Below are 59,396 nucleotides of genomic sequence, written 5' to 3' on the forward strand. Positions count from 1 at the left end.
TGGCAGGATTATCGTGGGTTTTTCCGGCGAGATTCCGTTGGATTTAAGTTCCAAAAGTGGTAAAGTTTTGTTCTACTCATTGTAAGCTTCATTTTGGTACAAATTTCATGGAATTTGGTTAAGAATTGAAGAAAATATGAAGTTTTGAAGTTTTTCCAGAAACCGGCTAAAATTCAAGTTGCAGATGGCGGCAGACGGCGGCGACCGGCAAGACTCACCGGAGAAGACGAAGAATATTCTGTCAACTTTGATGGAATATACTAACGGCGTCAGATATATATAACAGTATATTCTATTTTTGAATGGAATGTTCCTTAATGCCGTTAGGGCTTCTGTACGTGTGCCAGGCACGTGCCTGCGAGTGGCCGGGGTGTCTGGCCGTGCCTTGGTCGGCGTGTGGGTGGTCGTAAAAAATTTCTAAAAATATGGGGATGTTCGTGGTGTTGAGTAGTTCACATTGGTATATTCAAACACCCCATTTGAGCAATGTATGAGAAGTTATTAGCTAGTTTTGTTTATGTGCTTTAAATTGACGTTTATATAGTTGTTTCACATATAGGTGAGACCTATCCTGAGGACGAGTGCAGTCACTCGAGGCTCGGGGGCTGCGACCCTTCCACATACCAGTGTGTGGGCTTTTGGTTTTCAGTATATATCTATATACTTGATTTTTTCCCAGAAATTCATTTTAAATGAAAGTATGTTTTGAAGTACCATGCCAAATATTCATATGATTTATACATGCATTAATAGTTGCATATATTTATGGTTGACACTGTGGACGCTCAGGTAAGTACCAGGTGAGTTATCGAATGTTTATGTAAATTGAGGATTATGTGAGATGTTTAGAGAGCTCATTAACCTACACCCCGGTGTTAGTGCTCCGCAAGAGTTGAAGGCCTAGCCTTCACGTGATTGTTCACCTCTCGCACCACACACGCTCAACTTGGATCCAAGGCAGGTGACAGCCTGTCGTACAGACCACTTTAGGTGGTTCCAACCTGTAGGTGACTTGCGATACTTCGCACAGCCTTTACGTAATTGTAGCACTAGAGCGTATTTCTTTACACCTAGCTTTTCGTACAGACCACTTTACGTGGTTCCGACTCATGTGCAGGCATATTGTTGATGAAATATATATATATCGTTGCTGAGATATGGATTTGAGCTCTAGATTCAGCCGTATAAGTCACGTTAGGTGACTTCGGTTGATATATCATTTGCATTGATTTATATCACCTGGATTACATATTTCATATTGAGATATTTGGCATGGCATAATCATGATTAAAGCTTGTTGAGCATGGTTTTGAGATACGAATATATTCTATTTTCTGGGAAATTATACAGGTTTTATAGCGAGGGGTTACTAGCTTTGATAATTGAAATGGTTTTGAAAAGCTTTGTTTTTGCCCACTCACATTTTCTATTTTGCGCCCCTCCAGATTTTAGGTAGAAGTGCTTTGGTGGCTCACGAGGATCTTGATGGTGGTTCTGACAGAACAACACAAATGTAGGATCACCTTTGGGTGTTGTTTAATTAGTACTTATCCAGTAGAACTGCACTTAGGCTATTTATACTCTGATTGTGTATTTCACACTTAATTTTGCTTTAGCATGTTATCCTAGCTAGTACTGCTAGTAGTTTGGTTTTTATTCACTCGTATTTCTTATATCTTTATCGCTTCCGCACTGTGCACATGGTTACGTCACCCTCACGTGACAGCCAGCATGCCTTGATTTTGGTCGGGGTGTGTCAACACTTCATTTCATTTTAATACTCATATTCATTGACTTGAATTTCTTTGTAAAACATATTAGATTGCGGCTTATACATGATGAGCTTCATTGACCAACTCTCAACTAATTGGAAGGTTCAAGGATGTATCAAAGATTACCAAGTCATAAAAGTAAGGAAAGATATCTTCGTAGATTTGATGAACCATGATTTCAGATGGACAAAGGAACAAGAAGCATTTATTGAAATCTCACAAAATATGACAAGCATTGGACATTAGAATAAAAAATAAAAAATACGCATTACATGTATTTCTGATATGGATGTATTTTTTAAGGTTCAAGCTTACTTTAGCTATGGTTTACAAATGTTATTGTCAAACATGTTTGACACAACTCTCTCTCTCTCTCTCTCTCTCTCTCTCTCTCTCTCTCTCTCTCTCTCTCTCTCTATATATATATATATATATATATATATATATGTTTCATTACTTAATCTAAATTTTAATCTATTTTGATTTGTCTAAATGTATGTTGTAAAAAACAAAGGCCGTACACATGGCTATTTCAAAAAATGAAGATCACTATTTATGTATTCATATACAAACTATTGCTGGAACTGTAAACATTGTTTTATAACTTTAACAACTGTTTATTAAAATGCAAAATTAGTTTCATTAAAGTCATAAAAATTAAAAATAAAAATCATTGTACATAAGTATCAACTAATTTTAAATTGAACCAAATTGTTGGCCAACCGAAGTTTGATAAAAAGATTGAGTGATGGTTTGTTTTCATTTTGTCTTACCTAAAATGGAAGATTAACTAGATCAAGAATGAAAACCAGCATAGTTGCCTCCTACAAAAGACATTGCATTCACTTTAAAACTTTAAATGCAACACACATATACTTACATAAAACAACCTACAAAACAGATATTGGAACCACAAAGCCATAAACTTAGCTATGTATTCACTGTTTATCAAACTCAACATACTATTTCATAAAACTAGAAACACTCAAGCATTGAATTCATATATATTACTCGAATATACTGTTAAAACCATTGCACATAACTATCAACTAATTTCAAAACTAAACGAAATAGTAAACAGAATTTGAAACCACAAATCCATAAATTTGGCTATTTATTAACTGTTTATCAAACTCAACACACTGTTTCATAAAAAATGGAAATAATCGAACAAAGTTCTGAAACCAGAATTACATCCTCCAAAACATCAATTCAAAAAAAAAAATAAATAAATAAAAAAACAGTCTCCAAAATGAAAATCTGTTACACATCACCAATAAACTTTCATCTCTCAAAATATCAACCGTCTTATACAATAACTTTACATGAAACCTTGTTATATCTCGAACATCCACACCTGCTACAGGTGATAGTTTTTTTTACTCACACTGATTTCCCCTGCAGATTTAATCCTACTTTTCTTTGGTCTTCCAGACGAAATCTTTGTAATTGGAGGCCTCACATCATTTATGATAGTATCAACATTCGGCTTATCCAAATCTAAAAATAGATGCATGACAAACTGATATATTTTTCAAAAAAAGCTTGCTTTCCAGTAATTTTCAACGTAATAAAAAACATCACGATTATCATGTTGCAACACCTGCAAAGCATGAGAACATGGAAAACAATTATACTGTCTTTGCACATGAGCATGTCCTATCATCCAGACAAACAACAAACTGATTCCACTATGTCCTAACTTCAAAAACATCCGCATCAGAACAACTAATCCTCCAATGCCTGCCTTCCTTCAACATCAACTTCATCTCGTTTTCTTTCTTTGGACACAAAAATTCTCTTTTCAGCCATACTAACCATCAACCGAACTCTAATGTCTTCAAGAAGATTCATAAGTGGCATGCAATGACTATTCGACACCATGGCGTTAAAAGATTTTGAAAGTGCATTGCTCGTCGATCCCCATCTCTTACCAGGAAAATGGGCAGTAGCATAGTTCTCTTTTGACAAATCACATAAAAAATTCTTCACATGCCCTTGATCGTTATCCTTGAATTCTGCCATGCAATCATCAAAATCAGATGGAGTACATGGGTACACACAATTTACCAACAGATTCATCATTTTCTTCTTTAGTCCCTCACCAAAAGCCTTTGGAAATAAAGTACTGACATTCTATTTCCAATGAAGAATACAAAATGTATGTGGAGACACGAGAAATAATTCTTGAAGGCCCTTCAAAATACCATCATGTTTATCCGACATAAATGTGATCACCCTCCCTTGAGACCTCAGTATACCAGGTAATATTGACAAGAACCATCTTCAATTTGCTATCGTTTCTAAATCAACAATAGCATAAGCAACCTCAAAAATCTCTGCAGAACACAAGTGAAAATGCACTGTCAAATGTCAACTACTTCTGAAATTGTGATTGAATGATTTATTAAACAGTGTTTGAACTACTTTTGCAACTTTTTCCTTTATTTGAAAATAAAATCAAAGACCTATGCACAACAAAAAGAACACAGATATAGTCAAGTATCAACAATTTATGAGACTGGTTGAACTATTTCTATAAATGTCATTGAACTATTTCTTAAACTATTCTTCAACTATTTTTGGATATGTTTCTTTTGCACAGTAACAAAACAAGAAAAAAATTAATATCGAATATAAAAGTATAAAATTATTAACTCACTATTGTTGCCATTTTTTGCACAACAAGATAGAAGTGTTCCCTTGTATTTCCTCTTGATAAAAGCACCATCAATTAATAACATCAGGTGACAAAACATGAAACCCTTTATCCATGTATCATAAGCAATAAAAAAACGACGAAATCTATTACTCTTCGGTACAACTTCAAACTTAAAAATAGATCCAAGATTGCTTGAACGAGCAGATTCAACATACCAAGGCAAGAACTTGTAAGCATTGACATCATCACCATTTAACTCAAAAACTGCCCTCTTTTGCCAAAATATGTAGCAGAATAATCAATATCTAATCCATAAAACTGTTTTAAGTTTGAAATGATCTCCTTCAATTTAATAAGAGAATTTGATTGAACATATTCCTTGATGAGAGAAGCAACAAACTGTCGTTCAACAACTTTGTTTTTCTTCTTTCAAATGATACCCTTGCATGTATGCACATTATGCAACTTTCGAATAACAAAAAAACCATTAATATCACACTTGAATGCATACACACGTCAAAAACAACCATCAGATTTCTTCCTAGAACCCTCAGCACTAATGCGATTCTTATCATTCTTCAAATACTTCAAATCAAAGCCACATTCAATAGAAAACTTCTTCAACTTATCTTGGAAATCAACACAACCTCCCCTAAAAACTTGCCCCTCAGATTCTGTGTAACTATCATATTCGCATGACATATAATTGTGGACACCATGAGAACTATACTTCCCTAAATGCTCATTTTCACTAACAACAACCATAAAGTCTGATGTACGGCAAGAAGAAGATATGCTTTCGGTAGGCAGCTGAACCATAGAACCATCACATTTATCTATAACCAATATTTATACAATGGATTTCCCAACAACATCAAGAATCGTCAATATATTCATAACATCGGCATCACAATCTAACAGGCAAATAGGATATTCATTCAAAGCATATTGTGACTTAAAACAACCAACTCTCAAACCCTTAAACCTAGAACAAAGATCAATGCAAATCTGATTAAAGGTAGAAGTTGATGAAATAGAACTAACAACGGATAAACCCCCATATGTAAACTGAGATAGTTTACCATTCTCCATGACTATTGAACAAAAATAAAAACAAAACAATTCAAAATCAATACACAATCTTTTATGCATATAACAATAAATAACAACAAAATGTAACAACAACTTTTTATTAATCTGTTGCAAAACTAAATTCCAATCTTTATAAAACAAATCAGTACCTATTTGTGAAACAATGTACGTATAAAAATGAACAAAAAAAACACTATTTCTAAAACACAACAATCGCAAAACAAAAAGAAAACTAAAAAATAATTATAATAAACACTGTTTCATAAAAAAATAACACTATTTTTGAAAAATGTTAAACAAATCAAATGTGATGAACACGAATTAATTCATAATAAATTTCTGAAAAATTAAAACAAAACCAATATGAACAATATACAATATAAACAAAACAAAAAAAAGACAAAACAAATCAAAACTTACCTGAGATTCTTTGAAATAAGAAACTGCTAACTTAAAATTTCAAAAACCAGAATCAATTTGCTAATCTGAAAACAAATCAACAAAAATATATAAGTCAAAAGAAAAAGCTAAGCGTATTACATGCATAAAAAAATAAAATATAAAAAATAAAAACACACACACAACAACAACAACAACAACAACAACAAAATTGCATTCAAAACTGCAAAAATAATGCCGATCAACTCCAAACGAAAATCTAATCAAAATATGAAAGACGATCACTCCAGTGAAATATTCAACAACGACGAACAATACCAATGACAACGATTCAATAAAATCTTAGAACATGTAAACACTACGAAACGGTTCTGAAACAAAGGATTGTTTTGGAAATCCCCCTAACAGGAACGAAGAACACGGCGATCGGGATTTGAAAATGCACTTTCAAAATATTCATCGGCAAGCAACACTCAAACCACTCAACCAGATTCAGAAAAAAAAAAAATTGAAGAACAATGCACAACGAAGAACTCTGCAACTCTTCTGCAAAATTAAAAATTCAATTAGTTAGGTTAAGCTAAGTCCAAAAGAACTAATCTAACATAATAATTAAGTTATGGTAACCAAATCCGTTAGGGGTAAAATTGACAAATCACCATGTTATTTTGGTTGGGCCATTTCATTTGGGCTTATATAAAAGTGGGCTTTATACTAACAATTAAATAAACTTCCAATAAGGTTTTTGGTTAAAAGCTAAAGTTTTCAAGTCCTTTTGGTTAGTTTTTCTTTAACAAAATGAAAGGTTGGCCTTTAATCCTCGTTTTTGTTGGTTTGCACATGCTTAATAAAAAAACCCTAACTAAAGTCTAAAGTGTGCTAAAGGTGCTAAAAGTCTAAACCATTGCTGCCGTCAGCCATTCCCATTTCTGCAATTGCAGATCCAGTTTTGTCCCTCATCTTCCTCTTCAAATTTCTCCAACCATTGTCGACATATTCGTTCGCAATTGCAGATCAATTTTGTTTGAACATTGAGCTGGAGATGGTGAGACTCGGGGAGACAAATCGACTTTCGCAACATATGTTCTTTCTCAGGCTGCTAAACCGCCCAGGCGGCAGTCTTACGCCGCCTAATAATCTTGTAGATTTTAGAAAAAATTTTGGGTTAATCGTGGCAGAGCACCGCTGCCCAATGCCTAGGTAACCGCCTATACCGTTTTTTAGAACACTAATTCAAATGCCCATGATATCAGTCAGTAATGAAAATCTTGAGCCAAATGTTAAACAAACCACATCTAATTGTCTTCATTTTCTTTGTCAATGATACCATACCACATGAAAATCTCTGTCTAAAACACAAAGCAAAATAAATAAATAAATGTATAAGAAAACTAATTCTACAAAACAAATGAAAAACCAAATTTGTATCAAATGCAAAACTGATTCTGCAATAATAAAAATTTTGATTTTAAATAAAGTAACGGCTAAATCAGATAAATGGTCTATGTGGTCGTAAAGTATTCGGAAGATAGCCCCTGTGGTAAAATATTCAGAGTTAAACCCTTGTGGTAAAGTCTGTTAGGATTTATGCCCAAACGAAAGCTCTCATTAGTTCGTTTCTTAGACTAGGTATCCAAAAATTGATTGTATGCACTAGCTGGGATCCCACTACCTGCATTAGCAGGCCCTATCGACGAGGAAGACATAAGGAAGAGAAAAGGTGTGCCCACTACCAAAATCAAATCGCCTAAACTTCTAGTTCTTGACCCTTTTCTGCTACTTCTAGATTTCCCCTCTTCTAATTCCAAATCCTCATTTTCTTCCTCCTTGATTGTGAACAAAAACCTTGGTGGGCCAGCCAGATTGTGCAGCCTCATAAGCTTTGAGATTTCCACATTTTCTTTCTCATTGAGCTTTAACAGAAAATCCTTGCTCGAACCTAGCTCTAAATCTGGCTCACTAAATTCTCATGGGAATTTGAATTTCCATTGCTACTGTGTGAAAAAGAATTATGTTTTTTGAAGCAATTAAATTGGAAGATTTCCTTTGCGTGGTTGCTGATGTAATCATCATATTCTTCTTCCTCAATATCCCTATTGGTGATTCTCTTCTTCCACCATAGCAGGTAGTAAAGCTCTGCAACAAGTGCCAATCGTAGGCACCCAAAAACTATGCTCAACCTAATTCCCAATACACTGAAAGATTCCATTTTTCTCTGGAATATCATAGCCTCATAGCTCTCAATTCCTAATGTGGAGTCTAACGGAGAAACTAATGGGAGTTTTAGTTTGGATATAAATCCTATCAGACTTTAACCCAAGGGTTTAAATCCGAATTTTTTTTTTTTTTTACCGTAGGGGCTATCTTTCGAATACCTTATAACCACGAAGACTATTTATCCAATTTGGCCTAAAGTAATCAACTGATTTTGAATAAAAGAAAAAAAAAATTTCTTCATAAACTGATTTTGCACAAAGTAATAAATTGATTCTGTGCAGTAATAAACCGATTTTGCACAAAGTAATAAACTGATTCTGCGATGAATAAATGTTGAAATTCAAACAATATCACAATTCTAAAAATAAAAAACTGAACCTGTAATCTATCACATTAAAAACTTATCATTATTTGCACTTTTAGCACAACAACCAAGAAAAGTACCAATATATCTTCCCTTCAAAAACGTTCTATCAAGGAACAACATTGGTCTACACATCGGAATCCTTTAATACAAGCACCAAAAGATATAAATGACCTTTCAAACCGTTTGGTATCATTACAAAGTTTTAAAGAACAAAAGGATCCATCATTGGCACGTACAAACTCATCAAGATACCAAGGCAAAAATCTTAAAGAGAGTCTCATCACCATTAACCTCATTATATGCAATCTCTTTACCATGCCAAGGTGCATGGTGTTTAACACTAAAACCATAACTCTCCTTCATTTCCCTCATAACATCCTTTCCCTTAATAGACAGATTTGAACAAACCTTGGTAGCCAAAAAAGAAGATAAAATAGAAAGACCAAACCCTTTATTCTCATTTTGACGAATACGTCCAGTCCAAGTATGAATATGATTTAATTCTTTAATAATAAAAGAATCATTAGGCTGTTGCACAATAGCATGAACACACCATTGACATCCCTTCAATAGTTTTTTTGAGCAAACAACAGTGACGCACTTCCAATCATTCCTAGTGTAGTTAAAAACAAAACCAACCTTAATGGAGTATTGTATAAGTTTTATACGAAACTCAACTGCACCATCTTCATAACTTTGACCCTTGTAAGAAATATAACTCCAGCACTCATTTGTTGCATAATGGTGACGTCCATAAGAACCATATTAGCCCCAGTATTGGTTCTCATTTCCAGTATTAGTAATTTCACTTAAACAAGAGGACGATGCACTACTAGTAGAAATAACAAACATCTTATTCTAATCATGAACATAAACTTCAATCGCTAGATTAGAAATCAAATTATTCACCAATAGAAAGGTCTGAATATCTTCATTGTACTCTAATAAACAGTTTGCTTCACCGCCATATAATGAGTATCTTAACAAAAAAACCTCCCAACAACTAACTAGAAAACATAGAAGTTAATTATCCACACAAATCCTCGTAACTAGCATATAGATAAAGTGGCACACCTATTGCGCAATTTTCGGAGGACGATGGCATTATGAGAAAGTTGCTTCTAGACTTTTATACAAGTTCAGGCAAACAGAAACCCAACAAGATTATCATCTTGGTGTATTTATATTTCATCGAGTTACGTGTTACACTTCCAAACCTTGGAAGTCTTTTTTTTTAAAGGTTGCAAGTATTAGATGTTGTTTAGCAACACATTTCCACCCGTAGACTAACGATTAGACTGAAGCGAGTTACTCAAACTTTAATGGACATGTTGCATTTTGTTCGCCCCACGAGTTGTATGGTTGTAACATACCATTATCTTTATTTTAGTTGCTTGTGATTATGTGTAGCAAATGATTTCAAATTTCGAGGATGAAATTTTCTTAAGGGGGGTAGATTGTAACAGTTCGTCCCTAGAAATTATGAATTTTAATAAGTGAAGTTACGAAAATGCCCTTTGAGGTAAAGTGTTGACTCTTGTTGACTGTCGTGTTGTGTCACGTAAGAATTATTTTCTTGGCGTATTTTTGCAGTACTTATTGCTATGGACGCGTGGGCACAAACGGGGTGTGATTTGGAGTTATAACGAGAGAGTTATTAACGTTTAAAGTTAGGGATAAAATGGTAATTTTAATTGATTTAAAAGGCTCCAGATTTCTGGAGCAAATATCTGTGAAGCCACTTGTGTGGTTGGGATAAAAGGGAAGAAAGAAACGGATGGCTGGGATGAGAAGGAGAGAAGAGAAATGAGAGGAGGGGTAGGATCAGACCCAATCAAAAATTAGAGTAAGGAGGGAAAGGAGGGAACAAATCTCCCCTCTTTTTTTGTTGGACTCGTGTACCCATGCCACCCAACCCGTTTGGCCGGGGTTATTCCGGCCAATGTTGACCCAATTGTCCAGCGATTTATGTCAAATTAACACTTAGGAAACACTCCATGACCTTCCCTCTACCAATTACAACCCAAAATTTATGAAGTTTGACCTTGATTTGATGAAAATCGTACCCATGGGCGCAATGAACCCGTGTATTCGATCCTCTAAATCTGAAGTGATTTCATCCAATTACTACCACCATTAGACTCTCCTTAAGGTCTAGAACAAAGCCCTAACAAGTTTTGGAGCGTCGGGTTCGATTTGAGGACAAATTGGAGAACACCCAATTTAAAGGTTCCATACGGTTCAAGCTAAATTGAGGCTTTTCCCGGCCAAATTGGCCTTAGTCACAGGTATGAAAGTTGTTCTACTTACTGAGATCTTCATTTCTGTGAAATTTGGTAATTTTGGAAATAGTTGAATTTTTCGGCGAGTTTGGGTTGCTGACCGCCACCAGCGGTGGCGCGTGGTCAGTGGGCCGCCAATGCTATTTTTAGGCTATATTAAATGTCTTGTATTCAGTTTTGATATTTGAATGACGTAGGTTGATCATTGGAACCTAAATTCTCTACGATACGTTATTAGGTATTTATGTGAATCGACGATCCGACCATCGGATTGTGACTAAACTTTAATATGTTATAGTGCATAATATTTGAGGATCACAGGAATTTATGGATTGGGAATCCGACGTACGGATCTTCCCGAATTGGAATTGTAAGTTCGTAAAATAAATGTTAACAACCACTTTGTTTTGGCAATTGGCGGAGATCCAACCGTTGGATCATAATGAAATTTTAGGATGATGTTTTAGAAGCATAATGTGAATCCTTGAAAGTTACTGATCGAAAATCCGAGGAGCGGATCTTCAGGATTGAATTATGTAGGGATGTGGACGCTACCACCGGTCGTTGACCGACGATCGACTTGTGGTCAATGGGGCTTAATCACTCTAAAACGTCTTTAGGGATGTGTTTTACATAAATTACATGATCTGTTGATAAGAATTCTGAGATGTGGTTGATAATTGTCCTTGGCGCCGGTCGCTCGGGACGCCTCAATGGTTGTGCTAGGAAGTTGTAGCACAGACTCCAGGTGAGTGGATCTTTTCCTTTCTATCGTATATATATATATATATATATATATATATATACATACATACATATGATTGATAATTACACAAACGTTATTAAGTTGATTTATGCATATTACCCACTTGTAATTATTATGAATACCTTGAGGCACAGTGCGAACTACGAATGGTTTGATCCCTGTTTAGGGTATGTAGGCAGTCTAACGAGACGTTAGATGCAGCCATATAATAAATGAGACTAAATAATTGGGATAATAGCCTTGCTTGAGGAATTGAGCAATGTGAGGGACATGGGTGGAAAATGTGAGATTTAACCTTATGTTTTGGTGAATAAATGTTGGTCATAAAACAAAGAGTGATAAAGCAAGAAAATTGAATTAAGCAAAACGTAAGTAATGATAATTAATTAAACTAGTGTCTAGTTGGGCTTTTCACCAATAATTATTTCTAAAAGTAAATAGTTTGGGAGTAGGGCATTATTGATTGTATATTTTACGCCGTATTATATATTTTGGGAATACTATGAAATGCATGATTCTTAGATTTGCATCATGGCATATTCTTATATATATTACCTGAACCTAATTATTGTGAATGCTTTGAAGTGCCAAATGACGCTGCAGACGCTCAGGTAAGTTTCAGGTGAGTACATGTTGATGATAGTGATGGTAGTGAGTATGATTGTGTTGAGATGTATTTAATGCTCATTATCCTGCACCTCGGTGTTAGTGCTCCGCTCGTAGCTAGGGCCTAGCCTTCACGTGATCGTTCACCTCCCGCACCACACGCTCACCTTGGATCCAAGGTAGGTGCCAACCTGTCGTACAGACCACATTAGGTGGTCCGACTCGTAGGTGACTTGCGATACTTCGCACAGCCTTCACGTGATCGTAGCACCTGAGTGTATTTATTTACACCCAGCCTGTCGTATAGACCACTTTAGGTGGTTCCGACTCGTGTGCAGGATTTGGTAGATGAGCTAATTGATGAGATATGGATAAGTCGTACATGTCACTTTAGGTGACTCCGACTTATATGCTATCCATGATTGATGAGATATGTGATGAGATATGGATAAGTCGTATAGGTCACTTTAGGTGACTTCGACTTATATGCCAGCCAAGATTGATGAGATATGTGATGAGATATGGATAAGTCGTATAGGTCACTTTAGGTGAGTTCGACTTATATGCTAGCAATGATTGATGAGATAATTGATGAGATATGGATTCAACCGTACATGTCATGTGAGGTGACTCTAACTAATATGTTGATGAGCTATTAGTTCAGCTGTACAGGCCACCAAAAGTGGATTCGGTTGACATACCATTTCATATTACTTTATTTCACTTAGGTTACTTATTCTGTGTTGTGAGATATTTGGTGTGGCATATTTATGAATTTCACTATTCAGAGCATGGTATTGAGATATATATATATATATATATATATATATGTATATGCTATTTTCTGGGAAAGTATACAGGTGTTACGGCGAGGGGTTACTACCTTTGGTAATTGAAATTGGTTTGAAAAGTTTTGTTTCACTCACTCACATTTTCTATTTATGCACCCCTCCAGGTACTAGCAGCAGAGTTTCCGTATCAACGAGGATTTGTGGCACTTTCCAGTACAAGTGGCTTCTTTTGATGGTATAATCATTATCTTACCTTACTGTACTTTACTTATGCTTTGTACCACGCGTGAAATGGGTACAGATCCTCTCACCGCGCACTCGTGTACTTAGGCACTTTTAGATTTTAATTTATTCACATTTTATACATTATCACACTTATGACTTCGTCACCTTCCTGGTGTTGGCCAGCACGCCTCGATTCAGGATCCTAGTGGATATTCTAGATCGGGTGTGTCATATGCTGTGACAGCCCGTCCCAAAATTCATGTTAACGTACGTGTGAAATTACAACTTTGCCCCTAATTCGTTTCGTTATGTTTTTGGTTGCTTGGTGTGGTGTTGGCAGGTGCTGGGCCACACACACACACTCACTGTCTCTATCCCTTTCTCTGTCTCTTTCCCTGTCTTTCTCTCTCTCCCGAGCTCCTTTCTTTCTTCTTCTTCCTTCGAACTCGTACGGACACACACACAACTACGCTAAATCATCATAGATCGAGGAAACTAAGGGCACAGTCGAGATCGTGAAGTTCGTGGGAGCATAATCGTACCATTTTCAGGTAAGAAATCCGTCGTTTTCACGTCGTTTCGACAATGGCAGATTTGTGTACTGTTCATGCAAACTTATTTCTTCACGTTTTTGGGAATTTGAAGTTCATAGATAGCTTGGTGGTGTCCCAAGGAGCCTTGGAGTGCTTCGTTGGACGAATTTGGACGTCGGGATAGCTTGGTTAGAAGTTGGCCGGTTTTGGTTTGTGTGGACAGGTATGATCTAGTGATTTTTAGCCCTTGAAACTTGTGTAACGTTGTTCTACTAGTCCTAAGCTTCATTTTGGTTCAAGAATCGTGAAAAATGGTTGAGAATCGAGCGAGAAAACACGAGTTGCAGGTTTCCCAGTTTTCCGGCACCGGCGACGGCACCGGAGGTTCACCGGGGAAGGAGACGGAATATTCCGTCAGACTTGACGGAATATTCCTGAAGCCGTTGACGGAATCCGTTAGAACTAACGGAATATTCCTCACGGCGTCAGTTGACGCCGTCAGCGTGCCAGGCACGTGCCTGCGCGTGGCCGGCGCATAAGGGCGCGTGCGGCGGAGGAAAATTTTTCTAAAAATATGGTTGTGATCCTGAGGTTGTGTAGAGCACGTTGGTATATTCTTTTGTCCATTTTGAGCAATGTATGAGAAGTTATTACGAGAAGTTGGTTATGTGCTTTAAAATTAATGTTTTTATAGTTATTTCGCATATAGGTGATACGTACCCCGAGGACGAGCGTGCGCACTCGAGGCAGGGGGGCTACGACCCTTCCACTTACCAGTGAGTGGGCTTTTGATTTTCCGTATATACCTATATACTATATTTTCCTAGAAATTGAATTAATATTTATTAGTTATGCCATGCGTTACATTATCATTATTCATGCATCGTGGGTTATGTTAGTAATTGCATATATATATACATATGCATATTGGGTGCTGTGGACGCGCAGGTAAGTGCCAGGTAAGTGTTGTTCATATTTACATTCAGTAGTAGTTTGAGATGCTTAGAGAACTCATAACCTGCACCCCCGGTGTTAGTGCTCCCGCCCAGAGTAGGGCACAGTCCTTCACGTCATGTTCACCTCCCGCACCACACGCTCAGCTTGGATCCAAGTTAGGTGCACAGTCCTGTCGTACAGACCACATTAGGTGGTTCCGACTCGTAGGTGACCCGCGATTATTCGCACAGCCTTCACGTGATCGTAGCACTAGAGCGTATATATATGTTACACCCAGGCCTGTCGTACAGACCACTTTAGTTGGTTCCGACTCGTGGGCAGGTTCAGTTATTGAGTTTGAGATTTGAGCTCTATATGCAGCCGTACAAGTCACATTAGGTGACTCCGGCTGCCAGATTACATGCTATTGTTATGATTTATACCTGAGCACTTGCATTGTATTATGAGATTCCGACATGGCATATTCTTGAGCATGATTGGCATATCTTTGAGCATGACTGGCATATCTATACATACGTATATATGTTATTTTCTGGGAAAGTATACAGGTTTTACGGCGAGGGGTTAGTTTGTGTTTTACTAAATGATTTTAGAAAAGATTTGTTTTTGCCCACTCACGCTTTTGTTTTGCGCCCCTCTAGGTTCTAGTTGCTTAGCAGTTTCGGTGGTTTCCCAGAGGGTTCTCCCGGCTTTTCTGACAGATACTCACCAGCGTATGGTCACCTTCGGGTGTACTATTGTCGCATCCTTTCTTTTGGACTGCTGTAGGCTTGCTCTGAATTTGTGTCTCACATACGCTAGCACTTGTTTTAGTACTTTGTATGCTAGTTTTTAATTATTCGTACTTTTTATATTACTATCATATTAGCTTCCGCACGTGCACATGGTTATGTCACCTCCGTGTGACGGCCAGCACGCCCTAATCTCAGTCGGGGTGTGTCATATGCAGACATTTTTTTGTGTAAATCCAATCAATACATATATCTAACTATGTAAAACTAATTTTGTTAAATTGATTCTGTTGAATAATGTTGAAATTTTTAATTGATTCTGCCTAATCAAAACATTTTTTTCTGCGAGACTGAACATAACTCAGCCGCTCAAGCAACTGCAAGCTGGTTAACTGTTGTTCTTATCCTTTTTTTAACGTTAAACACAATGTAGCTTATGAATGGAATTATGGAAAGTCACCTGAGGAAACCATGATTATTGATTTCAATCGCAAGCAGATTGTGAAGGAATATCCCTTTGCAAAATCCAATTCATAAAAAAATTTATGAATGCTTTTCCCCCTCCCCCAATATAAACAACCCCACCCGAATAGTAAAAACGTGATAATTAAGAATAGAAAATGCATGGAGGAGTGAGCTGAGCCTTATAATAGATTAGCAATAATGTGATTCAAATTCATCATTGGCGAGAATCGAACCTAAGACCTCTCACTTACAAGTGAAGAAGAATATCACTACTATAGAACTAAATGACCATTAATACATGATTTTAGAAAAAAACTAACTTATCAAAACACATATATATGGTTGCACGTGAGATATAGCCAATGAATAGCAATAATTTTATAGATAGGCAATTTCAACACTCTATACAAAAATGATCGTCAAACTACATTTCGCAATCAGGAAACAAAAGATAATCAAGAGCCCATTGTAGATCAAAGTTTTAAATAACGCATTGTGTGAGGTGTAGCAAGGTCGAAGGATTTTGCTCCAAGGCATTAAATGTTTTGCAGTTGTCCCATTTAGCCAACACTATTTGGATATAGCATGCGCTACACTATTTGCGCAATATTGACGACTCTAGCCTATCTGGGATGTTCCTATTAAAAAATTAGATAGAAAGAAACTTCGTCTTCTTTTTAAATAATTTTCTCGGCAACCAAACAGAATTAAACAAAACTGAAATTCACTTCCGAGAAAGAGGGATTCGTACCCCGCCTAGTGTAATATACAAACAGAGAACACAACAAAATTTTCTCTTCTTTCTAAATTATTTTTCTCGGCAACCAAAATTAAACGAAACCGAAATTCACTTCCAAGAAAGAGGAATCCGTACGCCGCCTAGTGTAATACACAAACAAAGAATAAAACCAATAGTGTAATATACAAACAGAGAACACAACAACAAAATTTTCTCTTCTTTCGAAATAATTTTTCTGGGCAACCAAATAGAATTAAACGAAACCGAAATTCACTTCTAAGAAAGAGGAATCCGTACGCCGCCTAGTAGAGAATACAACAAAAATTTTCCTTCATTCTAAATTATTTTCTCAGCAACCAAACAAAATCCAACGAAACTAAAATTCACTTCAAGGAAAGATGAATTCGTACTAGTTTGTCTTCGAAAAAACATGCGGAGGAGAGGGTCTTGGCAACAGGCGAAAATGAATTCGTTTCCTCTTTTGTATGCACTGTGGGGGTTGAACGACATGATGTTTCCTCTATAACGTGCGGCAAATGACGGTTCCATCTTCGTTCTGTGCAACTGCCGCAACTACTCCTCTATGTGGGTGTGTGGAAAGTTTCGAATTACCTAGAGTGTTTTTTTTTTTTTTTTTTTTTTCTTTTATATTTTTAGCTACGTCTTTGAAACTTTATTTTGTCTTATTTTATTCATGTAACTCAAAAGTTATTATTTTACTTTCTAAAATTCAAAATTCGTTTTATTTTTAGATGGTTTGGAATTGCTTAAATTTTTTAGATGATTTGGAATTGCTAAAATTCAAAATTCATTTTAAATAGAATAAAAAGTTTTTTTTTTCTTTGAAAAATGATGTATCAAAAAGAGCAGAAAGCAAAACAAGGTCTACCCGTGCTTTCTAAAAGCGCGTTTTTTTCTCATAGAGGCGCATAAAAATTATCAATTAATGAACTATTTATGCTGACAATACAATTATACAACCCCTTTTTCTCCTATGCGTTGTTCACTTTTCAACTCTCCATATTTCTCTCACACTCTCCTCTCCCTCTCATCTGGTTCGTGCAGAGTCCCTTTTCTCCTCTTCCTCTCCTTTGGGTCAAGCAACAAAAGGTAAATTTCCTTCTGTCGCAACCTCTTTTTCTGCTTATTTTGACAAGTTTTTGTTAGAACATTGAAATATTGAACTGGTGCAAACTGTAAATCATCTCTCTCCTTCTGCAATTGATTTTTGTATCGAAATGATTGAAGTTTGCTGATTAATTTTGTTAAATTCGATTTTCTGATTAATTTCTAGGACTTGAGGTGGGTTAATTTCTCTGATTAATTTAGTTAAAATCGTCTTTTTCTTACGGTTAATGATTAGAGCTTGCTGATTAGTTGTAACAAGCATGAATACTTGAGCTTTGCTGCGGGTTTTAAAATCGTTGAAGAGTCATAAATGAATAGCTAGAAACATTGAGGATACTTTTGTTCATTACTCAAACAGTAGAATATTTACATGGCATATTTATGTTGACTCTACATTAAGAACCTATAAACAACCAAAAATGCCTCTATTGACTTCACATTAAGAGCTACTTATAACAAAAATGAATCCGTTGCTCTTTTTTTCATGACTTAATTTTCAGCTCCAATGGTTTCTTCTGCTCTTCACTTGTTTCAATAGTTTTTAAAAGGGAATTGTTATTGACACTAAAAAAAAATAAAAAATAAAATCTTATTTTGCATTTCAAATTTTCTATAATTAGAAAGAAAAATACACTTTGTGAGAAGTGTAGAATGAGATTTTTAGAGTGCTAATAACAGTTTCCTTTTAAAAAAATTCTAATTTTTTTCCAGATTTTTCTTTGCAGGAGCATCGGGGAAGTCAACCATCGTATGAATTGGGATATTAGGGGTTTAGGGGCAAAGAAAATGAGGGAAAATAGAGGGTTTTTGGAGAAAATGATGTGAGGAAAAGGGGGAGAGAACCTGTCAATTTATAGTTCGTCGTGCAAAGGTCTCATACATTGGTTGAAACGTTCAATTTGCCATTTCAGATCTCTTTGTGCAACAAGATGTTGTTGCGCAAGATAGTAACTGGAAAATCTTAGTGCCTTCCCAACCTTTTTCCTTTGGCTTTGTGCGATGAAAGTATGTCTACGTCATGCAAAGGTATCTTGCGTGACGTGATTCTTTGTCGCACAAGTTTTTTTACTTTTTTTTCTTTTAAGATGTTTTTGTTCGACTGTTCACTAAATTTGTTGCGCTAGTGTCAATTTCGCGACAAGGTTTAATTTGTGCAAGATTTCATTGTGCAAATAGTTTTTCCTACTAGTGTCATCACGTTCCGAAAGAACGTTGTTGAGCTTTAAGGATATTTGAGAGTAATTATCATACTGAAATTGCTAAAGAGAATGGTTCAAAATATCTATGTATCATTTTATATGGATTTGGCTAGAAGCATATTCATGAGAAGATGGAGCGCCTCTCGATGGATTATCACTGTTCTAAAAATCCCCACCTAGTGCCGCCTAAGTACTAGGCGGCTGGCCATCGCTCCGATTAATGCTTAGGCGTTCGAAAGTTAAGAAAGGGCCCCTAGACCTATTGATGCACCCACCTAGACCGCTTAGGCACCTGCCTAGGTTGCAACTCACTTAGACAAAAAATAGATAACTTTCATTTTGCATTTTATTTTTTCTAATAAATTGTAAGAGACTTGCTGAATACTTAAATAAACACACATTATATGCTTGTTCCCCATGTTTTCATTGTGTTCCAATAGCTCATAATATATATGTCATTCTATTTTGGAGGTTATGATGAAACTATATATATTTTAAGTATAAACAAACACTTATTTACATGAAATATAATAGATTTAATTAAATCCTCCTAGTCTGCCTAGGCACCCGCCTAGACCTTGCCTAGCCGTCTAGACGCTAGACCCTAGTCCACCGCCCGAATAGCGTCTAGCGTCTTTTAGAACCTTGTGGATTATATATTATAACCATAGGAGTTGTGAAGGCCTACCACGTGGCTGCCCAAAGTCTTGGTTTCAGAGCATTTTCTTGCTTTGGCATGATCGTTTGAGATATCCAAGAAAGATATGATGTGTTGTACATTCAAAGTATCTCATTGGCATCCTCTTACTAGAAGTATGAAACTCAAGGAGTGTTCATCTACTATTCTTACTTCATCACTGAATACATGAAGTGACATTTTGTTTTAGTATTTACATACTCAATGGGGATTGTTGCAGCTCAATTTAGTTAGGAATGCAAATGTGTAAATCCTTATGGGATTTGGTAGTATCTTTTAGATAGCGTCCTAATTGTACTGTATTACTTGAATGAGAAGGATTCTCCCTTTCTTACTACTATAAATAAGGGCACAATGGGGTGAGATAACACACACCTCATAATTCATCAATTCTCTCTTCTCTTCTCTCTTGTCATCAGTCTTTCTCTCATTCTCTCTATAATTCTTTAGTTAAATAGGCCTACGGAGTTTTAAAATTTTTATGCAGAAATGTCTATATATAATCGTTATGTTATCGTTATGTCGTCGATATATGATTAGTATGTCGTCGTTTAATCATTTATGCAAACCAAAATATTTTTATTGCTACCAATTGCTCTAATTTGAAAAAAAACACAGATTATTTAACACAACTTTAAGCATCTCACACATCTCTTTATTTTTAACCATTAAATTAAATAAATCATATAGAATCAACGACCATGATTAAACAATTGTGTGTAAGACGCTAAAAAGGGTGTGCATTTATCATCTTTTAGACCAATCTTGCCTTTGAAATAGGATATCAATAGAGAAACTATTTTGTTAATACGTTTTTTTGTTTAATCAACCAAGGATACATAACGAGTACTTGAATTTATAATATCTCTCAACATTTGTAAGTTGTGGTAAGGATCAAATTCTAGTTTTAAGTTTGTTGGTAAAAAAAAATAACAATAATCAAATAGAAATCCAACGGCCAAAAAGTGTTTTATTTGTTTTGTTGGTAATACTATAGCTTTCGTCCCTCTGCAACACTCTCGTCTCTAGTAAGCAATACTATAGCTGCCTAGCTTTGTTTTGCCTTTTTTTTTTTTTTTCTCTCTCGTTTCATCTCCCATGAACAAACCAACCAATCCAAACCATTGACAGGAATCAATGTAAGTTTGGTATCGAGCCTACTCGCTGACAAAGCGTATCAAGCTATATAGCTTACCCGAGACGCCATTCTTGAGGAAGCTGCGATGCCATACCACACCACCACCACTACTTTTACCCTCTTTTGCCCTCCGGACCATGCTTTCTTCAAGTCCAAGCACCCACAGCGTCCATTGGCGCTCCTCAAGTACCATGTTGTGCCCTTCAAGTTCGACAAGGCTACTACGGAGGCATCTTTTGGTCATGTTTCCAAGGTCGACGCTCCTCTTCCCGGTCATCCTATCGTCATTACTTCCCTACCTGGCAGCACCCATAGATTCGCTTCTCTCAACCGAGTGGAGGTCACTGAGTGGGATGTCAACAATAACGGACAATTGATTGTCCATGGGGTTGAGGAGTTTTTCTCTAATAACGTGAAACCATATGGGGATGCTGTAAAATATGCAGCAACTGAGGTTTGCTTAATCCGCTGGCCATGGCTGTTTTACCTTCTTTCCAAAACCCTAAACTTACAAAATAGAGCAGGAACTATTTCGAGGACATGCATTCACTTTTCATCATGTGTTGTGCAAGTGTGTATCGCACAAATTCAAAATTCATATCAATTTTGAGACTAAATCAATAAGAAGTATTCAAAAGCAACAAGATCAACAGTGAAACTAACATTACTTGAGCTATTCAGTTATAGCATATTGCCCAAAGGCGACGTTTGCTAAAACGAATCGGATCCTAAACAATAGTAGGCAGTTCAAGTACTCCAGCAAGACACTGTAACCCATACTAGCGGTACTCAACTATGAGCGGCCTTTGGTCATATTTTTCCTGGATTTGAACAGCCTGTGTCAATATTAAGAGTAGCAGGGTTTGTTTCTTTTGTGAGGAAACTTGATGGTATGAGTGCAAGTGTAGTCAGTTTAAGCAATGGTAGGTTGGCTCAATTTAAAGTACCTTATCTATTTCTTGTCTTGACAAACTGGGGTCTTGAAGCCTTCTTCTCCAACTTTTCCCTCTTCTTCCGAGTCTTTTCATCCTCAACACCCCCCTAATAGTTACACAGTGATATCAAATCATTCACAGAACATCAAAACTATATTACTATCAGGCAATTACAGAAGCAAGAGAGGGTACCTCTGAACCTTGAGACATAAATCCTCTAATGAAACCGAATGATTTGTATGCTCCAAAACCTGGTATCTGTAAACCAACAAAACAAAGTGTAACGCTACCTATTACCATCTGACCCACAGAAATTATTCCAAATATTCTAGTCAAACCATCGAAACTCATCTGATGAAGGTCGTACAACAATACAGTTCCCAAAGGAAAACTTGGCCCTTTGTGTTACTCATCTGAAAGCTACCACCGGACCACACAAGCAAAAATAAAAGTGAAGAAGGACCAGATTTATGAGACATTTTAACCACTCAAAGATTAAGTGACAGTGACACATGGGAGATATCCCCAATTAAACCACATTAATTTTCCTTTTAAGTCAAATACTAAATTTTTCATGGCCCTTTTCCCAAGAAGATTCCAGGTCACCAGGGTTAACCACCCTTTGGGCAGGTACACTTCCAATTTAGGTATGGGAAGGGAATGATATTCATATTGTTCTAGTATGGGATAAACAAGCCCCCGTTGGGAACAATACCTAGTTGAAATTGGGAACGAAATACATATTTTCAACGTAAGACCCAACATTTTCATTCCTTGTGTGTTAGTAAATTCAGATATGTCAGGAATGAGAACAATACCCAAATCTTACATTCTCATTCCTGGTAAGTAAACACAGGATAATGGTGATGACTATCCGCCTCATTGGAAAACATCCACGCAAGGTTCTAAGCAGGTAATATATATATATATGTATATATATATATGTATAAATGCGTGGCAACAAGAAAAATGGTTAATTAGATCTCACCAGCAGATATGTGTACCAAAATTTTCCAGAGATTATGGACATGACTTGCACGAAGCATGTGATGTAGATGACATCATGCAAATACCTGCAACGCATGACCAACCAAAAGTCAAGATTTTACCACAAACAAAAGTTGTAATTTAATACCCCAATTATACATTACATTTCTTCAGCAAGTAAACTTGTCTGGGTTGTTAGATGTCAATGAAGTAATGGAAGAGAGACAATTGATAAAACATGGAATTAGTTGGTTTTGCTTATTCATTTGATGTTGAGTTCCCAAAGAAGAGAAACACACACTGTACTCTAATTGTGGCCACACTGAAAATTCAAAAAATCTACCAGCTTTAATGTTGAATATAAAGAATCTTCCAATTTGAGAAGTTAAATGAACATAATCACACAATTTAGTACCATATTTATTAAAGTAACCCAGGAGACAAGCACATAACACAAAGTTGAAATCGTTGCAAGGGTATTCCTAAACTTGATCACCCTCCAACACCCAAATCCTGTACCATCCTATTTCTTTGAAAATTATCGGCAAACAAATGAACAAGAAAGAAAGGTTTTTCAAATGATAAGAAATGTCATTAAAAACAAATACATACCCGCATACTCCACCAGTAGCCATATCAAAGCCACCATCTAGAAGTTCCCCATCATCGCCATAAGAAGGATTTGCCATTTGGGCCAGTTGTTGATAGGGAAAGTAATAAGCAAGAGAAGTGAGAAGCAAAGCAACCCAATTTTTCCAGGTGAAACTAGAATGGAAGATGAGCATCCTTACTAGCACATAAATAACCTACATTGTCAAGTCCCCAACACAACATCAGCATCACTAAGCTTTACCATGGGATTTGTAGATGAAACTATGCATAACCAGAACGAGAGTCAGCCAAAGCTTACATTACAGGCCATGATGAGGTGACGGAGATTGGCCATGTGGCGGGCATTCTCTTCCTTGCGCTTCTTTGCACCTTGATTTGCCATCTCTGTCTAATCCACTCTCTGAAAGACTGTCACCCTAGCAAAATGGAAACCCTGTTAAAGTAAACAATGTTATGTAATGGATGAATTTGGGCCTTCAAAAAGATTGAATGAGCAGGTCCGCATATACTCCATTTTTCAAGTAGTGCTTAGTGCCATCAAAGAAACATAATACAATCACCGAAGCCTCAAGTACACCGAAATTCCCAAGTTCTCAAAAAAAGACCAATACACAATTAACCTAATTACCGCAATTAAATAATACTCATCATCATGAACAAAACACTGCAACAACTAACAGAAAAGCGAAATATATGTTAAAAAAATCAGAAAAAAAAAAACCACTGATCTCTCTCAGAATCCCAATTTCACTACTTGACCCACAGAAATGGATGAAAGGATCATTCAAACTGAATGGCAACCACAAAAGTAAAACCAAAATAAATAAATAAATAACTCGAATCCAAAAATAACTTCATCTCCAACTCAACTACCACTAAGAATGAATCAAAACCAATTAGGTTTAAACTCGAAATTGGGGTTTCTTCAAAACTGAAACAAAACCTAGAAGAAGTTACCTTCGAGGGTAGAGATTGTCTCGCTGAGATAGTCTAAGTTCGTGGGGAAAAACTGCACAAAATTTGGAGTTCCAGAGTGACTTTAAAGAGGAAAAAACGATTTGATGGAGGAGAGGAAAAGGAAAATCCTCCTTGCTGCTGCTGTGCGTCTGACTTCACGAACAAGAGAAAGGAAAAGGATGTATTTTTTTATCATCTCCCCTCTCTACCCCTCTCTCCCTCTCCCACACGTCATCGGGTAAGTGATGGTCCCAATCAGCCAATCAAGCTACACCACATGTCTTGCACGGTAAATTCCTGTTATATTTTTCTAAATTATTCAGAGCACCGAGGAATTTTTGTTAGGAACTTAGGGTGCGTTTGTTGCACCGGACTGTCTCGGACTGAACTAGCTGCAGGGACTAAGTTGGACTGGCTTAGACTAGACTAAGCTGGACTAACTTAGTGAAGCGTTTGGTGCAGTGTCGGACTAAGAAGCAGGATAATGAAAACAGGATTATTCACCATATTTGTGTTTGCTTAGACTAGGATTACATTATTGTTCTATTTTAATAGCTCCAATACATGTGTCCAACGCCCTAAAAATTGGAGGGTTTGGAATTGGAATTGGGGTTGGCATAGGTGTAGCAGCATTGAAATTGAAATGGGAGTAACAATCGTACAAATTACTACAAATATTTGGGCACATTGCTCTGAGTTTAATCTCTTGAATTGTTATTGTAATCAATCCACAACTTGCCCTTAAAAGTTGATTTAATTTGTCTTCTTATCACACATTAAACGTCATTAGCCATCAAATACTTATATCAACGTAACTTGATCCAAGGATTTCTTAGTCCGACAAATACATCATTCACTAAATTTTCATCCAGGATATTTTACAAAATGCCAGTTAACTATAGTATAGCATTCCAAAGTAGATCTCCATACTTTACAAAATCCTAGTTAACATTAGCCAAAATACGTCATAGTGCAAAACTAAGTTAGAAGCCATAACCTAAGATTATACGATTAATAAAATACATCCATGTCTAAGGGCACCACATAATATACTCATCCGCTTGCTTTGTCGCTTAAAAGCCTTTGGACGAACACTTTCTTGAGTCCCGAATTGATTGCCCTGAACACTCCCACATTTTGTGGTTTTTCCAAAATAAGAGTCAATGCATCAATTTGATCCATAGGAGAAAGACCCATTGCTTCAAGTTCGTTAGCTATGTCAGTATGATTTGCAGTACCTTGAACTAAAGCTTCGGTTACCATTTGCATCCTCTTCCCACTTTCAACATAAAATTCTTTCAGTCCACTAATAATTGCCTCGGTTCCATCACTTGAATTTCCCATAGCTCTTTTCCTCTTTCTTTGGCTATTTTCAAATGGGGTGCTTTGTTGGCTTTGTTGGTTCATTGAAGATACAACATTTTCACCTCCAATATCACTTGCACCAACCTGATCATGACTTTGTTCCTCCATCATTTCAGCAGGGGTTTCGGCTACATTACTCGTTGCGCGATCTTTTCCAAATATATATGCAAATCTATCGTACAGTGGAAAAGGTTTGCTTCTCCATCCATCAGCTTCTTTATTTTTCTAAGATTATATGAACATAGCAAAACTAAAATTTAGCATGCATAACAAATATAGCAGCAAGAATATAACTAATGTATAAATAAAATAGGATATGAACCTGCACATAAGAAAGCGTCAACTTCAACGCACTTTTTGACATCATTCCATGCAAATCCACTTGTGTTTATCATGTCAAGGACCAAACTATATGTTTTTTTTCCATTTCTTCAACTTTGACTCAATATGTGGAGTTGCCTTTATATTTGAATTAGGACATAAAACATTGACAGCTTTCGCTATTTCAATCAAAGTACCTTGTTTGAAAGCACCTGTGTCACATCGTTGCTTCCGAGCAACAAAATCCTCAAGAACGGATAGTAATACTTCTTCCTCAAATGCTTCCCATTTACGCCTTCTTCCTTTTGGCTCTTGAGAAGCATTCAAATTATTGTGGTTATCCATACCTAAACAAAAAATATTTGAATGTACTAAAATACAATACAAAGAATCAATTTGCATAATATCCAATCAATTTGCATAATATCCAATCATTTTAATAATATCCAACATATGCATGATAAAAAGGAAAACTAAAATAAAATCTTATCATTAACACATATAGCTAGTTCGATTGCTGGTTCCTAATTGCTCTCCACTCATTATACATTTCCTGAGCCATGGCATTCCTCTTTGCAGTCCACTAGTCAGATGTTTCAACACTACCAACATATTCACCTTCTTCTGTATTTTGTCCATCTTCTATTATTGGCACATTCTCCATTGGATCTACAGATATCTCTTGCCTAATAAGATTGTGTAGTAGGCAACAAGCGGTAATTATTCGACCTTGTGTCCTTATCGGACAGAAAGATGGACTCCTTAGTATCCCCCACCTTCCTTTTAGCAAGCCAAAACAACGTTCAATTACATTCCTTGCCTTAGAATGCTTCATGTTAAAATATTCTTCCTTATTAGAAGGTGTTCGTCCGTCCCATTCAGATAAATGATAAGGTATTCCTCTATAGGGTGCAAGGAATCCTTCACCATTTGTATAACCACCATCTACAAGGTAATAATAACCTAATAAAAAAAAAGACCTTATATTAGTATTTTGTAGTTCACAAACAAAACTAGACCTAACTTACAAAGTTGAGACTAACTAATAATCTTATCCGTTGGTACCTTAAAACCATTAGGCCTAGTAATTGCATCATGTAGCACTCTAGAGTCTGATGCGGAACCCTCCCACCCCGGAAACACATATATGAACTGCATATCTCCTGAACACACACCTAATACATTAGTTGCGACTCGACCCTTTCTATTTCGGTATCTTGGTTTGTCAATTTCAGGTACATGCACATCAATGTGTGTTCCATCTAATGCTCCCAAGCAATTCTAAAAACCAAAAAAAATAAGCTTTTGTTAATTTATACAAAGGGAATGAAGAGTTAAAGCTTAGGGAAAATGAAAATAATTATCAACATACCTTAAAACATCGCCACCTAGGATCTGTAGAATCAATAGGCACAGGTTGAAGGACTTTTAGTAGGATACCTTGTAATCGCAAAATTCCTTGCAATACACTATTGAAATACCTACTTATAGTCTCTCTCCGACCTATAAAATCTACCACCAACACTACGATTCTTAGTATGATCTGCTAGTATTTGTAAAGTCATACACACCTGCTCCTCTACAGAGACCAAACCATCCGTTTTTACCCTCCCATCTTGACGAAGTAAGTCACATAATATGCCAAAAGTCCTTCTATCCATTCTCAATTCGTTGACACATTCAACATCAGTATTCCCTATTATACCATTCAGATAACACAAACTAATCTCTCGTCTAACAAGTGAACGGTTAGTCAAGGTGCGTCGTTCAACATGTCTCTGTTTTGCCCTTAGCATCAGCAGCACAAGAATCGTACAAATGCAAATCGTCTCTAAATGAGACATCTCTAACAATAAGATCAATAAAAGCTTCCTTCGATCCATATCTATCCAAACAAAAAAAAAAAAAAAGGAAAAAAATATTAAGGACATTATGCTACTGCACGCTTTCCATCTGGCACAAAGAACAAACCAAATAATATAATCCAACTATGCTATATCAGCTGATAAAACAACATTACCGCAAATATCAAAAGCAAACTGAAACAAGTACAAAATTTCTAGGTATACTTATACCTAGAAAAACAGAAATCATGGAAAAATAGGTAGGGAAATGACAAGTTGCACTTGAACTAATCAATCGTGCAGTGTTTTAGTTTAAAATATAACTCGGGGTGTAGAGAAGAGGGTTTTAAAAAATATGTACGAAAAATCTGAATGAGAGGTTCAAACAAAACATGTCAAACAAATCTGAATGAGAGCTGTCAGATAATATGAAGCAGAAGATTTGAGCAGAATATCAAGCTATCGGTGGAAGCCCAGATAAGCCTTTGCAGTCTAACTATTTTCTAAATATCATAGTTGTGATTGGTGTTTTGGCAATTTTGTCGTCTTTATTCGGAAATTGAGCATTGATTTTCTGTTTTTCTGTTTTTTATAAATGAGAATTACATTGCTATTATCGATTTTATATTACATATTCATCCATGATTCGTACAATATCAGTACTTGCACACATTCTTTCTTTCACATCGGAGTAAGTTAAGCTTTTGAGAACAGCATGTCATTGAAAACTCATGTTCAGGTAACGTTGCAAGGTGATGTCCAAACCAGGTTGAACTAAAATTTGTGGTCAGGAGCTGTATCTTTGTCCATTTGTTTTCACCTATGAGGAAATGTATCTGATATTTTGAACATTTCTGAATCTATCAGTGGCTATGATTTATGCATTGTTGGAAGAGATGTTTCTCTTAGTCTAGTTGTGCAACTTCCTTTACTGATATTTGGAAAATGTCTTGAGTTTGAATCTTCATCCCTAGTTTAAAATGGACCAAATTCTTTATCGAGAGGACCTGTCCAGAATTAGAAATAAAAATATTGAAGCAATCTGAGCTCCAACCATAGGAGAGTGTATAGCTTATTCCTATTTGAGCCACAGGGTTACAAAAGGCCCATTGTCATTCAGTCTATGTACATTTTCAAGGTATTACATTACATCTTCTCTCGTGTATAACGCTTAGTTCTGCAGCTTTTATAAGGTTTATATTGATGAAGACTTGAGGAAGGATCAGTAACTAAAAAATATAGCAGATTCTAAATCTTTGATTAAAAAAAGTGAAGGTTCATTTCCTCGACCTACAAAAGCTTTTATATACTCCGACCATGGTTATGAAAATTCAATAACAGATTGAACACAAAAGGATGATAAAGTGAAACACTACCCCATTTTCTCAGCTCAACTCTCAACTGCCAAACCCAGTTTCATGTTTCATCTCACTTACATCTGCTTTTGCAGCAGCAAACTCCTAAAATAGGATTTAATCCAAATAAAACATATTAGTAGTTGTTAGAGTCTGTTAAGACTGTTAGCTATAACTTAAGACATAAGAAAGCTCGTGAGAGCTATATAAAGCTTATTGTATCTATGTGTAATTCATTCAGATGAGTCTGTGAAATCCAGAGTCTGCGAAATGCAGAGCTCTTATCAAGAATCCAATGAGTCTGCGAAATCCAAATTATGGAAGATTGAACACAAGGACCCCTTTCACGTCTATTGAAAAATGATTGTTTTTAGAAAGTTGCTAACTTGTACAGTTTTACTAGATGATTGGTCGATTTACTCATACAACAATTTATCATATTCACTAAACAAATTAATATAGGAGTACTTGTAAGTTGTATACACGAGTTACCTAGCAAAGGCAATTTTATAACAACAAAGTTGATCCTTAAGCCACTTTGATTTCTTAAGCCGATAACCATTTACCAAAAGTAACATAATTTGCATTCAACAGATGAACATTCATATGGAAATCCAAAATTAAAGCGAACAAATCAAAGCATTATAACTACCAAAACACAAAAGCCAATGTACTTTCGAATCCTAACAACATCAGATTGAACACAAAAGGATGATAAAGTGAAACACTACACCATTTTCTCAGCTCAATTCTCAACTGCCAAACCCAGTTTCATGTTTCATCTCACTTACATCTGCTTTTGCAGCAGCAAACTCCTAAAATAGGATTTAATCCAAATAAAACCCACATATGATTTCTTAAGCCGATAACCATTTACCAAAAGTAACATAATTTGCATTCAACAGATGAACATTCATATGGAAATCCAAAATTAAAGCGAACAAATCAAAGCATTATAACTACCAAAACACAAAAGCCAATGTACTTCCGAATCCTAACAACATCATAATCAACATACCCAACATGCTAAGTAGGCTACTTCTACCAAGGTTGCAGATTGACAGTGAATTTTAGTGAAGTTCAGATGCTCTAATCAATCTCAATTTGACCTAAAAATCAAAACCCTAATTTGTTCAAGTGCAGAGGTCTAGGATTCAAAATTTCTCAAACCCAAAACAACAAAATCAAATAAAGCTCAGTAATATCACGATCTGCAAAACAAATGACGAAATAAATCGAAGATTCGAAGTTTACCAGACAACTCGGAGCAGATGAGGGTGAGCATATGCAGATGAGGGAAGACGTAGAGATGAGGGTGAGGAAGACGATGATGAGCGAGGGCAAGACGACGATGAGGGAAGACGACGATGAGCGAGGGCAAGGAGGACGAGCAGGAAGTCACCCTCGCGAGGGCAAGGAGGAAGAGCAGGAAGTCACCCTTCGAGCTAATTGCACCTAATCTCATTAAACCAAATCCTGCAGCAGACCAAACAAGGGACTATAGTCCAGTCCAGTCCAGTCCTCCTTAATCCTATCAAACAAACGGGCCCTTAAGGGCTACCACCATCATCTTTGAATATTCATTTAAGGATTTATGATTGATTTTTGTACAAAACGAATTAAAACCATTATTGTTAGCTCATTGTGAGGCGTAGTCGACTTCCCCACCTTTTTTTTTTTTTTTTTTTAAGGGAGAGGAAGGTGAAGGAGCCCGTTCGAGGTTCAGAGCCCAAAATTTTGGACTGGATTCCAACACCTCAGCTCGATATTCAGGGCCGATTTTTGTGGGCTGAAATCCAGTACCTCATTGTCTCTGGTAGCCCTTATCCTATCCCCCTCCGGGCACAAGCTACTAGGGGTTTGCAGTTTGGCCCTCCCCAATGAGTTTCTTTATAGGTGTGAGGGGTCAAAACCCCTCACCCTATGGTTCTGGCCCTCTTTACCACTAGACCAAACTCCTTGGGTCAGTCCCCTACTCCCTTAAATGTTGATAATATCGTTTGTTAAATAAATAAATTTAAAAAAAAAAAAAGACTTAAAGGGAATCTTTGGGTCCCTTGCCTCCAATAAGAGAGTTCTTATAGTAGAATTCCTAAATTTCAAGTTTTTATGACTTTATGTGATAATTTGATTAGACGCAAATTTTTGTTTATGTTAACCCTTTTTAATTAGTTAAAAGCATTAAAATCTTTGAAAGCTTTGTTGCGGCTCAAAATGTCATGCAAGGCCCAAGAGGACTAAAGGCTCAAATGTTCTATAATGTACATGCAGTTTCATGCTAAATCTTCTTTATATCATACACGAAGTAATGTTTTATTCAATTATCATGCATGCCAAACAAATTCTTTAAGCCCAACACTTACCAAGCTCTCATGGACCTAAGACATGTGGAAGGTTAACAAGGCCCATGGAAAGCTTTTTGATATTGGAGATATTGGCTTACTTAGGAGTACCAAAGTCCAAGCCCAACTTAGGGTGATCCCATGCTAAGTAAGCAAATGAGATATTTTTCTGCATGTTATTTTAGCCGTGTAATGTCATTAGCATAACTCCACAACAACTTATCTTCCCAAAGTATTTCACCATTTCCCCAACCAAATTCCACCATTTCCCTGCACCAAAACCTGTCTCCTCGCGAATCAATCCTTACACCTGCACCTTTCTAGCTAAATGGAAAAGTAAGCATAAAATGCACTCTTGGCTTTCACCATTAAAGAAATATTCGTAATGATTTCCTGCCAAAGTGTTTTTAGCATCTTTTGACCTTTATATCCCTTTATTTGCTAGATATAAGCTATTTCCAACACCCCATTTTGTCCACTGGATATAAGGCAACTTCTATTGTTCATTTTATCTACTAGGGATAAGTTGGTTCGGGCATAACCATCACCTATTATAAATTGGAAGCCCATATTAGAGAGAGGAGAGAAAACCAGTTCAATTATATGCAGGAGAAACACAACACGCTCAGCTGCATGTAAAGATGAAGAACATATTCCCCCAACTGCTGGAAATCTCTCTTGGTTGCTGCAAGCTTTCTATACTAGCCATAAGCCTAGCCTCAAGTTCTCAATTCTCATTCCTCTAATGGAACTCTTATTCCTGTTGCAGAAACCCCTTCTTGACTACTGCAAGTCTTCCATTAAGCTATAGATTCCAACTCTAAGATTTTTCCTTTCACCACTCATCTTCGTCTAATGAAACTCTTACAAATCCTTCTCCTAAATCACATCTTAACTACACCAAAACGATCATGCCATGTCATTTGCTAAACTTGTGGGTCTTTAGCTCCCACACCTTAAGCTCTCATGCTAAGCCTTCCATGAGTGCCTAGAAATCCCAATATTTGTTAGTTTAAAAAATACTCCTCAAAGTCGCCGGAACCAGCAAGGGAAACACTATGTCAGCACTCAAGAAAATGCTTTGGTAACACCTAGAGAAATACTCTGTCCACGCCCAAGGAAACTTTTAATCAGCACCCAAGGGAAACCCTTCATCAGCGCTTAGGGAAACACTCCATTAGCGTCGAGGGAAGCATCTCATTAGCACTGGAAGCATTTTAGCGCTAGAAGCACTCAATGTAACACCGAACTAAGCACTTGGAACTACTAGAAGAAGAACAAAGAATTCCTTATTATTTGCTTTTCCTTCGGGATGCTTTGTGTCTAGTCGTCGCTAACTCAAAAATGGGGGATGTGAAGGCTTTGGCTCGTCTCTTTGTAACACAAGCCCGTCAAAGGCCTTCAACATGAAAACCCCCAACATATATGGCAACTTCAATGGGGACTAGGCCATTACTCTTGCAATGGCTCCTTGCCTTCACAAACTTGTGATGCACAAGCTGCTTAGGAAACTAAAGATAAGAACTTCCTCTCTTTAGTTTGATTTTCGTCGTTTCCTGATAAAAATAATTATACACAAACATTGCTTATTATTTTTCCTCTTTGTTGTAGTAGAAACTCATTCTCAGGAAAAACAAAATTTACTTGAAAGCCCTCGTGGGCTTAGGAAAAACAAATATGCTTTGTATTGATGTGATGGAAAGCTCCATTCCAGTGACAAACTGCAAGATCCAACAACTTGGGGGCTCCCTGCCTTCACAGACTTTTGATGCACAAGATGCTAGATAGGAGCATATTTAGGCGACTTAGTTAGCTTGTTTTCTTACATTTATGTTGTTAATTCATAGTTATTTTAGTATTTTAAGCTATTTTCGTGTGTTTATAGGTTCATATGGCTAAGGAAGCAAAAAGGTGCATTTTGGAGCCTTTTGGAGCAAAATTGGGCTTGGAATGGATAGCATATGCTTGGAGCAAAAGGAATGGACGAAATTGAAGACTTAAAGATGTTGGGATTCCTAATCTAAGAAGGATTCCTAATCAAAGAAGGATTCCTAATCTAAGAAGGATTCCTAGTCAAAGAAGGTTTCCTACTTGAAGTAGGAAAGTTAAGCCAAGGTTTCCTATTTTTGTTTGACCTTTCCTAATCCTAAATATCCCTATGTTCCAGCAACTTTGAAGGTATCTTATGCATTTTAGGACACAAACCAAAGATTCCTTGCACTATCCTAGTCTATGCCGCACCTTTCTTACCCTTTTCTTCCAAAATATGCCATATATCTTCTTTCCCTTTTATTCTAGTCAATGTCGCAACTTTCCTTTCCTTTTCCATTGGGATTCTGATTTGTTACCCTTTTTCCTTGAGGATTTGGAGCTAAAAACCTTCCCAAATTAATTACTTATTGCCTTAACCTTTCTTCCTCTATATATACATAATCTGCCGCACTTATGAGGGAATTCTAGACATCCATACAGATCCATACGAATTATTCCTCATTCTCCCCATTCATTCAGCGATCATCCACCCTCTACCACCATCCAACCTATCCATCCATCACCATAATTCATACCCAAGCACCCTTGTGCCGCAACAAAGAAGGAGAAAGAAGAGAGGAGAAACTTTGGACGTTTTGGCCATTCAAGCTTGGATTGTTGGAGCGTTTCTAGGTGTATTCAATCTTTGTTTTCAATGTTGAATTTATATTCTCTTTGTTTTGTTGAAAACATGAGGAGCTAAACTTGATTTAGCTAGGGGAGACTTTGAAACCATGATTATATTTGCAATATGAATTGATTAATTTCAGTTGTGATTTCATAAATTGTGAATGCAATTTACTTAACCGTTTGATGGATGACTTATTCTTGTTTGTTGATTAAGGGTGCACACTTAATTTGCATGCTTGAATTTGGTGCTAGAATATAAGGGAGTTTCACATAATTGTTACAAACTTATATTCACATGTAGTTAAGGTTGTTTTCACAATCATGTTAAGTAAATTCCTAGCATGAGTATCATGATGTCATAGTTACAAGTGCTTTGTCAATGCTTATGATTTTCATAGAACGTAATGATTTTTAATTGTATTTCTATTATGATGTCATGTAGGGAACTTTTGAAGAATGCTTTGGGTTGTCGTATGATGTCATCCAATCCAATAACTAAAGGAGAATTTGAGGGTTAATTAGTGATGTCACGGTTAATCTGGGGTGTTGAGGTTCATGGTTTATCGAAAAAGCAACTGGAAATCAATTTGCATTCGAATGTATCATGTGTGGAGAAGGATCCTCTAGCTATCTAATCATCCATAGTTTTTCCTAAATTCGTCCAAATCTCATTTAAGTCTTTTAGTTACTTGTTTTTACATTAATTTCGTCCAAAACCCAATCCCCTTTGTTTAGTTGTGTCAAATCTGTCCTAATTAGTGTTTTTGAGTGTTTTGGGTCAAAACTAATTCTATTTTCGTCCAAATTGAGTCCTAGAGTCTAGTTTGAGTCTTTTTCATTGTTTTGTGTTGTTTTGAGTCTTTTAAGTTTGTTCTGAGTCATATAACTTTAGTTAAGAGTCTTTTGAGTTTGTTTAAGTGTTTTGAAGCATATTTTTGTATCTTTGAGTCAGTTTTCATTAGATTAGCAATCCCTCCTAATCCCCGGCCTAGAACGATCCCTACTTATATCTATACTAAATTGTCAAAAAGAGGGTTTAATTTGTGTGCTATTATATATCACATCAATGCCAAAAGAGTTGAAGGATAAGATTTTTGTCTCAAATTTTATTTTGCCTATATTTTCTTTCCAACAACTATGCATAAGACCAACTCCAATGGTGGGCTAAAAGCCAAATTACCCCTCAAAATTTCCCCCCAAACGCACTCCAACCCAAGGGGAAATTTTGAGCTAAATGCTAAATGCTAAACCAATGCCAAATTTCCCCTGAAATTTAGCCTAGAAATCGGGGTGGACTCTACCCAATATTTATCGGAATTTAAATTTTTTTAGATTAAAATGTTCATAAAATTAATTTACGATAGTCTACATATTTATTTTTTAAAAAAAAATTGATTTAACAAAAAAATAGCCTAAATTCATTCTTTAATAATCCCGAGCTAAAATTTTAGGGTAGAATGGTTGGAGTAGAAAAGCTATTTTTGAGCTAAAAAATTTGACTTTTAGCCCAACCATTGGAGATGGTCTAAAGGTTACTTATCCTTTTCTATGGGCTTATGCTTTAGATGTCTATCCTAAAGCGAAACAAATTATTATTATTTTTTTAAATTAATGAGGATAATAAAGGATTAGGCGAGTCAAACTACTCTTAAGACTTGGTCATCGAACTACAAAAGTAGTCTTACTTTTTAACACGCATAGAGCGGTAAAAAAGAACCAAGACTCAAGATTTGGCCATCAGCTACAAAAGTAGGCTACTTCCTTCCCACTCAGAGCTATTTGAAATGGCTAACTTCTTGATAGAATCCTATGTCCCCCATCCCGAAATTTTATTTAAAGAAAAAAAAAAAACAAAGGGATACAAGTGGGGGAATGAAGCCAAGACCCGCAAATAAACCCAAACAAAATAAAAATAAAAAATCAATGATAATGAAAAACAGAACGAAAAAAGAAATGTTACGGGCATGAGCGGTTTAAGCAAAATTTAGAACTGTAGAACCACCAATAATAAGCACTTCGAGCAGCACCAAAAGAAGCTAACGCATTGGCAACTTGGTTACCCTCTCGATGAATATGTGTACAAATAAAACTCATATGACGAATGCGCCAAAACAAATATTCCAATCAACCAAAATAAAACCAAGGGATTGAAGTAAGGGCCTTGAAAAAATGCAAGACCAAATAGGAATCAGTTTCAATCCAAATATGTTTCCAATCCTGAACCCAAGCTACACAAACTGCCTGAATGAAAGCTAAAATTTTTGCCGCCACTTAACTAGAAAACTCTGTATTCGAGGCAAAAGCACCAAACACATGTGCGTCCAAATTTTGAAAATTTCCACCAAGACCGGCATGACCATTCGCATAAGAACCATCAATATTAGCTTTAATCCAACTAGATTATGAAAGGCGCCTAACCATTGAAATGAAAGAAGAAGCGGTGGGAGAAAACGAAGAAATACCTAATAATAAATAAATAGGCAACACACCAGAAGATGAGCTGCTACAAGGGAAACACACAAAAGCCTTTTTTAGAAACCGAGTAATAAGCCAGCACTTGGAATAATCTAAGGGGGTTGGTTTTTCTTTTTATCTAATTTGATTACGGAGAGACCAAATTCCCTAAATAAAAGTGCAAGCCACAATAAAAGAAAGTTTGCAAGAAGAGCTAGAAAAAACTTGTTTAATAGACTCCACCACTACCGAAGAATGACGGAAGATAGCCACTAACCTGTGTCATAAAAATATAGACCAAGGGCATTCCAAAATAAAGATGCTTAAGAGATTCAGAAGTCGAATTGCACATTGGACAACATGAAAGCATCATAATACCCATGTGCTAAGAAAAGAATCAGTGAGGAGCCAGCCATGTGAGACTTTCCAAACAAAAGACTATTCCGAGGTTGAATTCGTTGAGACCAAATTACCATTCCCCAAGGGACCTGAGAGTCAAAATTAAGCAAATGAGAGTATGACTTTTCGCTGATAAGAGACCAGAAGAAGAGCCTAACCAACATAAAGAGTTTGTAAAGGGAGATGAGTAGCACAAACTGAAGTAGCCACCTCCGGAAAAACATTAGAAAGAATGACAAGTAAATCCCAATGAGAACCCCTAATAAAATCGCTAATAGGAGCATTAATAGTATAAGCTAGTATAAAAAAAAATAAATTAAAGGCCTATTCAACCAAGTATTTGAAGAAAAAGAAATTTGAGAGCCATCTCTAATAACCCATGTTTGAGTTCGATGGGATAATGGGGAGAACGTTCTTAAAACCAAGCCAAACAGAAGAATTTTTTTTGTCAAGGGAACTAAACCCCGGTGCATGAAACGAGCACACATAAAAACTGCCTTCAATGAAGATGAAGCAAGCATATCCTAACAACGTTTCAAAAGATGAGAACGAATCAGAATTGACTACTCTTTCAATCCTAAACTCCCAAGGTTTTTTGGATGACAACTTACCTGCCAAGAAACAAGAGGAACACCATGAGAGTTGGGATCACTTGACCAAAAAAAATTCGTCACCCAACGTTGAAACTTATTCAGTAGGAGGTGCGACCAAGCATAAATCTGAAAAGTAAGAATGAGAAGACTTTGAATGACAGAAGTGACCAACTCTAAACGCCATGCTTAAGGAAGCATAAGACCCTTACAAGCTAAAAGTTTTCACTTAAATTTATCTGCAATTTCTTGAAAATAAATGCGCAATGGATGACCTTGAAAAAAACGGAACCCTTAAATATTTAAAAGGAAAAGAACCCAAACCAATTCCAAGTAGAGTAGCAATAGATCTTTGTCTCAGTAAAGCAAATTTTCCAAAGAAAACTAGGGACTTTGATTTATTAACCAGTTGGCCAAAGTTAAACACGTATTCAACAACAAAACGCATAAGATGCTGTAGATTGCCAAGAGTACCTTGCATGAAGGTCATACTATCATCCGCAAAAAGAATGTGAGAGGGGGAAGGGAGATTTTTTTGGGCACGTATAATAACCAATTGACTAGAAGAGATTAATGAAGATAAACAGCGACTAAGAAAAAACCCGAAACTTGGCCATTGATCAAAATAGAAAGGTGCGTAGAGCGAAGAAGCTCCTCAATCTAATTAATGAAAACATGAGAAAAACGAAAAGTTATCAGAACCTGCAGCAAAAAATCCCAATCTAAGGTGTCAAAAGCTTTCCGAATGTCTAACTTTATGGCCACATTTTCCCTTACACACTTCTTATCAAGAATATTCATGCATTCAGAAGTAAGAATAGTTGCATCAGAGATGGAACGACCTTGAAGAAAAGCATGTTGCTGAGGTGAGACAATCCTTGAAGCAATTGGCCCCAATCTGTCAGTAAGAATACAAGTAATAATTTTGTAAACAAAATTAGCCAATGCAATAGGATGAAGCTATGAAACCGAATCCACACCTTGAACTTTTAGAATAAAGAACACCAAATAAGAATTGAAATAAAGAGGAATTTTTCAATCAACAAAGAAATTTTGGATTGCTTGAACCACATATGGACCAATAGTACTCCAACAAAAAAGCAACCACTAAACCAATCTAGCCCAGAGGAACTAGAACAATCCATATTTTTGACTACAGGATACACCTCTTTGGGAGTAGGTACCCTAAGCAAAGAAATATTATCCTCGGCCTTAACCAAAGAAGGAATCACTCTTTCAACAATCCTAGTGTTCACATTTTCATCAACTGAATATAATAAATTCTTATAGTGTAAATTCTTATAGTGCGACACAATGTGATCTTGAATAGCCTCTCGATCTTCCAAGCATTGGGGACCATCTTGAGTTGAAACTAAAGACCAATGAAGTTTTTTGAATTTTACCATTGGAAGAAATTTTTTTGAATTTTTATCCCGCCAACGACAACCAGCGAACTCGAGACCTATCTTTCAGAAAAATTTCTTGTAACCTCAAAGCCTCATGGACTGCACTTTGAGCTAAAGATTCCCTAGCAAAACGATCATTAGATGGACTAAGATAAGAAATTTCCTCTTGAACCAAATCCAAATTGCTCAATGAGTTATTCATGAAGGAGTTGACATCACCAAAAGAAGACCAATTCCATGTCCGAAGTTTAGCTTTAAGAGCAAGCAGCTTGGCAGAAAGAGTAAACATAGGACAACCATGAAAATGGAAACTACCCCAAGCATCCGAAACCATAGGAAAAAACTCAGAGCTTTCTAACCACATCTTTTGAAAATGAAAGGGAACTATGGGCACCACTGATAGTTTGTTGAAAGATAAAAGTAAAAGGCAATGATCTGAAGACAATCGAGACATGGTGTTGAACTCAGAACTGGCCTAAGAATCCATCCACCAAGATATGGTGCTACACTCAGCGAAACGAATTTCGTGACAAGTCTTTTTAGTGGTTTTGGAACTCATGGAACTTAGATGCCAGAAAACTCTAAAGAAAATTCATAGACTTAGTTGCATATCCAACAACTTGGGGGCTCCATGCCTGTAAAGAAAAAAAAAAGATTCATCATGGTCTGTTTACTTTTTCATAGCAAGATCCGAGGACATCATCATCCTCGTTTCCTATGTCATTTTTGTTCACATGCTTCGAGTTTCATTATAAGACATCGACACCACCATGCCACTGCCCATGCTGGGTGTTTCTTGCACCATCGCTGGAGTCTAGGCCAGCAATACTAGAGCCTCTGCCTACTACTTTCCACCATCCAAGTTAGATGAGCAAGATATGATTTTCTCTCATCTCATCTAAGATTAATTAATTACCTTGCCATTCTATTTTAAACTTTTTATGTTTACCTATAAGTTGTTACCTTGTTATGGAACACTACACAAACATATTGGTTTTCCTCCCGGAAAACACGAGGTACTTTAATGACTCTACTCATTGCTCGTTGGAACAATCATAGGAAATATTCCTAATTCTAATTCAAGAAATCTATGATGACATGCTTAGATGATATTGTACTAGGTAAAGCTAACTTTTTGTTCCATATGTTCATTAATTTGTCATATATATGCTTGCACATATTTATGCATGTTCGACATGGAAAGCCTAACTTGCAAAGTATCGTGATCTCCATTTGCTCACATAATTTTATTAATGCAATTCTAGGTACATTACTTAGTACTTAAAGTTTTTGATGCTCATGCTAGCATTAACTACTCTTTATAAGCAAGCACCGCTAAAATCACCGAACCAAATTGAGTATGAGGATAGGCAAAACCTTGCTAATGGCCACTACTAGTGCATACATTTCATGCCAGAAGGAATCCTCAAACAACTTATTATGATTGTGGAAATGCCAGAGACATGGGGGCTAACTTTTATATGCCTTCATGTACTAGCCTACAAGCAAAATGCCATGCTAACCTACTATCAATCATCAAAGCCAAGCAAGTTGTGTTAATTTATCACAATTAAGCACATAGGCGTTGGAAGGAAACCCACGACTGAAGTTAGAGGATGGTTCACTCACCGACAATTCAGTTGTGAGTCCTGTGGTGATACATAATGATGCTTCAAATGTACCAAATACTGTAAAACTCAATGGATCGAACTACCCTCTTTGGTCCAAAGTATTAGAGATGCATATCATTGGGCATGGTAAGAAAGGGTTCGTGACAGAGAGTATCAAGGAACTCAAGGAAGAGAGTGCTTAATGTGAAGTTTAGGAAACAAGGAATGCAATTGTGAAATGATAGTTGATTAATTCCATGGATCCTACCATCATGGGTTTTTTCATCCATCTTAGCACTGCTAAAGAAGTAATGGAAGAATGTATTAGGATGGCTTTAATATCTCTTAGATTTATGAGTTAAAGGTAAAATTGTTTCGATTCTGTTTGGAAGGACGTTCTATTGGTGTGTACTATGCCGATCTCAAGGCGGTGTGGCAAGAATTGGATCAAAGAAGACCTATTAAGATGGAGTGTGCTCTTAACCTAAAGACGCTTCGAGAGGAAATACAATTAGACCGAGTTTATACCTTCTTGGCGGGTCTTGATGATGTGTTTAATAAGGTACGTAGTGATATTTGGAGAACTCAACCTCTACCATCTGTCACGGATGTGTTTTCTGCTATTAGGTGTGAAGCCCAACATCATGCTACCATGATGGGAAGAAACAATCTCAGCAGCCAAGTAGGAGCCTTCACACCAACAATGGCCAAGGTGTCTTGGCTACTCCCTGCTAACCGACCATATGTCTCATCTTCATCAACACTTTCTCGTCCTTTTACTCGGGAGAATAAAGATGATTTAAAGTGTACTTTATGTGGACAGACCTGTCATACTGAGGATACATGTTTCCAAAAACATGGAATTCCCAAATGGTTCCCTAAATTGAAGAAAAAATGCTAGAGAGCGAGCTGCTATTAGAGCAAGTGGAAGCCATGCATCCATTGTTACAGCCGAACATAGTACCAAAGAAGTTGTGCCTACTCCTGGAGATCTGGGTCAAAGTTTGGTGACTAGAACCACTCTTAGTGACTCACCATCCAATACAAGTAGTATGGGCGTGTCCTTTTAGCCTTTGACGTGGAAAATCATATAGGTTGGATTTTGGACTCTGGTGCAACCGATCATATGACCTTTGATAAAAGTTTGTTTATGTCTATGACAATGACACCTTGGAAATGTATAGGCATTGCAAACGGCACTATGGCACCGGTTTTGGGGGTCGGTACCGTGGACCTCATGTCGGCTCTCTCTTCTCATCACTGCTTACTTGTTCCATCGTTATCTCACAATTTGTTATCTATTCCTCAAGTTACTGAGCAATTAGATTGTGTTGTACTTATGTATCCACTTTTTTGTTTACTTCAGGATATTCAGACCAAGGAGATAAGTGGGCGTGGCACTAAGAGATAGAGGTTATATTATGTGGATGATGTCGTTCCTAGTAGAGCTAATGCAGTTCGAGCATCCTATACCAATAATTTACAAGAAGAGTGGTTGTTGCATCGGTGGTTAGGATATGCTTCGTTTGGGTTTTAAGGCGTACGTTGCCTAGTTTATTTCATGAAATAAAAGAATCAGACTTACATTGTGAAGTATGTATTCTCGCGAAGAGTCATTGTGCTTCATTTTCTCCTAGTATGAATAAAAGATTGTTTCCGTTTGATCTTGTGCACTTTGATGTTTGGGGTTCATCCCCAGTTAGTATTTCTTTCGAAATTAAATGGTTTGTTACTTTTGTTGATGATTGCACCCGTATGACTTAGACATATGTGATGAAGAATAAGAGGGAAGTTAGTATGGTGTTTTGGTCATTCTCTCAGATGGTTTCAACGCAATAATCCTCTGTGATTAAAGTTCTCCACTTTGATAATGGAGGTGAATATATTGGTTCTGAATTCTCTGCTTTTCTTCGGGATCTAGGGATTCTACATGAAACTACATGTCCTAATATTCCGTAACAAAATGGGATTGTAGGATACAATAATCCATCTTGGAGAGATTGCAGGAGATGATTGTAATAGCATAGAATTAGTTTCAGTTTACCTAGAATAGCATCACAATTCTTGTATGAATTCGTACCTCTGTACAGCTTCAGTTACGTAATACAAAATATGTTCACATAACAATTTTATATGGCATCAGAGCACCGATCTTGGTGACTCTAGAAGCCCATTCCACTTCCGCCACAAACGTAACCCAAATTCTTTCCATTAAACACAACCAACATGAGCGACGAAAAACTAACAGAGGTGATGCCACACGCATCTGATCCTCTTATCTTACACCATTAAGACTCACCAAGTCTTGTTTTAGTCTCACAGCTTCTTAACGGACACAACTATGGACAGTGGAGTCGCTTTATGCGTATTGCTCTTAGCGCCAAGAACAAACTTGGGTTTATTGATGGATCAATCAAGAGCCCTACAATCACTGATGCTAAGTATTCAATTTGGCGGAGATGCAACGACATGGTCTTGTCATGGATTTGGCAGTCCGTGCAAGGCAACATCGCTCACAGTATACTCCACTGCAAATCCGCATCAGTAGCATGGAAGGATCTTGAAGATCGATTCTCGCAAGGAAACGATTCAAGGATCTATCAAATTCGAAAAGAAATTGTCGAACACCGACAAGGACAACTATCCGTTTAAGATTATTTCACAAAGTTTGAAGGCTCTTTGGGATGAATTGGCATCATACCATGAGCCAATTACTTGTGAATGCGAGGGAACCAAGATACGTGCAGAAAGGGAGGAAAAAGAGAAGGTCATGCAATTTTTAATGGGGTTGAACAAGAGTTACTCAACCATACGAGGCTCCATTTTGATGATGAGTCCACTCCCAGATACACGACGAGTCTATGGGTTGGTTCTACAACACAAACGCCAAATAGATGTGGCAAATCATTGTGAACCTACTGCCTATGCAATGCAAATAAGTCGTTCGACAACATGAAAAGGAGGCTCTGGTGCTAGCAACTCCAATTCACGCAAGATATTCAAATGCAGCTATTGTGACGGAGGACATCCGGTAGAACATTGCTTTTCCTTATTGGATTTCCCGAAGGTCACAAATGGCATAGGAAGAATATGCAGCCCAGGAATAAACGTACAAATCCAACATCCAACAATGTTGAAGCGCTTTAGTCACAAGCCACTAACCTTGACACAACCAAGGCATCAACCTCCAACAACCCAACGTTCACAGCCGAGGAGTACAATAAACTCATGGCTTTACTTTGCAATAAGAACGGTAAAGATTAGCCACTCACACATGCAACAGGTATATATACACCCACCTGCAATATTGCACAACATAATCCACATTCAACATTATATTAGATTGTGGATAATGGGGCAACGGATCACATTTCTCATCTATCACCCAACCATAATAAAACTAAAACACAACATGATTTTGTTGGTTTACCAAATGGAGGACAAGCTGCAATTGAAAGCATTGGGTCTATTAAATTGTCACCAGAGATATCTCTTGATGAAGTTTTACATGTGCCAAAATTTTGTGTGAACTTGTTGTCTGTGAGTAAATTAACCCAGGCATTGAGATGTATCGTGATATTTTATCCGATTTTTTGAGTTGTGTAGGACATGGATACGAAAAGGACGATTGGCCTGGGCAAGCATTTTAATGGACTCTACTACCTCACACCAAGCCCAAACCCTCACCTAGCTAATCATGTTAACTGCACCTTAGGACTTTGGCATCAACGTCTTGGACACCCATCATCAGCCCCTCTTCACTCTTTATGCCAGACCATCCCAGAAATCATATTTGATTCTAAGCATGTTTGTGATAAATAATAGCACTCAAATTAAACCCTCTTATTGACAATTGTAGTAAAGATGTAAGTAGGGATCGTTTTAGGCCGGGGATTAGGAGGGATTGTTAATCTAATAAAAATTGACTCAAGAATACAAAACTAGTCTTGAAAACACTTAAATAGACTCAAAGACTCTTAACTAAACTTATATGACTCAAAACAAACTAAAGAAACTCAAAACAACACAAAACAATCAAATAGACTCAAACTAAACTCTAGGACTTAATTTGGACGAAAATAGAATTGGTTTTGACTCAAAACGCTTAAAAACACAAATTGGACATATTATAGCTATTTAGACACAACAAAGTAAAGGGGATTGGGTTTTTGGACGAATTTAAAGTAAAACAAGTAACGTAAAGACTCAAACAAAGTTTGGATGAATTTGGGTATATGGATGGCTGATTAGCTAGCCAGAGGATTCTTTTCCACACATGATACATTTGGACACAAATTGATTTCCAGTTGCTTTCTCAATAAACCATGAACCTCAACACCCCAGATTAACCGTGACATCACTAATTAACCCTCATATTCTCCTTTAATTATTGGATTGGATGACATCATTCGACAACCCAAAGCATTCTTCAAAAGTTCCCTACATGACATCATAATAGAGATACAATCAAAGATCATTATGTTCTATGAAAATCATAAGCATTGATAAAGCATTCGTAACTATGACATCATGATACTCATGCCAGGAATTTAACTTAACATGATTGTGATAAACAGCCTTTACTACTTGTGAATATAAGTTTGTAACGATTATGTGAAACTCACTTATATTCTAGCATCAAATTCAAGCATGCAAACTAAGTAGGCCTCCTTAATCAACATACAAGAATAAGTTCTTAATCAAACGGTTAAGTAAATTGCATTCACAATTTATGAAATCACAACTGGAATTAATCAATTCATATCACAAATATAATCATGGTTTCAAAGCCTCCCCCAGATAAAATGGGTTTAGCCCTTCATGTTCACAACAAAACAAAGAAAACTTGAATTAGACATTGAAAACAAAAGATAGATTACACCTAAAAATGTTCCAACAATCCAACTTGAATGCAAAAACGTCCAAGGCTTCTTCTCCTCTCCTTCTTCCTTGCTAGGCTAAGGCACAAAGGTTTAAGGGTGTGAAAAGTGGTTTTTAGTGTATTAGGATCAAGGATAGATGTATGACAGGAAGGTATGATGAAAGAAAGAGTGCGGAATGGTGTATGGATGGTGATGAAAGTTACGGATTAAGGTGTAGAAGATGAATGATGGCTGGTTATGTATATGAATGAATAGGGTTATCTATGGGTGCGGCAAAGGGTTATATAATTGAGGGAAAGGATCTTAACTTTTATTAAATGGTTTAGGAAAGAATTAGACCCCAAATCCACAAGGAAAAGGAGAATTAAAGTTAGAATAAAAGGGGAAAAGGGAATGTGTTTTGCGGCAGCATCCAAAGGGAAGGGAAAGGGAACTTCCTTGCACGACAAGGAAAGGGAAAGGATAAGGTGAGTGTGGCAATGGCTAGAATGGTGCAATGAAGGTTTAGTTTGTGTCCTAGAATGCGTAAGAGACCTTCAATGTTGCTGGAACTTAGGGATATTTAGGATTAGGAAAGGTCGACCCAAAATAGGAAACCTTGGCTTAACTTTCCTACTTCAAGTAGGAAACCTTCCTTGATTAAGAATCCTTCTTTGGTTAGGAATCCTAACATCTTTAAGTCTTCAATTTCGTCCATTCCTTTTGCTCCAAGCATATGCTATCCATTCCAAGCTCAATTTTGCTCCAAAAGGCTCCAAAATGCACCTTCTTGCTACTTTAGCCATATGGACCTACAAACACACGAAAATAGCTCAAAATACTAAAATAACTATGAACTAACAACATAAATGTAAGAAAACAAGCTAACTAAATTGCCTAAATATGCTTCTATCACATGTTTGTGATGTTTGTCCTTTAGCAAAGCAAACTCACTTATCTTTTGTTTCAAGTTCAATAAAATCGGTTGCACCTTTTGATTTGATCCATTGTGATATTTGGGGACCACACAAAATCCATACACTCCGGAGCACATTATTTCCTTACTATTGTAGATGATTTTACTTGCTTCACTTGGGTTCATCTCATGTGCTTTAAATCTGATACATAAGCCTGGCTGAAATCATTTTTTTCTTGGGTCAAAACACAATTTAATCGTGAAATTAAAGCTCTACATGCTAACAATGGGGGTGAATTTGTATCAATGCGTACGTTTTTAGACACTCATGGCACCATTTCCCAACATACTTTTGCTCACACTCCTCAACAAAACAGGGTGGTTAAGCGCAAACATCAGCATCGTTTGAATGTTAGTTGTGCATTACGTTTTGAAGCCAATTTACCTTTAAAGTTTTGGGGGGAAAGTATCCATACCGCTTGTTATCTCATAAATCGCCTTCCTACACCCTTACTTTCACATAAATCTCCCTATGAACTCTTGCACGGCACATCACCCGAATATTCCCAGCTCCGGGTTTTTGGGTGTTTATGTTATGCCACCAATCTTACTCCCTCACACAAGTTTGACGCACATGCATGTCGCTGTTTTTTTCTAGGATATCCCCTTGGCCAAAAAGGGCTATCGAGTTTATAACCTTGATAGCAAGAAAATCTTCACATCTCGTGACGTTGTTTTTCACCAGCACATTTTTCCTCTTGCTACCTCACCACCAGAAAATCAACTAGATTTCCCCGTCTTACCCATTCCTCATGATGACACAAATTTCATTTTAGTCTAAGCCCAAACACATACACCATCAAATCTAAGCCTATCTACTAACCCCACCAATTCAACCTCTACCACAAACACAAATCCCTTACCACTCGCACCAGACACCTCGTCCCCACCCCCAAAACCTGCTTCTCCCCCCCCCCCCAACTGCTCTTCCTCTACTTCGTCAGTTCGACCAAATTAAACATCCACTTACTCGTTTCAATGATTATCAGACACACTATGCTAGTTTGCTTATGCCCAATGTCGTCCCTTCCTCTATGTCCGGTACGCAATATCCACTTCAACGGTACGTCTCTTACTCTTGTTTATCTCCTGCTCATCCATCATTTGTACATAACATATCTCACCTGGTCAAACCAGCTTCTTATGAGCAGGCCTGTCATGACCCCAAAGCTCTTGAAAACAACTGCACCTAGACTATAGTTCTTCTACCTCTTAGCCAATGACCTATTGAATGCAAATGGGTCTTCAAGATCAAGTATCATTCTGACGGTACGATCGAACGGTATAAAGCCCACCTTGTCGTAAAAGGGTTCACTCAACGTGAGGGCATCAATTACAAAGAAACGTTCCCTCCGATTGCTAAACTCATTATTGTCTGTTGTCTTTTCACTGTTGCCGCTATTCGAAATTGGCCTCTGCACCAAATGGATGTGCAAAATGCATTTCTTCATGGTGTACTACATGAGGAAGTATATATGTTATTGCCTCCTTGTAACATCCCACATCGCCCAGGGGAGTGGATCCTGTAAGCCTTATATGTATATTCCTATCTCTACCTAGCATGAGGCCTTTTGGGAGCTCATAAGCTTTGGGTTCCATCGGAACTCCAAAGTTAAGCGAGTTCGTGCGAGAGCAATCCCATGATGGGTGGCCCACTAGGAAGTTCTCTTGTGAGTTCCCTAAAACAAAATTGTGAGGGCGTGGTCAGGGCCCAAAGCGGACAATATGGTGCTACGATGGAGTCGAGCCCGGTATGTGGTGGGGGCCCGGGCCAGGATGTGACAATTTGGTATCTGAGCCAATCCATGGCCGGATGTGTGCCAACAAAGACGTTGGGCCCCTAAGGGGGGTGGATTGTAACATCCTACATCGCCCAGGAGAGTGGATCTTGTAAGCCTTATACATATATTCCCATCTTTACCTAGCATGAGGCTTTTTGGGAGCTCATTGGTTTTGGGTTCCATCAGAACTCCAAAGTTAAATGAGTTCGCGCGAAAGCAATCCCATGATGGGTAACCCACTAGGAAGTTCTCGTGTGAGTTCCCAGAGACAAAACCGTAAGGGCGTGGTTGGGGCCCAAAGCGGACAATATGGTGTTACGATGGAGTCGAGCCCGGGATGTGGTAGGGGCCCGGGCCAGGATGTGACAATTTGGTATCTGAGCCAATCCATGGCCGAATGTGTGCTGATGAGGACGTCGGGCCCCTAAGGGGGGCGGATTGTAACATCCCACATCACCCAGGGGAGTGGATCCTGTAAGCCTTATATGTATATTCCCATCTCTACCTAGCATGAGGCCTTTTGGGAGCTCATTGGCTTCAGGTTCCATCGGAACTCCAAAGTTAAGCGAGTTCACGCGAGAGCAATCCTATGATGGGTGACCCACTAGAAGTTCTCATGTGAGTTCCCAGAAACAAAACCATGAAGGCATGGTCAGGGCCTAAAACGGACAATATCGTGCTAAGGTGGAGTCGAGCCCGGGATGTGATGGGGGCCCAGGCCGGGATGTGACACTCCTGGTTATCGTCGACAGGGGGAGACCATGGTTTGTCGACTCCACAAGTCCTTATATGGATTCAAACAGGCCTCTCACAGCTGGTTCCAACGATTCTTATTTGCCATTCAAGAAATTGGCTTCCAACAGTCACGTGCAGATTACTCGTTGTTTACTCAGGTTTGTGAAAACTCTATTACTGTGGTGTTGCTTTACGTTGATGACATCATCATTACAGGGAATGATGAGGAAGCCATTAGTAACCTCAAGAAGTTTCTCAGTGGTTGTTTCCGAATTAAAGATCTCAGACCATTAAAATACGTTCTTGGTGTAGAAGTTACATGTTCCAAAGCTGGGTTTCCATTTGTCAACATACATATACCCTGGATATATTAGAGGAAGTCGATTTGCTCAGAGTAAAACCTGCCAAAGTACCTATGGAATCTGATTTGGTATTGACAACGACAAGAAGTGATGCTCTCAAGCACCCAACTCGATATCGACGTTTGATTGAGAAATTGATCTATGTTACAATTACAAGGCTAGAGATTATGTATGCAATGAACACTCTTAGCCAGTTCATGCAAGAACCAAAGCTTCATCATCTTAACACAGCACATCGTCTTCTCCAATACCTGAAGGAAGCACCAGGACAAGGTCTATTGTTTTCTTCAGAAAACTATTCAATTTGATTGGCTATTATGATATGGATTGGGCTAGATGTCCGATCACATTCTGATCAGTGACAAGCTTTTGCATTTTTCTTGGTAAGTCACTTGTATCATGGAAAAGTAAAAAGCAAGTCACAGTCGCACGATCTTCGGCGGAAGCCGAATATCGCTCCATGGCTACAACCACTTATGAGCTTACTTGGCTAAGGTACTTATTGAAAGATTTGCATGTACATCACCTTGAGCCAGCAAGATTGTTTTGCGACAATCAAGTTGCCCTACATATTGCAGCAAATCCCGTGTATCATGAACAGACCAAACACATAAAATAGATTGTCACACAGTCCGTGAAAGGATTCAAAGGGGAGAAGTCAAGACCACTCATGTGCAAACGGGGAGTCAGATAGCTAACATATTTACGAAGCCGCTAAGAGCACCCACCTTCCACTCGCATCTTAGCAAGTTGGGTGTCATTGACATCCACACTTCAACTTGAGGGGGAGTGTTAAAGCAAAAAAAAATAGTCAACTATCTGATATGATTTGGAGTGATTGTAGGATACAATAATCCATCTTGGAGCGATTGTAGGAGATGATTGTAATAGCATAGAATTAGTTTCCGTTTACCTAGAATAGCATCACAATTCTTGTATAAATTCATACCTGTGTACAACTGCAGTTATGTAATACAAAATATATTCACATAACAATTTTATACCACCTGCAAAGGAAAATCATTAATCATGCAAAAGGAAGTAGAGAAGAAGAAAATCATAATGGAAGGATATGGAAAATTCACGCTAGAAAGCAACCTGACTCATGCATGCAGAGTATGACAATAAAAAACATGCCAACATTTATCCGGAACAAGTCAGCACGTCTAGAACTGATCACACACGCATACACAATCCGTAAGAAAGCAAGTCGTCACTAATCCTCCTGCAATGCTAACTACAGAAAAGGCAACCACCTTCATTTCCCGCCGCAACCAAGGCGTGTACAAAACCTACATGGGAAACGCCAGTATGCATACCCACGTCATTAACAAACGTGTCCTCTACATCGCCACTGCCTTTTCCCACAACAGCCTCGGCCTCGAAAATGGTCCGGATCACCCTTTCCACTGCAGCCTTAGTCTTGGAAATGATCTGGATTGCCTTTCTCACCAGCATTCTCAGCCTTGGAAAGGGCCTTCGCCTTTCCTACCAGCAGTCTTAGCCTCTGAAAGGGCTTGACTAATAGGAACATATTTCTGTAACTTTGTTATCTTAGTTCTCTAGTTTATTTAGTTAATTTCCATTTGTTTTAATGTTTTATGGTATTAATTTTTCGTTTGATTTCATGTCCAATTGCCAAAAGTGACCAAAGAAGGTTAAATTGAGTAGAAATGAGCTACTTTGGATTTGGATTGGATGGCATGTGTGGACTGCACTAGGGATGGGAATTTTGGAGTCTATATGAAGTCCTTACGCTACAAATATGAGGGTATTGATACATAAGCAAGTTGTGACATGCAAGTTGTGGCAGCATGCTGGAATTAGCAGTTCTTGTTTATCAGTCCATTAATGTATAATGCTCGGATCTAGATGATATATTCATCAACGTTGTTGCAAATTGTGTCTACTACAACATATCCAAAATTGGCATCAATCAAAGCTCTATATCATCCCCAGCTCATCCCGCACTGACAGTTGTTCAAATTTGCAGTTCATAGGTTGTAAAGTCTAAAAATGCCAACATAAAGTTCTCAAATGAAAATGACTTCTTCATGAAGGTTACTCCAAATTGTGTTGACATTAACATATCCAAATTTGTGGATAATCTATTTAATGAAGCGGTCTGAGTGATTAAAATACTGAGACATGTCTAAATTAACTTTAGCAGCTGTCCTCTAAAACATGAGTTGGACTCTTTGCTGCTATGAATGGAAGACAAGTTGAGAGCTGCAGCCTTTGCGGATCAAATGAAGAAAGGAGGAGGAAATTATTCATGTGGGAGAGATAATAAATGACAAAAGTAAAAGAAATAAAGAAACCAATTCACTCATCTACTTCAAGTTGTACTAGTTGCAGTTGCCAAGTTTATTCTAGCTACTGTCCAATTACTTTGTATTGGCTGTACTTCCAGCTTTTATGACAAGATGTGATAAGAAATGACAAGTGGTGCAAGGCCAAAGGAAAGAACGCAAAATCTCCAACTTCATACATTGAAGCCGCCATGTTTAACTTGAGGTTTTGCAAATTGATAGTGTTGCAGTTTTTCTTCTTTATTTTCAGTTCAAAATGCTAGGTGCTATGTCTAGCTCATTTTCTGTACTAGGGGCAATTTTGAGGCCCCGAACATGTTAAATTATATTTAATAACATTCAGTTTATATTCCTTATGATCCTTGATTGAACTATTTTTTTCTTTTCACTGAGCTAAATAACATGATTTTTAGTTTGTTTGTTTAGGTGGCCAACTATATAAGCATGCTAGGACCCTAATGTTAGTATCATATGTGTAATCCGTAATTGTCATGCATGCGTACACTAAGTAGCAACTGTTAATGATCTTAACATGTGAAACAAACTCTAGGTTCAACAAGACCCCGTGAGTACTTGTAACCCTAGTATTGTCTTATACCCTTTTTCGTGTTAATGGTCTTAACATGTCCTTAGTTGCATCTCTTTATAATTTCATCAAAACATTCAAAACCACTCCCCCCACCCCCCTTGTCACACTTTCATTATAATTGCTGCCTTGATTTTATATTCTTTCATTCTAAGGTTTTCTTTTGAACATTTTAGTGTGTTCGATTAATAATTCTCAACAATCCTTTGTAGAAAAGACCCTTTCTTCAATCTATACTAAATAATGACTTAATAGTGCAAGGTTAATTGCTGTTTATTTTAGGCAAACCAATTTTGGTGCCTTGTCGCTGAGGATTGTTTTCCCTAATTGTTAACGAAAATTAGTGTGATTAATTTTTTGTTTTATTTTTTCTTTAAACTAATACGTTAATTTTGTTTTGAATATTTTTAGATACTTGGGTTCATGTCCCAAGGCTTTGATCGTTTAAATAGCATAGCAGAGCGCCTTGAACGACTCAAGAACCCAATTCCTTTTGAAGAAACAGTGTATCCTTCTCTAACACCTTCACATCCAGGTTCAAGCTCTGGTGGAGAGAAGGAGGAACAAGAAATGGCAGCCAATGTCAACCTCTCCATGAGGTAGCTTGATGCGAGATTTATACGCATACAAATTAAACCCTCTTTTTCGTCAATTGTAGTATATGTATAAGTAGGGATCGTTCTGGATCGGGGATTAGGAGGGATTGCAAATCACTTGGAAACTGACTCAAAAACGTAAAATAAAGTTTAAAACACTAAACTAAACTCAAAGAATGCGAAGTTAAACGCTTAAAACACTAAAACAAACCAAAAGACTCAAACATCACCCAAAACACTCAAAACTGACTTAAAAACACTTTCTGGGCAGTTTTGAGCACTTTGGTGAATATGGACGAAATTGGGAAATAAATTTAATCAAAACTCTTAAAAACACAAACTAAATGTAATTCTAACTAATCTAACACTTTAAAATAAATGGGGGATTGGTTTTGACGAATTTAAAGCTAAAACAGAAACTTGGAAACAAAACAGATTGTACAAACGAAATTGATGGAATAGAATGATGAAAAACTAGTTAGAGGGTTCCTTATCCACACATGAACATAAGCATATAATTTGACTCCCAGTTATGACTTCAACAAACGATGAATGACAATGCTCTAAGTTAATTAGGTCCGCTTAAATTAACTTTCAGATTTCCCTAGATTCATTGGATTGAATGGGATACGCATTACAACCAAATTATTCCTAATCAAAGTCCCTAACATGGAATACGCATGATAGAGACATTCAACAAAGATCATTAAGTTCAACGGAAATCATAAACATCGACTAGGCATTCATAACTATGGAATACGCATGTTAATCCAGCCTAGGGTTTACTAAACACAATCGTGACTAGCGATTTTTACTACTCATGAATATAAGTTCATAACGATTAGGTGAAATTCCCTTATATCCTAGCATCAAGTTTAGGCATGCAAATTAAGTGTCGACCCTCAACCCACATACATAAACAAGTTCTTAATCAAAACAGAAAAGTAAACCACATCTAAAGTTCATGAATTCATAACTGGAGTAAATCAAATCATAACCAACAAATGTCCATGGCTTCAAATTCGCCTCTAACTAAAAAGAAATTAGTTCCACATGTTTAACATAATTGAACAACAAGTTAAATTAAACATGAAAACAGAAACAAAAGAAGAAAGAATAAATTGATGGAATTGAATGGATGGAAAGTTAGCTACGGGGTTCATCTCCACATATGTTATACTTGCATAATAAAACGATTTCCAATTGCATTTCAACAAATCATTAATTCTCAACGCTCCAAGTTAATTAGATCCGCTTAAATTAACTTTCAAATCTTCCTAACGTTATTGAATTGGATGATTGCATACGACAACCCAAAACATTCCCCACAAGTCCCCTACATGATTGCATAATAGAGATACAAGCAAGAATCATTACGCTCTATGAAAATTATAAGTGTTGACGAGGCATTCGTTACTATGGAATACGCATGAAACTTATGCCAAGAATTCGTTTAACACGATTGTTTATAAGCAACCTCCACTACTTGTGAATATAAGTTCGTAACTATTAGGTGAAACTCACTTATATTCTAGCGTCATATTCATGCATGAAAATTAAGTGTGCACTCTTAATAAACATACATAAATAAGTTATCAATCAAACAGTTAAACGAATTGAATCCACAACTTATGAAATGCAATTAGAAGTAATCAAATCAAAATGCAAGCATAAACATATATTTCGAATTACCCCCTAGCCAAGGGGGTTTTAGTTCCTCATGGTACAAAACAAAGAGAATCAAAGAAACACCTAAACATTCTAACAACTCAAACTTGAATTGTATGAACGTTTAGGCCCTCTTCTCTTCCATTCCTCATTCGTACAAAACAAAGAGTATTGAAATTAAACATTGAAATCAAAGAAACACCTAAACATTCCAACAACTCAAACTTGAATTGTATGAAGGTTTAGGCACTCTTATCTTCCTCTTCGTTGTAGCACAAGGTCTAAGGATAGTTTGATGGTGTGAATGGTTTGGGGAGTGGTGGAGGAATGGAAGAGGAGTGGTGGAAATGGAAGGATGGTGTTTGGATTGTAAGGGAGCCTCACGGCACAAAGGGGGAAGTGTTTGTGGTATGTACAATGGATGAATTTCTGAAATGGAGGAGTGAATGAAATGTGTATGAATGAGTGTGAATCAATTGTGGCTGCAATGCATGCTTATTTATAGGTAAATAAGAGGGAACATGACAGCTAGGAGGTGGGTGGATGCATGTGCAAAACAGCTAGGTTAAGTGAATGTATGTGCAAAACTGATTTATGAAGGGAATGCATGTGTTGGCTTCATTTCTGGAATGTTGAATGTGCACATGAATTAAAGCTAGAGTGATGATGATGAATGCATGTGCAATGACTGGAAATGAAGGAGTAATGCACGGTTTTGAAGTGATTGTGCTGAAAATGAATTAAAGGGTGCATGTGACTTGGAAATGCATGAGGAATGGCTGAAATGCAAGGGGAATGTGCACGGCAATGGGAGGAATTTCTGGAATGATGGCAGGTTGTGTGTGTGAATGATTAGGGTGAATGTACATGTGCTTTGACAGCTAGGATGAATTAATTAAAGGGAGTGCATGTGGCTTGGTTGGAATGAATGGAATGCAATCTGAAATGGGAGATGGAATGGGATGCACGGCAATGATGGTGTTTGTGTGAATGATGGCAGATTGTGTGGGTGAGTGATTAGGTTGGAAATGCATGTGAATGCAAGGTGTGAATGATTATGAGTGCATGTGGGTGAATTAAAGGATGGAATGCATGTGAATTAGGTTGGAAATCTGATGGGAACTCACGGCATTAAGTGGAGTGAAATGATTGAATGTTTAATGGTTGCATGTGGCTGAAATGAAGTGTGTATGCATGTGCACGGCACAAAGGGAAATGGTTTTGGTGAATGGCTGATTAGAATCTAGGGTGAATGGTGTGTACGGTTTTTGGGAGAGAAAGTGTGTTGGATGATTTATGGAGATGCATGTGGATTAAAGGAATGCATGTGCAATGGATATAGGAAAGGTTTAAATGTCCTAGAACTAAAGGGAACAAGGTTCCAACACTTTGGTCTTCAATTAGGTCTTCAATTTCGTCCAACACTTTGGCTCCAAGCATAAGCTATCCATCCTTAGCCCAAAAGTGCTCCAAAAGTCTCCTAAATGCATCTTTTTGCTCCTTTAGCCCTTTGGACCTACAAACACACCAAAATAGCTTAAAGTACTAAAATAACTAAAGAAACATAACGTAAATGCACGAGAACAAGCCATTTAAGTCGCATGAATATGCTCCTATCATAGCTCGTGGCAACTATTGGACCTGCCACACCATTATGCATCACCTATCCAACTAATGGACGTTTTGAGCTCAAGTCTGGAATGCTCCATTGCCTTCCCATATTTCATGGTTTGCAGGAGAGGATCCTCATACACATCTCAAGGGATTTCATATGGTGTGCTTAGGGATGAAGCCAGAAGGCGTGAGTGAAGAGAATCAAGTTAAAAACATTTCCTTTCTCATTGGCTGATGGAGCAAGAGAGTGGCTATATGATCTTCCACCAGGATCAACCACAACATGGGATGAAATGCAACACTAGTTTTTGGAGAAGTATTTACTGCTTCAAAGGCTGCAACTTTGAGAAAAGCAATATATGGCATTCAATAACAACATGGGGAGCTATTATGCAAATATTGGGAGTGTTACAAGAAGCTATGTGCCGCATGCCCTCAATACCAATTCACAGATTTTTCTCTTGTGCAATACTTCTATGAAGGATTGTGTCCTAATGATAGAGCTATGCTTGATTCCGCCGCTGAAGGAGCTCTAATTGACAAGACGCCTGCACAAGCAAGGACTTTGATTGCCACCATGCCCGCTCAAACTCAACAATTCGGAACACAGAGCCAAAGTTCTCACAAGGTGAATGAGGTTAGTACAAATAATGAATTACTTGATCAGATTGCTAAGCTAATTAACCTTGTGAGAAAGCAGTTATTCAAGCACAACAGGTTTTTGGTGTGTGCTCAATGATGGGGCATACAACGGATGCATGTCCAAGATTGACAGATCAAGGAACGTTGGAACAAGTACATGCTTTAGGTGGCAACTTCCAAGGACAACTAATAGGATTTTTACCACCTGCAAAAGTAGGGATAAAAACACTTAAAAATACTTGCAAGAGTACAAGGTTATTGTAGTATAGCGGCTCAAGTAAGGTCGTTTTTCACAGGGATTGATTAAATAATAAGTGCAAAACCAAAATCTTAGTTAATTATTTGAAAAAAAAGATTGGAAAATGTTGATTTTATGACCTAGAATATTAAAACGAATTTTAAATTAAAACAATTAAAGAAATTAGCAAAGTAAAGAAAATAAAAGAAAACATTTTGAAAACCAAATTATAAAAGCCTAGGGTTCCGCCGTCCCCTTAATAATCTTATATAGATTTACCAATTACTTATGAATTACATGCAACTTTGAAGGTTATGTTTTCCTAATGCATATTCTACTCATGGTATTCAAGTTAAACGTACATCAAACATGCAATCCGTCTGTGGTATTCAGATTAAATATAAACATGCATGACTCATTACGCATTGTGAAAACCCTTTGAAAAACCATGCAACCCCTGCTGACGTAGTATTCTCCCAAAGTGAAATTACAACTATCAATCACAAGAAGCAATACTCAATCCCCCGGTGTTATTCCAACCAAATTGCATCCGATTACTTATCTAAACATCGTAATGATAGCTAAGCATTAAGATATAGAGACAGTTTAAACACGGTAATTAATAATTCAAAGCATGCATGTATAATGTCATAAGTAATTAAATAAAGACTACATATTCATACTAAGGCTCAAGGCATCGCCCTAGCAAACGGCAATTAGTTACGAACAACCATAAAACAAAAGGAATTTTATTGAAATAGAAAAAGGATAGAAAACACCTTGAAATACAAAACGTCAAAGCCTAGCTAATTTCTCCAAATTGATCCTCCCTCTCCCTAATGGCTAAAAATCCTTATTTATACTACTAGAAAATTAAACCCTACCTAGAAAAGGTCTTAGAACAATACTAGGAAACCAAATAAATTAAAATAAATTAGGAAACATAATCCTAATCAAATATGGGAAATCTGCCCAGCCACAAATCAGCCACGTTTGTATTCCAAGGCTCCAAAACAAGCCCAAAATGACTTGAATTAAAGCTTGAGATGTCCCGAACATAATTGCAGAAGGTCTCAAACCCAAAAGATATCATCTTGGGTGCCAAAAAGCCCAAATAAGCCCAAAACGGCAGTTTGATAGGACTGCGCGCTGCTTCTTTATTTCATTACCACGGTCAAACGGCTTGGTAGAAAAATCTGGAATTTTGATACAATCATCTTGAAAGACTCACGAACATCAGAATCATTCTAAATTTCATCCATTTGATCACTTTTTGCTCCAGAGGAAGTCAAATGCCCTACATTGAAAATATGAGGAGTGTTACCAAGCCAACCTCTCCCAAATCCAAAAAGTGGATTTGAGCAAACAAAATCTATGACACTAAGGTGTGGTAAGAAAGCTTTGGAAGAGCCTCTTATGACTAAGAAAGCAAGGTTATTGGAGGAGGACAAGGCTATAGCAAGCAATGAACAAGGCTTCCCTAGTTCTCAAACTGTGCAACCAATGCCTTTCAATTCAAATGTATATAGTGAAATTCTGATTTCCACTAATGTTCTTAGTGTTCCTTTTCCTCACAAGTTTGCAAAATCAAAGGAGGAACATGAGAAGTTCATTATGGATACAGTTCACAAAGTTTAAGTGAACATCCCTATCCATGATGCCATCAAGCAAGTTCAAACATATGCAAAGTTCTTGAAAGATCTTTTCTTACAAAGAGAAAGCAAGCAAGTTCCAACATATGCAAAGTTCTTGAAAGATCTTTGCATTACAAAGAGAAAGCGTCAACAAGGTGAGACCGTTAATGTAAGTGAGAATGTGTCCGCCGCTCTTCAAAGGAAGCTACCACTTAAATGCAAGGATCCAGGTAGTTTTACTATTCTGTGTACCCTTCGAAAAACAAGGTTTGAATGCGCTATTTTAGATTTAGGTTCTTCTATCAATGTTATGCCATATAGTATTTATGCAGCTTTAAGTTTAGGAGACCTTAAATATGATGGTATTATTATCCAACTTGTTGGTCGTTCTAATGTCTATCCTAAAGACTTGTTGGAAGTTGTTTTAGTGCAAGTTGGAGAATTCATTTTTTATGCCGATTTCTATATGCTTGAGATTGAGGAGGAGTCACCTTTCAATGATGCCATGCCCTTGTTGCTTAGTAGATGACACACCCCGACTTGAATAACCTTCCAACTAAGGGTGGAAATGTGCTAGTTGACACTAAATAGACAATAAAACCTCACCGAAAGGGTGACAAAATATGCGATGTGAAATATTTCGAACTGAAAGGCTCATTGGTTATTTATTTAACCTATCAACTAGGTTCCTTGCACAACCTCCCCACTTGGGGACATAATCTAGAACTAATTCCAATTGTAATTGATATCACATCATCAAAGCAACAGTAGTGCATATAACAGTAA

The 59,396-nt window shown here is 37.2% G+C and overlaps 1 protein-coding gene, 1 long non-coding RNA gene and 2 pseudogenes across 5 annotated transcripts; 1 reads left to right on the forward strand and 3 right to left on the reverse strand.

Annotated features, from left to right (window-relative positions):
* The first annotated feature begins 17,580 nt into the window (after nt 1–17,580).
* On the forward strand, nt 17,581–19,338 carry LOC137730457 (uncharacterized). The gene is made up of 2 exons (XR_011068165.1): nt 17,581–17,714; nt 18,458–19,338. It is a non-coding gene; the product is annotated as an uncharacterized lncRNA (long non-coding RNA).
* A 1,950-nt stretch (nt 19,339–21,288) lies between these two features.
* On the reverse strand, nt 21,289–24,437 carry LOC137730968 (uncharacterized). 4 transcript variants are annotated; one of them, XM_068469990.1, is made up of 7 exons: nt 24,258–24,436; nt 23,599–23,716; nt 23,301–23,494; nt 22,690–22,774; nt 21,894–21,959; nt 21,714–21,807; nt 21,289–21,602 (listed from the first exon to the last, which is right to left on the reverse strand). In XM_068469990.1, exons 2-6 carry the CDS (start codon nt 23,680–23,682, stop codon nt 21,715–21,717), a joined length of 522 nt encoding a protein of 173 aa, XP_068326091.1. In that variant the 5' UTR covers nt 23,683–23,716; nt 24,258–24,436; the 3' UTR covers nt 21,289–21,602; nt 21,714. The 4 variants fall into 4 exon arrangements, with proteins under 4 accessions (XP_068326091.1, XP_068326092.1, XP_068326093.1 ...); XM_068469991.1 differs by having other exon boundaries at nt 21,292–21,587; XM_068469992.1 differs by lacking the exon at nt 21,289–21,602 and having other exon boundaries at nt 21,713–21,807; nt 23,599–23,733; nt 24,258–24,437.
* An 835-nt stretch (nt 24,438–25,272) lies between these two features.
* Nucleotides 25,273–26,345, reverse strand: LOC137730487 (uncharacterized; annotated as a pseudogene).
* Nucleotides 26,346–26,448: 103 nt separating this feature from the next.
* LOC137730486 (protein ANTAGONIST OF LIKE HETEROCHROMATIN PROTEIN 1-like) lies at nt 26,449–28,100 on the reverse strand (annotated as a pseudogene).
* Between the last annotated feature and the right edge of the window lie 31,296 nt (nt 28,101–59,396).

The sequence above is a fragment of the Pyrus communis genome, chromosome 4, assembly GCF_963583255.1.
Source record: "Pyrus communis chromosome 4, drPyrComm1.1, whole genome shotgun sequence".
In the NCBI taxonomy this organism is placed as follows: Eukaryota; Viridiplantae; Streptophyta; class Magnoliopsida; order Rosales; family Rosaceae; genus Pyrus; species Pyrus communis.

What these genes read in the sequence shown, in the direction of transcription:
- LOC137730968 (XM_068469990.1), bottom strand. Translation starts at nt 23,682, where the DNA reads ATGGCAAATCAAGGTGCAAAGAAGCGCAAGGAAGAGAATGCCCGCCAC. An exon ending in ACCTCATCATGGCCTGTAAT is followed by an intron (nt 23,495 to 23,598) that starts GTAAGCTTTGGC and finishes TTGACAATGTAG; the next exon opens with GTTATTTATGTGCTAGTAAG. An exon ending in TTTGGTACACATATCTGCTG is followed by an intron (nt 21,960 to 22,689) that starts GTGAGATCTAAT and finishes GTTGGTTTACAG; the next exon opens with ATACCAGGTTTTGGAGCATA.